The sequence below is a fragment of the Lotus japonicus genome, chromosome 3 (assembly GCF_012489685.1).
Source record: "Lotus japonicus ecotype B-129 chromosome 3, LjGifu_v1.2".
Classification (NCBI taxonomy): Eukaryota; Viridiplantae; Streptophyta; class Magnoliopsida; order Fabales; family Fabaceae; genus Lotus; species Lotus japonicus.
The window spans coordinates 19483168-19553948 of NC_080043.1; the positions used below are offsets into that span (position 1 = coordinate 19483168).

General features: G+C 38.4%; 7 protein-coding genes across 8 annotated transcripts; 4 read left to right on the top strand and 3 right to left on the bottom strand.

Annotated features, from left to right (window-relative positions):
* The first annotated feature begins 13710 nt into the window (after positions 1-13710).
* On the top strand, positions 13711-14671 carry LOC130743731 (NAC domain-containing protein 83-like). Its single transcript, XM_057595959.1, has 3 exons — positions 13711-13918; positions 14138-14397; positions 14546-14671. The coding sequence occupies exons 1-3, from the start codon at positions 13711-13713 to the stop codon at positions 14669-14671; spliced, it is 594 nt and encodes a 197-aa protein (XP_057451942.1).
* A 9215-nt stretch (positions 14672-23886) lies between these two features.
* LOC130745431 (polyadenylate-binding protein-interacting protein 9-like) lies at positions 23887-32223 on the bottom strand. Its single transcript, XM_057597667.1, has 11 exons — positions 32050-32223; positions 31543-31923; positions 30235-30345; positions 30076-30120; positions 27741-27813; positions 27534-27646; positions 27044-27103; positions 26452-26499; positions 26297-26365; positions 24680-24741; positions 23887-24304 (listed from the first exon to the last, which is right to left on the bottom strand). Exons 2-11 carry the CDS (start codon positions 31810-31812, stop codon positions 24247-24249), a joined length of 909 nt encoding a protein of 302 aa, XP_057453650.1. The 5' UTR covers positions 31813-31923; positions 32050-32223; the 3' UTR covers positions 23887-24246.
* A 1249-nt stretch (positions 32224-33472) lies between these two features.
* On the top strand, positions 33473-37332 carry LOC130743732 (protein MAIN-LIKE 2-like). Its single transcript, XM_057595960.1, has 8 exons — positions 33473-33567; positions 34235-34285; positions 34476-34497; positions 34591-34664; positions 34924-34990; positions 35134-36148; positions 36230-36990; positions 37072-37332. The coding sequence occupies exons 1-8, from the start codon at positions 33473-33475 to the stop codon at positions 37330-37332; spliced, it is 2346 nt and encodes a 781-aa protein (XP_057451943.1).
* LOC130749068 (uncharacterized) lies at positions 37276-38763 on the bottom strand. 2 transcript variants are annotated; one of them, XM_057602352.1, is made up of 4 exons: positions 38124-38763; positions 37938-38039; positions 37790-37855; positions 37276-37697 (listed from the first exon to the last, which is right to left on the bottom strand). In XM_057602352.1, exons 1-4 carry the CDS (start codon positions 38481-38483, stop codon positions 37638-37640), a joined length of 588 nt encoding a protein of 195 aa, XP_057458335.1. In that variant the 5' UTR covers positions 38484-38763; the 3' UTR covers positions 37276-37637. The 2 variants fall into 2 exon arrangements, with proteins under 2 accessions (XP_057458335.1, XP_057458334.1); XM_057602351.1 differs by having other exon boundaries at positions 37938-38763.
* A 167-nt stretch (positions 38764-38930) lies between these two features.
* Positions 38931-42827, bottom strand: LOC130743733 (protein FAR1-RELATED SEQUENCE 5-like). The gene is made up of 5 exons (XM_057595961.1): positions 42349-42827; positions 41931-42105; positions 40625-41802; positions 39382-40534; positions 38931-39272 (listed from the first exon to the last, which is right to left on the bottom strand). Exons 2-5 carry the CDS (start codon positions 42084-42086, stop codon positions 39081-39083), a joined length of 2679 nt encoding a protein of 892 aa, XP_057451944.1. The 5' UTR covers positions 42087-42105; positions 42349-42827; the 3' UTR covers positions 38931-39080.
* Positions 42828-57337: 14510 nt separating this feature from the next.
* On the top strand, positions 57338-57891 carry LOC130748864 (VQ motif-containing protein 1). The gene has a single exon (XM_057602108.1). It carries the CDS (start codon positions 57443-57445, stop codon positions 57755-57757), a length of 315 nt encoding a protein of 104 aa, XP_057458091.1. The 5' UTR covers positions 57338-57442; the 3' UTR covers positions 57758-57891.
* Positions 57892-65716: 7825 nt separating this feature from the next.
* Positions 65717-67327, top strand: LOC130748870 (uncharacterized). The gene is made up of 2 exons (XM_057602113.1): positions 65717-66670; positions 66919-67327. Exons 1-2 carry the CDS (start codon positions 65794-65796, stop codon positions 66942-66944), a joined length of 903 nt encoding a protein of 300 aa, XP_057458096.1. The 5' UTR covers positions 65717-65793; the 3' UTR covers positions 66945-67327.
* Positions 67328-70781: the final 3454 nt, after the last annotated feature.

Genomic DNA, 70781 nt, shown 5'->3' on the forward strand with positions numbered 1-70781 from the left:
AAAAAATCAATAAGACTATTTCAAACATTATCATAGTTGTTAACCCAAAATTTTAATAAGATTCAGAGTTAGGTCGAAGGTAAAGTTTGGACTAAGGTCAATAATTGAATAGTTTGTTTGTTTCTACAAAGTTCTATTCTCGCAAGAGGGATAGTAGAATGTTCTGAACGCAGGAACTACAAAGTATTTGAATATGATATGACTCTATGAGAAACTATGAGTTCTATATCTAGAGAGATTAAGATACAAAGATTTGACTCTTACAAATTTTTCTCTTAGACGGTATGAGGACTTTTTCACTTCTTGCTTGATGAAGATTTTTGAATCAGATAAAAGGTTCTTGCGTTGGTAATTCTTATCTCTGAAAATCTTCAAGAAGCCCTCCTTTTATACTGCAAGTGCTTCTAGGGTTTGTTGAGAGCTGTTGGAGCGTGTTGAGCACAACAAGTTCTAGCTGTTTGATCAAACGGTCATTTCGTTAGGTGCATTAAATGCATTGTACCCTTTTGACTAAAACTTGTTACTACAAAATGTATTTTGTCAGCCGGTAGGTAGTGCTTGAGTTTTGTTCCATTCCTTTAGAGAGAGAAAGATGAAACTCGTTTATGATAACGTTGTACTTGTTTCCTTGGTTAGTGTGTTTTGTAGAGTATCAGGTAGTCCTTTTGCACTTGACTTTCTCTCCAAGAATGCCAGAGATATTTTCCAATTGAAAGATGGTGTCAATCTCTAGACAACACTTTCATTGGTCAGCTTGAGATAAACAATGGTTGTATTTGCTGAGTGTAGTCTTCTCTTGGGTAGACGATCTAGTAGGTTTGACTGTTGTTCTCTTTTGTAGACTTTCTTGCAGCTTTGACATTTCTTCTCCTGTGCAGACTGTCTTGTTGCTTCGTCTTGCATTTATCATCAGACAGTAGAGGATGTGAACCATAAGTGATATTTCCTGAAATATAGTTCACAATAAATTTTTTATCGTTGCACTTATTTCATTGAAGTTGTTATCATTCAAAATATGATAAACAATATAGATAGCGTTTGAACTTAACACTGTTTACGACAGAGGAGAAAATTCTCAAAATTTAGCTAAATCATGATCATGTGAACAAAGTGGAAAAAGATAGAGACTAAGAAAAGTGTCGTCGGCCATGAGTGAGAAAAACAGTAAGTAGAACGTCACAGACAAAGAAAGAGCAGTGCGGTGTAGGGAAGCTCGACACGACGAAGGGCGCGACGCTAAGAAGAACAACAACGACTAGAGACACGATGGAGGGCGCGACATGCAAAGGGCGGCAGACACAGTGCGCACAGAGGCGCAACTAGGTAGAGGAAGAAAATAGAGGGGGCGCACAGCTGGCAGTGAGGCGCGCACATCCAGAGAAGACGTACCACACTGTGTTTGGAGGCTAGAGTTTGAAACTGCTACCTAATACCATATAAGATGTGATAACTCTCACGACAAATGTTGAAGATGGTCAATAGTTTATTTATAGAATAAACATTACAAGAGAAAATAGTATAAAATGAATAATTACAAGATGTTCTCTAGAAATAATAACAGATATAATGTCTAATTATCTCTTAACACTATATATTTGGATTGAAGTACACATTATACTTAATTAATCTTTGGCTAGCTTATACAAAAAATTAGAATTTGAAAATGAAAAATTTCCCAATTCATTTACAAAGAATGCCTTTGTTCCAAAATTTTAATATAGGGATGGAAACCAAATTCTCGCTATAGTTCAGGGACTAAAAACTTATTCAACCCTTTTCTAATTCATATATCCTCGAGATGTGTTCTTTTCTACTGTTGCATGTGATCCTCTATTATCATTACTAATCAGGTATAGAAGTGTGTCTTCAAAGAATAGCTCAAGTGGTAAGAGTTAGAGACATAAGGGTATGGTGGGATGAAAGGTGAAGAGACCAAGATTCAAACCTTGAGGAGGACTAATTTACTAATTAAGATTACTATCCAACTAAAATTTACCTATAAAAAAGTATAGAGGTGTGTTATCTTTCATATAAGTCTTGAAGGAGTGGGTTGGACTCGGGACCCTTATTCACAAGGTTGTTGTACCCTTGTCTGGGGGGTATATGCCTTATTTATGATCGAACTGTACGCAGTCCGATGGATGAGATGGTACACTTAAATGTAAATTATTTAAAATTAAGTTATTATATTATTTATTCTAAGATTCATTGTGTGCAATCTGAAAAGAAAAAATATACTAAACTGAAGATCTAACCAACTAAACATCTTTAAATGAAGTTAAATTAGACTTGATTGAATTTCAATTTAAAATAAAATTCGAATATTGTATGGTTTTTTTTCCTTCAAAAATATCACTTTCACACATTCTTTTCTGTATTGTGATTACATGGGTTAGTGAACAGTGATTGAAGTCGAATCATTTTTTTGGTTACAGATTGAAGTTGAATCTAAATGGCTAAAACAACATGCATGGAAAATTATTTTTTTGAAAATTGTCAAGGCATGATTTGGAAATTGAACATCAAGAAATGTCCACGTCCTAACTCCTAAGTATGATATATCTAAATTAAAGCAGCTAGAGCAATAGACAAGGAGAATTTGGGTCAAATTGATTCACAATTAGTAAACCTGCCGTCAAAATATATAATACAAAGGCCGTTGAGTTCACGACACGTTGCCAAATGGAAATTCTCCTCGTGGAACCATGTCGCACGTTGTGTCACCTCTTTCAATTCTAGACGTGCACCGACTTCAACTACCGTCAAAAGGTGACAAACCCTACTTCTCTTTATTTGACGAAACGACACCGGGGCACACTCATGTTTAGGATCAACATTAGTAGGAGAAGGGAGGTACATGAATCAAATAAAATGGATGTTACCTTTCCAATTTCCATTGTGATTATTTTGTTTTGCTTTAGGTTTGGCATTACCTACCACGCGACCTTGGGCGCAAGACATTAATTCTCACATGGTTAATGACTTGAAATTTAATTTGCCAGAAAACGACACTTTGATATAGTGGAAACAAAAAGCTACACCCCACGAAACTACTTTTGTTTTTTGATTGATATATTAACACCTTATTTTTTAGAATTTAATGAAAATGCACCGTTATTGTAAATATTTTGTACACAGACAGTCAATGATAAGTTGTCAAATCAGAAAATAAACATTTAATTTAATTAAAATAAAAAGGATCATAAATGCATTTTAATACGTGTCATTCAGTTATTTGACGTCTTTGTAAAAATGTTTTACACTGACAGTACACAACCATTAAACTCTATTTTTTATATAAAAATTGAATAGTGACTCATTTATTTCTCATGGTTGATTAGAAGTCCTACATTGGTTAATGTAAGGGTGCACATGGGTTGGGTTGGATGGATTTATATGCTAATCATGATCCGAACCAATTACAATTGTTTGGGTTGGATTTCACGAGTTTTCACCCTCGGACCCGAACCAACCAAATCCGACGATCTTCGGGTTGGTTCGGATGAGTTAATTGGATCACTATATTAAAATAATAATAAATATGAAATATTGAAAAAATAATATTAACACTTCAAAAAAAAATAGAAAAAATTGGTAAAGAGGTTATGGTACAAAATAACATAAAAAAGACACAAAATATTGTACTAAATGGCATGAAATAGTATTTCATAAATGACATATAGCCAAATACCATGAAAATAATTGCGGCAATGAAATCAAGTTAATCAATACGACAATGTCATGACACTTAGAATTTAATTGTCTCCATTCTCCGACATGCCAAATAAAATTGAAACAAAAAGTGAAGAATGTGAAAAGTGAAATAAAATAAGGGGTTTAGAATTTTACATTAGGTAAAATTATTAAAAATATATATTAAATAATATATTATTATTGTATGTTTGGATTTCGGGTTGGGTTGGGTGGATTATTCTTAAATCCGGCATCCGATCCGAAGTTGATTGGATTGTAATAAAATCCGTCCAATTGACCCGTTAGCCCAATCCAACCCGCATTTTTTCCATTGGATTGGGTTGGTTCGGGAGGGTTCATTAGATTTACCCGGCCCATGTGCACCCCTAGGCTAATGATATGACCAAATAAGTGTTTATAAAGGGTAGAGAGTCTGGTTGAATTTGTGGGTGGTTTTTTATGCCTAATGTAGTCTTTTCACATGTATTTGTTAAGTCTCTTATTTTGACATGGATTTTTATTTGTTGTTGTAGGAAAAACATGATTGTCACACTGATTTTTATCATAGGGCTGAATTCGTGCGTATCCCTCGGGCTAAGTATGTAGGGGGTGATATTCATGCATTCTTGACTTGGACAGTGATGCTTGGACTTACTGAGAAATGATTGACATTGTGAAGGGTCTCAGATATATTGGGAGGTTTGAAATGTTGTGGAAAAAAATGAGGACATTTTTCTTACTGATGTGAAAAGAATTACATGTGATGGTGAAGTCATGTAGCTATCTTTATATGCTGAGAGGATTAGGTGTGAAGTATTTATCTATATCAAACATGAGGTTATTGTGGATTTCCCGGTTGTGCATGAGGTGTTTACCATTCTGCCTAATTCATCTACTAATGGTGGTGATGAGGTGAAAATGAATATAGAGAGGAATTCTCCTTCTAATGGTGGTGATGAGGTCCAGATGAATGTAGGGAGCAATTCTGCTTCGTATGGTGGTGATGAGGTGCAAACCAATGTACTTTGATCTTCTGCTAATGTTGGTGATGAGGTTCAAACCAATGTATTTGGAGGTTCTGATGAGGTGCAAACCAACGTGGCTAAGTCTATTACTGATGACTCTATAAAAGGGAAGCAAGTTGCAAGGCAAGATAAGATGTTACTGTAGCTAGGAAAGGGGAAGCAGGCAACAACAATTGAGAAGCCTTTTAGGAAAGGGAAAAGGAAACAAATTGAAGGAGTTGAGAATAGTACTAGGAAAGGCAAAGGCACTGAGTCTGGGAAAGACACTAATTCTGAAAAAGCCAATAAAGTTACTGGACAAGGCACCCAGATTGGGAAAGTGCAAAAAGTTGTTGGATGCAGAAGGAGTGCAAGGCTTAGGAGTGGTGTTGTGAGAAACACAGTTGGTGCTAAAAGAGTTTTGGAGCCTATCGTAATTAAAGACAACAGCAGTGATGAGTCATGCAAGGGAGTCCGCTTCAGTGATAATGATGAGGAGAGGGGTCTTGGCATGCATGATGGTTTTAACATGCCTGAGCATGATGATGTTTTGCATAATATGTATGAGTACAATTTTGGTCCCAATGCTAATATGCCTAATCTAACAGAAGAGTGAACCTACAATATCATGACTTGAAGGATGAATACACTTTTGAGGAGTTGGATAGTGCATCTGATGATGATAATGAGAATGAGGGAGATCCAAAACCAATAATTTGTGTGTTTAAAGTGGAAGAGATGCGTAAGGAATTCAAGTTCAAGGCTGGAATGGGGTTTTAAATGGGAGGCAAGTTTGGTTTCCAAAGAATGACAAAGTTAGAGTAAGGGTTGCATGTAAGAGGAAGTGTTAGTTTATGATGCTATGCAGTAAGGTGAGGGGGAAATCAAGTTTTATGATCAAAACCCTATGTTCTAAACACACTTGCGGGAGAGTGTTCAAAACCAAGAATTCAACATTTGCATGGATTGCAAAGGTGGTTGTTAGGAAGCTCCAAAGTCATCAGGATATGAAAATTACTGAGATTATGAGTGATATACAACAGCACTACTCAAATGGGGTCACTTTTTGGAGGGCATGGAAAACAAGAGTAATTTCTTTGGAGAATGTTGAGGGGGAGGCAGGCAAACAATACACCATGTTATGGGCATATAGTGTTGAATTGAGAAAGGAAAATGTGGGGAACACTTGCAAGATTAATATGTACAGACCTTCATTACTTTAGATGGTTGTAAGAAGGGGTTTAAGGCGTGTAAACCTTTTATTGGTGTTGATGGTTGTATGGTGAAGACTAAATATGGTGGAATACTCTTAGTTGCATTAGGGAGGGATCCTAATGATCAATATTTCCCCTAAGCATTTGGTGCAGTAGAGATGGAGACCAAGGACAACTGGGGTGGTTCTTTGATCGTCTCTAGAGTGATATTTGATACATTAGGTGAGTCTTTATATTTGACCAGCAAAAGGTATGTACATCATCCTACTATGTTTTGATTAAAGTTCCCCATTTAGCTCATGCTTAAGTTGTGTTTTGGTTTTCTCATGCACTGTAGGGGCTTATCTAATGACTAGGTTTGTTGTGTTGAATGAAAATATGACAAAGTGAAGAGGAAATGTATTCCCTAAGCCTAGGAGAAGGTTGGACAGAGAGAAAAAAATATAGTGGTTCATGGATTTCTAGATGGACTGGTGATAAGTTGTTTGAAGTAGCACATATGGGGGGTGTGATGGATTTTTATTGGATTTGAATAAGAATAGGTGTACTTGAAATTTCTAGGAGCAGGTAGGGATTCTCTGCTGGCACGCATTGTCAGGAATCTTCTACAAAGGGGAGGATCCACATAACAATAACCACTAATACTACAAGAGAGAAGCATATTGCCTTTGCTATGGAAACATGATCTCGCTAATTAATAGAGTGAATCAATTGGAACCACGTGCTAAGACTGTTGAATTGTTTCCACCAGAATATAAAAGTGGACCAGAGAGGCCAAAGAAACTCAGGAGCAGAGATCCAATAGAGGATGGAGACACAACAAGGGTGAGCAAGGCCAGAACCAGGATTAAATGCACTAGGTGCTATGGATATGGCCACAATGTGAGGACCTGTAAGAAGAATCCACCACAGTCAGCTAATGAGATAGTAAGCATTTCAAAATTTGTTGTTTCTTCTAGCACTAAAATGTAATGAATATCTGATGATGGAATTATCATATTTATATAGGGTGAAGGATCTGGCATCCAAGCACAAACTACAGATGGGTCTAGAATCTAAGCACAAACTACAGATGGATCTGCCACCCAAGCACAAACTGCAGATGGATTTGCCACCCACGCTCAAACTGCACATGGATCTGCAACACCACCACAAATTGTGTCTGGTTCTGGAACTCAAGAACAACCTGCAAGTGTAGTATTTAGAAACATAAAAATGTTGTATTTAAGGGTGAGCCTGTGAATGAAGAAAATGTGTTGGACATGATCAAATTAAAATTATGGTTGTGGTTAAAATCTTTGGTACAAGACTTCAGATTCTCTTTTTATGAGTGGGAGAGGGAACGTCGAATATGCTTGGGTGGTGGCTAGAGGAACCAAAACATCCTTGGAAAGTTGCATGATTTATATGCTTATGTGTGTTCTTGGAGCATTAGGAGACTTTTTTAGTAAATGAATAACTTGAACTTTTGTTTTTGGGTTAATTGTATTTTTTTTCTAGGTATTGTGTTGTTGGGTGAGTGAAAGTACCCTTAGAGCCTAGGAACCCTTGTCTTGAGCTTGTCGAGTTGTTTTGAGATTGAGAGTCACTTAGTGACTAATTAAGTTAGGCTACGTTTTGCCTAAAGATCGGTGTTGGTCAATTCGCAAGTGTACGAATACCTCCGGGTTTTAAAATATCGAACCACAGGGATTGTGAGTGAGAATTGTTGATTTAAGCCTAAAGTTTGCAAGTTTCTAAAGCAATAAAATTCAGAAATTGGTTTTGGTTGTTTGTGACAAAAGTTTTGCAAAAGAGCAATGTTGATAATGTTGTAAATAACAATTGATAGAAAATTGTCTTGGGTTGTTGATCATCTAATCCACTTTAGTCCACCTATCCTATGCATGTGACACCTTGATTTATCTCTTGTTGTTATAGCCTATGTACTTACTAGTTGATTCCTCACAAAAGTAATTCTCTCAAACTGAAAGTTAAGCCCAATTCCTTGTGTACTTAAACATTCATAAGAGGTTTATAAGCATGTATATTCAGGCCAACAAAACCCTCCCCTCACTCTATGCCTAGAAGCAAGTATAGAAGGATCTATTTCAATTCATGTCCCTAAATCATAACAAACTTCTATTTGATTATAATCTAGCCTATAGCAAAGGTGCACCAAAGCTAAACATGCATAAAGGAATTGAAATACAAGATTAAATCAATAACTCATGCATAGAGATAGGATTTAACAAACTAAAACTTCATAGAATCTCTTAACCCAAAGCAAAAAAGGAAACTAGCCACTCATGGCTAGTGAATTCATGCAGAAAATGTAATGAAAACCTGAGAAAAATACAAGTTGGAAGCCTTCCTACAGCCCCAAAATTCTCCTCAGCTCTCAAACTTGATCCAAAATGAGTAAAATGTCTAAGTCCCCCAAAGAAATTGGCCTAAACCTTATTTATACACAAAAAATACGAGTCTGGGCGCTCAGGCGCCAATTCAGAGCGCCTGAGCGCCAATTACATGCCCAAAACATGCTCTCTGGAGCTAATTGGCGCCTAGGCGCCAATTCCCAGCGCCTGGGCGCCATTTCCTTGACCCTCAGGAAAATGCACTAGCGCCTAGGCGCCAATTCTCAGTGCCTAGGCGCTCAAGCTTCGCTGGAACAACCTTTTCAGCTTCTTGTAACTCCCCTTTCAAGCCTCTTTAAGTCCTCTTAAGTCCTCCTTCAATTCCATGCTTCTTGGCTTTCTTTTTCCTTCAGTTTCTGATCTGCAAACTTAAGCAACAAGACAAGGAAAATTCCAGAAGCTCAAAGAGCTTGTTAGCATAAGAGGTCCTTCATAAAACAAAAGAAAATCATGCAAGTCCTAAACTTAACTTAAAATGCAAGAAAACTCCCTATAAAACTACAAAATTACCAAAACAAAACAAAGACTCAAGAAAAGATAAAAATGCATGAGAATGCATGAAACACTACATGAGACTCAACAAAAAGACTCAAAACTATCAAAGAAATGACCCTAAAAACACTACTAAAATAGGGTCATCAATCGGGACTTTCGAATGTGGGACAACCGCAACAAGGAGAGAACGGTCAAGGAAGCGCCAAAGGTGAGGACAATTTTCTGGTTATTAGCTATTTGCAAAGAATTACTTTGTTCTGTGATTGATTGCTTATGTTGAGTGATGACTTGAAACACGTTTGATTGAGATATTTATTGATATTGAGGCATGATTGAATGTATAGAATGCTTGTGTAAAGTGCTGCTATAATTTATCTGATCATCCCATTACTAATTATGTTTTTTAAAAGGAAAATAAATATATATATATATAATAATAATAAAAACGGGCACAAGGGGTACCACACCCGATACAATACAATAGAAAGAAAGCAACCATCAAGCTAGCTAAACAGGGGAAACATCACTCTACAAGGCTGGAAAGAAAGCCAAAAACCAACAACAACCTACTATCGATTGTGAGCACGAAGTGTTTATGAGTGTTGACGAGTAGGTTTCTGACGAGAGGTCAAAACTGCTGCTGTTGTAGGATCTAAACGTTTCATGGAAGATTATCCTTGGGTGGAGAGAATATTTGAAATTTGCTAAGTTTGGACAAAGAGAAGAAAAGAGACCAATTTTGAGAAGGAAAACGCAGGGAATTATAAAGTTTTGAAAAAGGGAAAGTTCGACGATCCAAGAGTTGACAAGCGAAAGTGAACTTGAGATTTGGTCATCAAGAGGATAAACTGTCATGGTGTGAGAAGACACTAGGGTGCGGGAGGAACTCTTTACTTGAAGCAATTTGTTCGGAAAACTGACGTTTCTACCTATGGGTACTTTTGAGACAAAAGGTGTTAGTTAGAAACACGTACTCTTGAGAGGAAATTTCGCTGTGTGGCTAACCACAATGCACTCATGCATGCATATCTTTGTGGTTGAGACAGTCAGAAGATCAGGCCTCACGAAGGTAGAGAGAATCTCGGATCGGGCCTTCAATGAAATTGTACCAAGAAGCTACTATCTTCCGGCATACGCAAGTCTGTATGATCAACTGTGTGTTGGGTGGAAAGTTAGGTGTTCGACTTATTAAGTTGAAATTCTTTAGTGACGTTGACAGTCTCGTCTACCTGAGAGGAGACGATTATCCATATTATTTCTAAGCATGCATTGCACGAGCACAACCATGCAATTAACTTTGATGTGTTGATATGTCTACCATTTGATTGTGTGGAATGATAACACAACTTGACTGCGTAATATGACATGATTATATGCATTGTGTTGCTTGTGTTTAGGGATAGGATCTATTGTTCTTATGAAGTTACACTGTTTTGCTACTATATATATATACAATTGTTGGGAATTTGACTATCGCACGTCATTGTTTGTAAGCTTGTGTTTGGGTGGCCGACAAACGACAATTGATTGAGGATTAAGGATACTATGGAGGTATCTCGGACGTCGCCACCAGACTATGGTGAGTTCAAAGATGAGGATGCGATGCACGGCATTTTCTAACCAATAAAGGGTGGACGTCGAGGATAGAATAGATCAGAACGAACGAGTGAGCGAGCGTCTCAAACACCGATGGACCATCCGCTATGTACCGAAGCCGGGGAAATATGCCCCTTGATTTGTACTCACTTCATCACCCGGATTCCGTGCTAGGGAACCTGGGACATTGGTTCCATGGGAGGAATCTGTCTCTTCTTCACCACTCCCTGCTTGACCTCGGAGCTGCATGAAGGAAGTGACAATCTCTTTTCTTCATGTGTTGGTTTGGGGGTTATTTCCTCAGGGCCTGCGAGGGGAGGGGGAGAGTTCCTTTGGGGACTCACTGTTATAGGGTCAAAGAGCATGTGGACATGCCTTCTCCGGTAGAGTTGCCTTGTTAGTGAAACCCAGGTAGGCTGAGAGTAGTGAGACAAGTCCAACTAGTCGCGCCAATTTGTTGGTTTACAAATAGTTTTGGCGACTAGGTAATTGTTTAGGTTGACTGAAAAACCAATGTCAATGATTCCCTAATCAAGCGGTTACTTGAGGAAGGAACTTTGTTCCTCAATTCAGATTCCTAAGACACTCCAAAAACACCTAATAATTGTTATTGAAGAGTTTGTATCGAAATGATGACTACTAACTAAGGTAAGACGAAAATAGATAAAGAAAGGTTTAAATCGGCTGAAAATAAATGACGTAAAGCTGAATAAATAAAGTGCTGAAAAGGTAAATGAATGAAAGACTATAAATAGATCTTAAAGGTTAAAAAGTAAAGGCATTGAAATTTTAACGAAAAGGTATATGCAAAAAATTTGTAGTTTGATCGATCGATGAGTTGTGTTGTGTACAAATGACCATTCCTATATTTATAGAGACAAATTCGGCTAACCTAAAGTAGTTGGTAACCCCCGCCACTACTCGCGTTTTCGGACATAATTACATTTCATACGAGGTGTTGGAAGGTAGTTCCTCTGATCATCCTAGAAGCTTTGGTTAAGTCGAGCTTCTTGTTTCTTCTGGTTCTTCTAGCGTTAATCGCTTTCCCTATATTCAAGGGACGAGCTATTAGACGATTTTTTTGCACGTGTAGGCTTTATAGAACCTTTGCCAAATATTTTTATTGTGAGCTTGAGGCCTGTGTACCTTTCTCCTATCTTATTCAAGTTCAAGCCTTTAACTGATTTCTGTCTCACTTGATCAACCGCTTGCATTCTTACTGCTAAAATCCCAAACTGCTCCATTTCCACTATGGCAAGTGAGAAGTTTTGTCTATTTTCTAGCCATTGAACATTTTGTTGGTGCAACAAAAAACAATTTTTTAATATAATAATATTTTGAAAATTATTTTTTGTGCATTGTACGTGCAAAGTACGGACTAAAATACACGTGATTTATGAACTCAGTGCCTAAACTCAATTGATAACTGATGAGACTCTTACCATATAACTTTTAAGTAGTCTTCACATTTTGTAAATATCACTGATGTGTCAATTTATTGAATTGGTTAACGTATGTAAAATGGATTTGTCTTTTATGAAAAAAAAAAATAGTTCTCACCTAGAGTTTCATTTGTCAATGTTTATTATCTATCTATCTTCTATTTTTAGTTACAAGAAGAAAACATCTATCTTCTATTTGAAAATATTTAGTATAACAAATTGTATTTTACTGAATTTAAATATGATTTTTAAAAATTTACATACTGAGGAAAAGAGGAAAATACACTCACTCTTTTAAAGGTTTGTCAGAATAATACTCATTCTCATTTTTATCTAAAATCGCACTCCACACCATCCATTTTGACAAGTTAACTCTGATCTATTTAAAAAATAGTGAAATATCATTTAATTTGAAATAAATAAAAAATGAATATTTATGGTATGTTTAAATTTGAAATAAAGAAACAAGGGTGTAATTCTATTTATACTCAATTTCAAAAAGAAAATCTATTTATACTCAATTGTGTTTTTTGGTACATATTTATACTCAATTGCAAAATAAAGAAGAGATATAAGAAAAAACAATTTAAGGCTAATTGTGAAAATTTCACTATGCGTAATTCTTAAAACTTTTTTAATTGAATGTACAAAATAGGACATGTTTTTAAGAAATATTTTTTTTTTAAATATGAAATACTAAACTTGATTATAATAAATATCAGTGATGGTCAATAATACAAAATATGATTATAAAAAATTAGAATAATAATAAAGATAAATTATTGTTGAGAATAAATATAGATATTAATAATACCTTCACTGAATATATCACTTTGTTAAAAGTTGATGGCTCTATATTATATAAAATTATTCTGTTTATAAAAGTTGACTTGTCCAACAAAATATTTAAGGACTCTAGCCTAGTTATACGAACTTTTTCCTGATGGTATGTTTTAAAGGTATGTTTTAAAAGCCAAAATAAATAATTTTTATTTAATTCAAAGATTATTTAATAAAATTTACTTTTATTTTATTTGATATAAAATTTACTATATATAAAAAATATAGTAAAATTTTAATATGACAAATTTTTCATGATTATAATTACATAATAATCATATTAAATTTTTAAGTTTAATTCGTATTAGTTCAGAATTCCCAATTGTGAAATTTTTATTATGTGTATTTCATAATATGTTGTTAATTTTTGGGTTACAATAATATGTTTTTAATTTAATGTACATATAATATGACATGTTCTTATGTAATATCATTTATGCTCATAATTTCATAAATGTAATTATAATTACGTAAGAATAATAATAAAGATAAATTCTTTCAAAAAAATAATAAAGATAAATTACTATTGAGAATAAGTATGGATATTAATCATATCTACAATAAACATATTACTTTTTTAAAAAAAATGATATTTTTCTATTATATAAAGTTATCATGTTTATAAAAGTTGACTTATCCGACCAAAGATTTAAGGACATTACACAGGGGATAGAAAAACTTGAAATGTGAAGGATAAAAAACATAACATAAAGAAAAACTTCTATCACCAAACTGACCAAAGATTTATGGGAGGGGACTGTATTTTACCTTTAAGGAAAACTATTAATTTAATTTATTATAATAAATTTCCTAAATAATATAATATCATAAAAATTAGGTAATAAATAATGCATGTCTAGATCTATATCCTTCTCTCCCTCTATCTCTCCTTCTTTCTCTCTCTCATCTATAACACTCTCCCTAACCTAAAACATGGATGACTGGACATATCTTGCCACTATAAATTGTTGTCCTACCACCATGAGTTTCTTGCAGAGATTCGCCTGAATACTTCAGATAAGTTGCTACAATGACATCATTTGAGATACAGGAGAACCTTATAACTTATGATGAGGATGGGAGTGTTAAGTTGCTACCTGGGTACATGTCTGATCCTACTGATGAGGTTCTTGTGGATTTTTACTTGAAGAGGAGGGTTTTTGCTCAAATTCTTCCTGTTCAAATAATCCCCAGTTTTGATGTTTTTCAGATTGAGCCTTGGAGGCTTCCCGGAGAAGGTTGGTGTACTTTTTTTTATTTCTCTCGTCTTTCATTGTTCCATGAACCATTTAATCTTTTATGGCCTTTGTGCTAACCCAACATTGTGTTCTGTCACGGAAAATTCCATTTTTTTGTCATGTTTTATGAAATGTTAATTTTTGTAATTGTTTTCAAGTGGGAATTGAACCAAGATGTTGTTTTGAATTTAATTTGGGTTTGACTATCGATATTTGTAGATGGAAAGATTTTTAATGAGCGCAAGTACTTCTTCTACAACACCATGGGACGTGACCTTGAAAGCCTTGATATGAGAGTTGCAGGGAGTGGCTTGTGGAAGGTGGTGGAGAAAGGCAAAGATGTTCTTATCCCCCAAAACAATGAGGTGATTGGGAAGAGAAACACCCTAATTTTTTGGGAGGTTCAAGGAGCTTGTACCAGAAGGACTAAATGGATGATGCATGAGTTCCGTCTTGTGTTATTAGCTAACCCATCTAAGGTAAAGAAAGCATAGAATAATGACTATTTTTCCAAATTGATAAGGTTTTTCATGAGAAGTTTTAGTGTGTAGATTGGGCCATTACCAAATTTGATTACATTTTTTATTTATCATTAATATTATCTTATCACTCACTTTTGTATATTAGATGGAAAATTGGGCTGTGTATCGCATATTTAAGAAGAAGGACGAAAAGAAGGTGAAAAACATACAAGGGTCTTATGAGGAGAGCTCCAACAATAATAGAAGTGTTAGGATTTACAGAGGTCATTGATTTCAACAATGAGAATGGGAGGTTTCTCAAGCTCAATCCTAATTACCCCTTCCTTAAGTGAGGGCAATGAATCTGATCTGATGTGGGTGGAAAAAGTCTCCTTATTATTGTCAATATCAATAAGTGTTTTCTTAGTCTAATAATTGTCATGTAACGACACATAAAAATGAGTATTGAAATTGACATATTAGTTATCCATAAAGAGAGGACAACACAAGCCTCTAAATTAGAGAAGAAATGGGAGAGTCATGTCTACAACATGTTATTCTCAAATACTTGAGATTAAGTATCAATTACATTTCCAAAGGATTTCTAATTTTTTAACGCCAAAAACCGGAAAAAAACAAAGCAAAACATAGGAGAATTACTCTTGAGCAAAAGAGACTACTAGAGAACTTAAATAAATCGCATTACCCTCTCTAAGAGTATGAGTCAAAGTGTCAAACGAAGTTCTCATTGCCTGGAAAGAAAATCCTTCACATCCCAAATTAATAAGGATTGCCAACGCATGGTGAGGAGAAGGGTTACACTCAATGTTGTGAAAAGCTAGATTCTACGTAGAATCGGAGAGGGGGTTCAAAATCGTATAATCGTAAATTGAATCGTAAGATTCTACCATAAATATAAAAATAAAAAAAATGGCATAGATATGTTGTAAGTCACATCATTTAACAAAATTTGGAGCATTTTTTTGAACTTTAGCCTTTCCTCTAACACAGGAAACTCTACTAGGACCACCCTCATCTCCATTTCCTGTGCCACTGCCACCAGCTCCACCATTTTCAGCACCACCAGTTGCCATTGAGTGAAACAGAGATATTGAAGAATGAAGGAAAACAGAGATATGAAAGAATGAAGAGGAGATAGATACGTTAGCACTTAGCAGAATGAAGAGGAAGAGACCTAGAGATAGATACTACAGAAAACTGAATGTGTGAATTCACTCTACCATGAGTGAATTATATAAGGAAATTAGAGGCATCAGTGGGTTGATTTTTGGAAATTCACAATCAGTATTAATTCTTATCAAAACTTTTCAAATTCTTATCAAAACCTTTCAAATTTGGCAGCTAGAGTTAATTAGAGCTAGAATTCCGAAATCCCTTAAATGCTCTGGACGGTTGGGATTTTTTTTCCAACCACTCAAAACTCTTCAGTTCCCTAATTGTAGGAATGAGTTAAAAAAATTTAAAAAATACTGAAATCTTACGATTCACTAAGATTTTACGATTTTATGATTGAAATCTTAGATTCTACGCGATTCCATCAGAAAACGATTTTACATGCGTTTTAACTCGGAACAGTGGTGTAAAATCATAAAATCCTAATATTTTACGATTTAGGATAGATTTTGCTAACCATAGTTACACTGAATCAACTAAACCCCATTAAGAGAATCTGAATAGCGGATTAAACTCCTTCAATACCTCTACCACAAGCAAGTCTGAGCTCACGAAAAGTTGCCAAAACCTCCATATGGAATGCATGTGTCTGAATCTCCACCATTCTCAAAGAAACCGAGGACCCACCATAATGAATCCGCACTGGAGCCCGCCAATTCTTCCATCAACATTCACCGCCATAGTGCCAAACTTGGGGTTTTTATTTTTTACTTATACTAATGTATTTCATGTAATAAACCCAAATTCCTCGTAGAGAAATTTAGCAAAAAATATTTTCAAAAAAAAATTAGCAAAAAATCTTATTCATTATTTAAGAGCTAAAGATATTAAAATTAGAGAGTTATTAATTAGAAATTGATTTCAAAAATAATAGAAAATATTCTCATGATAAATTTTTTGGATACTGATTATTGGTGAGAATATATTTTAACTAAATCGAATTTTGAGTATAGATTTTGTTTTATCAAATAGTTTAACTAGCTTGGCTGAAAATAAAATGTTTTTTTTTATGCATAACAACAAAGAGAACCAAAGAAAAAAAATAATAAGGAAAAGACCTCATACTGCCTAACAGTCATAACACCTAGAGAATCAGCCAAAAGCAAATGCTCAATGCCAGGAAGGGGGTCCTGGACTAGGAGGATGTCTGAATCTTGTCGAGCTCCCGCTTTCGCTAAGAAATCAGCGTAGGAATTCCCCTCACAAAGGATATGCTCAACCCGAATAACCTAATCACGCCTCAGCAGATCACAAATGCAACCGATCTGCACGGAAAACACATGAAAACGAGAAGGAGGCTCTCGAATCAAGGAGACAACCAGCAAAAAACAGAGAAGCAAACCACATGAGGATAGCCTTGATTCCAAGCAATATCCAAACCATGATGGATAGCGAGACGCTCCATGTGAAGTACTGACTCATGCGCATCATGCTTGAGAAACCCAGCAAGCCAAACCCCGCGAGCATCTCGAAGACAACCCCCAAAGCCTGATCGCATTGGAATCCCGAGCGAGCTCCCATCACAATTCACGGTGATCTCATCACCCATCGGAGCAATCCAAGACACAAGTCGCGGTTGGGAAGAAACCTACGACTGAGGCCAGATATGTAACAACAAAGCCTTATGCGCCAAGATTGACTGGTCTGATCCTCCGGGATGACGACCTACTCCAAGCAAGCTCGGTTCCGAGCTGTCCAGATGCCCCAAATAGCAGATAACGTCGTCGCTTCCGCCTCCGAAAGCACATGCCTAAGCCAATCGCGAGGGTCCCCCATGTTGAAAGTTGCATGACGCGAATTGAGCCCCAATCGTTACCAAATCCTGCGAATGAACCAGCAGTCCCTCAAACAATGCAAAACCGTTTCTGGATAAAGATTGCAGCGGGAACACAAAGGAGAAGTTGCCATGTGCCGATGAAACCTTAAATGATTCACTAGAAGGGCATTATGACAGCACAACCAAACCAGGAAGAGGATTTTGAACGGTCCCTTAAGCCGCCAAATCCAATTCCAGTCTGGTGTAGGAGGAATAACCTGATCGAGCACCACTTGGGTCTGACGCTCCTGCAACAACCAATAACAACCAGAGCGAGCAGTGTACACACCAGAGGAATCAGAATTCCACACCATACAGTCAGGAACTTGAGCATTAAGCCTACAACCACGCGCCATGATCAACTCTGTAATATCCAGCGGGAGATTCGAATAGAGGCTAGGCAAGTTCCAAGCAACACCATAAATCACATAACGGACAACGAAATCGACGTCGTGAATATCCATCACCTCAACAGAATTGCAGAGTTTGAAATTCCCTAGCCACTCATCAAACCAAAAAGAAGAAGAGCCATCTCCCAACTTGAAAGAAAAAACCGACTTTGAGAATCTCCTTTGTTTTTTGAATAGCCTGCCAAACCATCAAACCACCTATAGCAGGCAAAGACAGTAAGTTTCACTGCACACCATATTTATCCAGAACCAACAAGACCTAAAGTTTCCTCCCCCCCTTGATGATCTGCCAAACATTCTTGCCCAGAAGAGCTAAGTTATGATCTCTAGCTTTCTGAAGACCCAATCCCCCATCCTTTCAAGGTTGCACCACTGTATCCCAATTCACTAGATGAATTCCTTGATTCCCCGAACCCTTCCAAATAAACTTCCAAATGGAAGCGTCAATATCATTACCAATACCTATTGGGACCCAAACCTGCTGCATACAATATGTCGGCATGGAGGAAAGCACTGATTGAGCAAGCGCGACGCGACCCGCTCTATTCAAAATGTTATGCTTCCAAACTGCCACCCGGGAGTGCACTATATCCACCATAAATTGGAAATCACTTCTAGTCGTCGTCTTATTGAAGATAGGAAAGCCCAAATATTTACCAACATTGGGAGAGAAATTAATACAAGTGATCTCAACCAATCTATTCCTCATAATAGGAGATAAATTCCTCTGACCCAATGCCCTAGACTTGTCCTCATTAATTCGAAGACCCGAAGCTTGACAAAAAGAAGCCAAGATACTTTAGCCAAAGAAACCTGCTCAACATTCGCACGTGTAAACAGAAGGAGGTCATCAACAAAAAGTAGATGAGAGAGCTTAAGAGTAGACCCATTCACTTTAACAGGTATTTATTTATTTTTTATCAAAATGAAAAATATTAGACCTTCTCATTTGTAATCCAGTGAATGATAATTTGGTTTGACGAGGGAGGAGCCTTGAAGGAGCGACGAGAGGGGTCTTCTCCGCTGATGCGGTGTTGATGATTGCAATGGCTCATTTTCCCCCTGTCTAGACTTGCCCAGCGCCGCTGTTGTTCCCAAAGATCACCTCCTCTTACCAGGGAGATGGGTTTACAGCGTCTGTGGTGAGGAGATCACAATGAGATTTTGTTTCATGATTTGGTGGCGAGCCTTGCTAGGTCTGTTTATGGTGATTTCTTGGGGATGCCCGGGCCTTCCTCCTCTCCTGTTTGAGATGGAACTAGCGCGGGTTCGGTGGCATCTGACGTGGAAGTACTGACGGAACGACGACGAAGAGGTCGACCTAGGAAGAACCCTACTCCAGTGTTGCAGCTTCAAGCAGAGTTTTGATCGATGTGGTGGTGGAGATTCTAAGGGATGAGGCCCCGCTGGTCTAGACCTCTCCTTTGATTCTCCCCGAGGCCCGAGGTTACGAGGGTGCCCTAGCGAGAGCTTGTAGGGATTAATTTATTGTCAAACAACTTGGAGTTGTCCCCATTGGTTCCGATGAGGAAGTCATCCTTAGTCTTGTTCACCTAGTTGTTAACCACCCAAGGCTTTACGGAGGCTCTTCATGAGGCCTTTTTCGGGTTGTGCCTCTTGATAAGTTTTGTTTTGGTGTTTCTGTTTCTTCCTCTGCTGGCCTTGTTAGCTTTTTAGTGGTTTCTGTTGGATGGGTTTTCTTTGTTGGGGCTTTTGGACGGGTTCTTGGTTGTTAGGGGTTTCTATTGTCGCTTTGCGGCGTATAGTCGTTTTTCTTCGCTTGAGAGTGTTACTCTCCTTTTTGCTATATATTCTTTTACCTTTAGAAAAATAATTTCCTAACATCTAATCTTATATGTTTGGGTTTTCTTTGGCGAGGTTTTGGCAGGGGTTTTTAGTTGGTGGAGTGTTCTGGTTGGCAGGGGTCTTTGTTTGGGGTTTTCTTTTGTCGCTTTGCGGCGTGTAGCGGTTTTTTTTTTTCGCTTGAGAGGTGCTACTCTCATTTTGATCTCTCTCTATATATATATATATATATTATCCTTTATCTTTCTAAAAAAAATCTAATCCAATACATTAAAAAAAAATTAAATACTAGTTTCTTTGTTGGTTTTCTTTTTGCATTTTGTCTGTCTTTTACAACTACCTCTTTTCTTTAACCGATAATCTCTTTTTCTTTGCATAATCTTTTTTTCGAAAGAAGAAACATATATTATAAATCTCATTGGGGTTTCTCCTTATATTATCATCTTTTTTTTGGAAGAAGAAACATATATTGTGAAAAACTAAGGAACTATCATAATCAAGCACCATCATCTCTTGGTATCATCCACACAAGTATGGTATGAACTCTATCGTCCAAGAAAACTTTTTTCGTAGCTTGAATTGTCCAAAGCTTTATTGTATACTTTATAGTTTATACACTGTCCAAGAACTTCATTCTTTTATCAGAACACTTTTCAAGGATCCTATTATAAAGTGACTCATATCCATGGAGTCTAAGCAAAGTGAAAGAAATTCAAATCGTCCGCTGAAGAAAGAGAAATAAAGAGTTAAATTTGTCCACGTGTTACTTTCTTAAGTCTGAAAAGAGTACAACAATCAACGGTAAAGTACAAAGTTGTCAAGTCTTCAGAAAAGCCATGAAGCATGCATTTTTGCCAAAAGAAGAAAAGTCATATTTGACAATTTCATCAACGGTCAAGAAGAGTTCAAGGAACAACACATTATTGAATACTCATGGATTAAAAGAAGTAATAAGAGTACAGTTCACAGCTCTCAAGGAAAATGAAGCTATGCTAAAAGGTCACATATGAACCACTAATTATTTGTCTCTCTAACACAAGTCAAATCAAATGTTTCTATAGTACTTGTGGTCAGAACTAATCTTTTCCTCGTCTACTCTCTAGCGTATACTAGAAGACCGACCATCTACAGGCTATCCAGAAAAGGATCAAGCTTCACAACAGTCATATGTTTAAGATACAATATAAATCAGAAGATGAGAAAAGAAAAGCGGTGTGGCTGAAGTGTGACAGAGCACACAAGATGTGAGAGAGAGCATTCAAACTGTGAGAGACACATAGTGCACAAGCTGAAGGGGCGATCATACAAGTCATGAGATAGTGCGCAAGCTACGTGAGACTACATGAGCTCAAAATGATCATCAAGAAAAAATCATGTAGATTGATCATACAACTCTCGAGAATAGAGGTTCAATGTCAATGCGAATATGTACTTAAAGACCTCTAACAAAATGAAAGAGTAAAAGAGAAGAAAGAAAAGACTTAAATGAAAAGATATAAGTTCTAAGCCTTAGAGAGAGAAAAGGAAAGAGTGATTCAGATCAAAATACTTTCATATCTAGTCGAAAATTTGACCAAGTCATATAGATTAGGATTGAGAGCACCTTGAATCAATAAGCTCCCCCTATACAACTCTTAGAGATGAATTCCTTTGTAGAAGATTTGTAAGCATCTTTTCAGTATGCATATACTGAACCTCATGTAACCCAAGAAAAGTCTTTGGAAAGATTGATGAGGCTTGTACAATAATACATGTAAGAATAAGTCCTAAGAATACTGGTGAGTGGCTGGAAAGGCTTGGAAAAGAATACGTGTGAGGAGAAGTTCTTGATACTTGGATGTCTTAGTGAAAATCTTGGTGATTACAAAAAACAAGACGTAGCCCTTTGCTTTGGGGTTAACTAGGATAACATGTGTGAGTGCATTGTTCGTTGCCCTCTTAATCATTTCTAATGTCCGCCCTTTGTTCTAATAGACGATGTATATCGCTAAAGCGATTAGTAGAAACCATGGGAGATCTAGTTAATCGCGATTGAATTTCAAAGAAACAATCCAGCCCCCTCCCTTTTGTGTCCATGCGGTTTTCCTCAGTGGGTTGGTGGTGTTCATAATTGATTTGGAGAAGGCTTATGACGAAGTCAGTTGGGATTTCCTCCTTGCTACCTTGCATTACTTTGGCTTTCCTCCTCCTATTGTGAACTTGATCATGTGGGGTGTCCAATCAACCTCTATTTCTATTGTTTGGAATGGTTCAAAGCTTCCTTCGTTTTCCCCGCAAAAGCACACCTGTCAAGGTGACTCTCTCCCCTTATTTTTTTGTTCTCTATATGGAATGCCTTTCTTGGCGTTGGAGGAATGAACGCATGTTAGGGGACAGTCAGTGGCAGTAGAACTATGTTCTTTATAATGGTCTTCTTGATGTTTTAGCGTGGTGGAAGTATCTTGGTGCTTCTTCATTACTTGGTGCCGGTGAGTGTTGTGGTTCATGAGCTGTCACATCATCATCGTGTGTCTATATTACAGCTGATGTGAGCTGGAATCTCGTGAATAATAGCACAGGGTAAGTTGCGCGAGAATAACAACGTAATTGATTGTATGGCACGAGGAGCTTCTCATCTTGGCTCTGAACGACGTGTCTGAAAATCTCCCTCTTCTTTTACTTTTGCGTCATTGTATCTTGACGCCTTAGTGTAGTGTTTGTTCTTCGATTAATTTTCCTCTATAACCAAAAAATAACATTAAGTCCCTGAAAAATAACCTAGTTAGCTTTACACACCGTTTGGTTGAGAATGATTTGAGTAGATGGAGAGAGAAAAGAGAATTAGAGAGTTTGGTGTAATGGAGAAGGAGGGAAGAAAGACAATTCCATGTGAAACCTACATGTGTTTTTAAATCTTCTCAAAATGGGAATAAATTGTCAAATCATGTCTTGTTCTCACTTTTTCCAATATTAAACCTGCTTTTTCATTGGTTGCATTTTATTTGGGTAAAAATGTATTTTTTCTTGACTCGCTACTTTCTTTCTCTTCTATCTCTTTTCTTATCAAACAACCTCATTCTACTCTATTTCTCTCAATTTTCCCAATATTCATTTCTCTTCTCTTTATATGTCTTGTATCTCCTAAATCAAACAAAGCAATAGTGAGACCTCAGACTTATCCAGTGTTTTGCAATCTAATTTTACCCAGCTGATCTAATAAACCACACAAAGCATTCTCTCTTTATGTGTTTTGCATTCTGATTTTTCCCAGCTAATCTAATCTAATAAACCAAACAAAGCATACTCTTTTCTCAAATTAATTAGATAAGAATGTCACCGAAAGAACCTTACATGTGATTTTTCATTTAACAGCCCATTATCTTTTACATTCCTGGCGTTTATCAAAAGCATCTAGAGATTAGAATCTATTCCATGCTTGAGTGGAAATAAAAAAGGACTGTGTCAGGATAGATATCACAAAAGGATTGATGCTTAACATAAAATATAAAATTGATAAAAGGTGTTATATCGGATATTTATGCACATTCTGTAGGGGACCTTTCCTCTGTCCACTTTTCTTCTCATTATGTAGCAAAAACACCTTAGTTCTATAATCAGTGTTTTCACCAGTGCAGTCAATTCTCCATAGATGTATCCAATTCTCAATAATGAGTACAAAGGTCTATACAGGAGCTGAATTATTATTACAGGAAGCAAAAAATAAACCAACTGAGATTGTTCCAAATAACCAACTGAGAATGTGGCAGCAAGTCAGCAACACAACCATACCTAGCTTGCTATATCCCGTTTCTTGCTTCAATCTATACCTAGCTTTCCAGTTTGAGGACTCAAAACTCAAAATTGTATTTCTTCACTAGATTATATGGCTACCCTATTCAGATGCTAACAAACTAAATCCACACCAACACATGACCCTAATGGCATTAGAAATTCAATAACAAACATTTTCCCACAACAACCAAGCATTTTACCACTAGATGAGCTTGGCTACATGAATCAAATAATATGCTATATAATACTCTGTCATGTAATAATTTCAAAGATAAACCATTTAGCTGTAAATCTCTCTTAATCATTTCGTAAATAGTTTTTCATGATCCCCTTCACACCCAAATATTAGGCTATCATCCATCTAGTCAACCCTCCTTACCAGTGCTTCTACAGGTTTTTTCCACACATAACCAAATCTTTAATGGACAAAACTTAGGCACAGTTTCATGAGAGCTGTTTTTACTGTTATCCCATCACAACATGACAAGTGGGTTAAAAAAGTGAAAATGGAGGTAATTACCATATTAATAAAGTGAGTGACTAAACTTTTCATTAGGAAACAGCAGAAACAATACCCACTACCCATAATACTGTATCTAAGTTTTTTTCATCTCTAATCTAAGAAAAGTATGATGAATGCTCTGTCCAAATAACAATGACTGAAACTAGGCCACTTCAATGTAGACATAGTAAAACATTTTAAGATAAAATATGGTCGCTAGAAAGTTTAATTAGAGCTGAACATTTAGGCTCTCTCTGGCAACGAAGTGTAACTGTTGTGACAAAAGATGGAAATACTGAAAAAAAAGGGAAGTTTCACCACCCCTTCCACACAAGTCTCAACTGGAAAGTTGACCAAATAACCTTCTCATGTCAATGTGACGTTGGCCGAGTGACCCTTGGCCTCACTGGAGTCTTTGATGGACTTACCCTACAAAATAAGGAAAAGCAAATATTACCAAACTGACTTCAGTTGAGACTTGCATTACAAAAACAACTCCAGCTAAGTCGCGTGCTAGCAACACTGACCCCAACACTCTCATTTATCAGTTGAAATGTATGCGGGTCCCACATTTTAGAGTATGTTTGGTTTACCTATGAAAACAGAAATATAACACATCATGAGGCATTGTTCAAGTAGCAACTTGCTACTTCAACAAAACATGCTTCAGGATGTGTTACTCTTCCACTTCCAAACTTTCTAACGATAATCCAAAACCCCACATGAATTTCAACCAATAAATAGACTGTGTTAGATAGTGTTTGAGTGTTGTTTGCATTTTTCCTCCCAATAAAGGCATCACACCTGACAGGCTGGGTTCCCAAGAGCATCCCACTACAATTAAGCGCAACGATAGCACTTTCTGCCTACTCAATAAGAAAGAAATAGCCAGTCAACAACATAACGACTCTCTTGTGCAAGTTAACAAATTCATGCCAGTAAGCACATCACAAATGAAGTCATTAAAATCTTCAAATCAAGCAAAATGTAAACATTCTTATGGTAATTTTGAGAGACAAAACTTTGATGATTCCATAGTTGGCCAAAATTTTCAACAATTTATGAAAATAAAAGAATTTCATTCAAGCATCCTTATACTCAGGAACATCATCAAGATATGTGAAGATCCAATTAGTTAACAACTACAAAGAACAAGTCAGGATGTCAGTGAACTCTTACTTATCCATCCTGTGCTCAAACTAACAACTGTTTGGTTCAAAAGAGGAAGGGAAAATGAGTAAATGAGAAGATAAAAATCCTTGTATGGTTTGGCTGAAGGGGAGGGGAGGGGAGAAAAATAACCCTGCATTTGACGTGAAAGGAAAAGGGGGAAATAAGTAATCCAATAGGTGGGAGAAAGAAAACAAAAGAAACATTGACTACTATGTCTTGGAGTGATGTTGGAGAAACAAGTAGCATTTATAAGAGGATTATTACAGACAAAGTATGTCAGGACAGTTTTGAAATTAAAAATAAAACGAATATTTTAGTCAACACTATCAACATGTTTTAAGCCCTCTTCCTCCCCTCCACCGAAAAATCTATAGTACCCCTGTGGTACTAAGTGGTGAGTACTTCTCCCGTTCGTATTGTGAGTTGTGCTATGACACCTACCCATGTATGGTTAGTTATTCATACTTTTAACATTTAAAAAAAATATAAATTATAAAAACTCACTATTACGCTGATTTTATATAAGGGGAGTACCGAGTGTTCGGTACAACGGGAGGACCAAAAATATTTACCCCCAGCCCCTGTCCGCCTAAAAAAGATTACCTTTAGGAGGGATACAAAACTCGTTGAGGAGATATTTTTAACCCCTCATTTTTCACTCCCTCAGCTCAATTTTTTAACCAAAAGAAGGATCTTTGTTAAAACTCCTCACCTCCATCCACTTTTTTGAAAGACACTAATAACCGCTATGTTGGTTGGACATAAACTACCCCTGAGGGTGGTAAATTAACAACTCAGTTACTAAGTAAATTTTAATAAAAAATAGATAATACAAATGCACTTTGTGAGAACTTCGATACTAATACAGGTGCGAACTTCAAAAGGAATTAACAAGTGGACAAGACGATATTAATACAGGTGTGAACTTCAAAAGGAATTAACCACTGGACAAGACAATAGGGCCCAAAAAGCAGAGCATGTGTTGTGTCCATAGAGATAATTTAAAGAAAAAAACAAAGAATCCTAATGATTCATTTCGTTCAAGTATCAGAAGAAAAGAAAAAACAGTAAAAAAACAAAATCGTACAATAGTTGCCATTGACAAGAAGAACAAAAAGCACATAGATGCATATAGATTCCATAAAATAATCAAGATAGGCTGAATAACTTGTTCACGATCCAGTTATCCTTACAAATATGAAATGTATTGCAGCTAGCTTATAAAGCATTGACATATTCAAGACTTACCAATGCAAATTCCACAAAAGCAATTCGAGTTGAATGCACATGATCCCCCAAAAGCCTCAAGCGTGTAACCTGTGCAATAGAAAGGCCATGTCAACCAATATTTAACTTCTCAAATAAATATTTGCCAGCAAATAGCATGAAACAAGATCTCTGACCTCACCACAAGCTGATTCAAAAAAATTCTTCACTTCAGCTTGAGAAATCTACACACATAATGGAGAGAGTTAACAATGCCTCAAGACATATAAACCTGATATTCATCTATGCCAATCATATATGCATTATGTTATAATTATCCTGGTAAACACATTAAAAATGGTTAATTAATTCAAGTGATATACTCATTGAATCTTGTTAATCGGTTCAGTGGCTAATGTTCCCTAACTAAAAATACTGTTAGAAATATAATATTAAACGATTCATGTGTCCCTTACCCAATAGCTTAAGCTTTGGGGATAATTGGTTATTTGATGTGACCAAGTGGTCTAGAGTTCGATCCTCCTCCCCCCCCCCCTCCCCCCCAATTACTCTAATAAAAAAGATTCAGCACATAGTAGGTGGGACTTGTGCATTATTCACACTTCAAACACTAGTGGGCTCTGCGTGAGGGGGGGTGTTAGAAATACAATATAAAACCATTCATGTGGTCCTTACCCAATAGCTGAAGCTTTTGGGGTAATTGGTTATTTGACAAATACTTTTACCATAAATAATTATTTTGTAATTCTCCAAAAAAAAAACATATACCTTTTTATCAATATTTGTACAATAGACAGTCCTGGAACACATTTCCCGCTCATCATCCGACTGCATGTAGCAAGGAAAAAAATTAATAGACTAGACATTTGAACAGTCACTTACGCCTCAAATAACACATACACAAAGCAAAGCATAGTTATCAATAAAGTACAGCCTTTTTATATTAGGAAAAAAATATCGGAAACAGACAAATCAAACATGAAAGGAGGACTAGAAGATAGGATAAATTGTGCTTCAAAACAAAACGTAGATGGTAAACATGAAATGTTCTGATTTACTTTTTTCAACAGCACTGAGCAACTATCGGTGTAATGTACAGAAAGGCATCAGCTTAACACCAAAGATCAGTCAAATAAATTGTCATAGTCTTATCACAAGCAAGAGGGTTAATCTATGAATTTAGAAAAGAAAAAAAAATTTGACTTTACTTTCAATCTAACTATGGGTAAGTATAGCAAGGAGCAGAAAGCTTTCATACCCTAGGGAGGAATGTAGGATTCACGGGAAGGATAGCAGTTTTTGAAGGAAGGACCCTCACTGGATAGTATCCGAGCACAGTGCCACCAAGATTTAAAGCTGCCCTAGCACCATCTGTTGACACAATTCCATGAACAAGTATCAAATGGGTTGAAAAAATTGTGTGTGCATACTCTTTTGGTAGAGTTGGAAAGAAACAAAAACTTACGTTCATCTGCAAACTCGACAAAAGCAAAACGAAGAACTGAATGTGGATCACCACAAATTCGGCAATCAATTACCTTCACAGATCAAATAATGCAATAAATGTTACAATAACTAAATAGGGCGATAATTATGATAAAATATTTATCTTTCAAATTTAAATACTAGATATTCAGCAAGGGGAAGGAATCACCGTACTAGCGTACCAATAAATGCATCAGATATTATGTCAGTAAGCACATTCATATTTCTATTTAATTCTACCAAGTCACTAGTCACTACTGCAGTACTGCTATTACAGTGAACACTTTGATTCATAAAATGTCAGAGAGAAGACATTTACAATTAAAAATTACCATGATGTTACTATGTTAGCCAGTGGCAGTAATTATATAAGAAAGATGGAATCCATTTAAGTGATGACCAACTAAAATAATCAAGCCTAGTCCCATATGATGGAGTTAGACATAGTTGGTCAATCTAGAATAGAAATGTGGAACGGCCAACCCTTTAACTTTCATAGTGGGATAGCAGATAGTGGGATTGCTGCCAAAGATAAAGAAAAGGTTTTGTAATTGATACCACACATATAAATGCTCAAAATAATAATAAAAAAATTAGTAAAAACAAAATACATATCATTATTAAATATCAGAATTCATAGTTTAGACACAAAATCACCACCAGTCTAAAGGCATAATTAGAAAGTTAGTAACAATGAGAAGAGACTGAAGCTGAGGCCGAAGTTCTTTGTTAAGCTGATTGTGACAAATGACGCAATGGCTAGGCTGGAATATATAATCAACAGCCGAAAAGAAACAGAATAGAGGACAGATAGGCTGTGTCTCATAGAAAACAGAAACACATGATGGAATCATGGAAAAAATTTATATTTAAAAAAGATAGATCTGGAATATGAATTGAGCATAGAGCTGGAAGAAGGAGCGACAGAACAGAGGTTAAAGGGCTTCCAGAAAATATGTTGGGCTGCTAGAAAAGCAAGATTTTAACAAAAAAGTGTATTACCAGCCGTAGACAGATGGTGCGAAAGAAAAGAGAGCATCATTCTTCAAACAACGACAAGATCTAAACACTATTTTCATTCTGAAGGGGAAAACAGATGATATTTCAAAATCACCTTAAATATCTGAATACAAGTCAAACAACATTGGGGCCGAACAGGGATTCAATAGCCTAAAAAGTAAACCATAGTGGCCGTGATGGCCACAATTTGTCAACAATCAGCCTACCTCAGGCCACAATTACTTCTCCAAAACAAAGCAATGCGACACAATTTCTGCCACAGCCAGGCTGTGCAAAGCAAAGCAATGACAATATGGCTATGCTATGGTGCACCATTGACTAATATAGAACAAGAAACTGGGGCCTACCACAGACAAATATTTTCTTCAATCTTCCTCTACCTTTTAACCCAAACCATCATCCATGTGCTGGAATTTTACATGCTAAATAAAGAACATTATATGAGGACAAACTCAAAAGGGATGATGCTAAGATAAGGTCGATGAAAGCAATGAATTAACAAAGATTCCTTCAGATGAACAGATATGCATTTATTTGTTTTGGTAAGGATTTGAGACTTCTAGCTAATATCACATATATATTGTCAATGAATGCATACCTGTCCCATTTACAACAGCTGATTTCACCAATTATTTAAATATCAAGGAAATTATTTTGCACAATGAAATATTTTCGGAAGAACTCTGAGATGCATGTTCCATAGGCATGAACTCCAAATCAGCCTTACAATCTTTATATCAGATTAAGAACTCAATGGGTTTAAATTAATAAAATTGTAGAAGTAATAATGACCAAAACCACATAACTAACACAGATTAACAAAACAAATGATAAGCATAAATATAAACCAGAAATAGTGGGCCTGATCAGCATGCATATCATGCATAAAATGGAGTGTACAGTTCATATCATGTAATGGGCCTGATCAGCATCCTACATTACGAGGAAAAATGAGCCAACTGTGTGGATATTTAAAGCGCGAAAATTCCACGAAGCGAAGTATGTATCAGAATAGGGGCAAGTCAGCAATGTTTGGCATATGGTACACTTGGAGGGGTAAATTCCAGCAACAAGTGGAAAAATATAAGCTAATAAAGCTAGGTCATAATAGACATAGAACCACATAAAAGAATATAGTGAAAACAATAAAACAAAAACTTTCTACGAAAAATCAATACTTCAATTTGATACCTGAGTTAAAAACTATTAAGCAATAAAATCATTTTTACCTAATTGTAAACTGAAAGAAATAAAAATGACTAATCAAGCTATCAAAAAAAAAACTCATAACTTACTTGTCCGCAGCCAGTGAATAAGGCGGCAAGCCGTTCCTCGGTAACCTACAACAAGACAAAAGACTGTTCAAATAATTTGGTTTTGTACAATCAGAATGGAACATAAAACAAACTGAATAAAGATAAAAAAATTATCCCTGCCATTCCCACTTTACTTACATGCTGATCAATATCAGAAACATACACTGTTCTTCTAATGCTATCTTCTCTCTGAGCCTTTAGTGATCTTCCATTCAACCTTCTCTTCCCTTGGTTAAAACTGTTTCTTCTCTGCAAGATGAGAGAAGTGTAAATTTTCAGCAAATACAAAAAGAAATATGACAGCAAGATTAACTTAGACATATGGTGCTGCCTCAATGACATCATTATAATTTCAACAAAAACTGCAATCTTCAACGAATATAGTTCTAGGCTCACCGTAGCATGAAAAATGCCATATAATCAATTTGAAGATAATCAGGCAATGAGACAAATGACAGGAGTAACATATGGTAAAGCCAAAAGTTGCAGTTACCGACAAAAAAATTTGAAATATCTCCTAAAGTGTAATGTTGATGGAAAGGAGAAAAATATCTTTCCCCATGAAAACAAAATAACCACAAGATGTAATGGTGTCAACCCAGAGAAGAATATGCAGAATGATCAAAGAGATCATTTCTATTCAACAGAGAAATGAGTATGATACAAGCTTCTCATATGCAACTGAGCCTCTAGGCGAACCGAGGCTCAACTAACTCACATGACCACTAACAGCATGCTAACTAATTGAATTGCTGTTACAGTTGCTTTATGATTGCTAAATTGTAGAAAATTACTGGCAAAGTGAGGCCACAATTGCAGTCATGATGAGGTTGTGAAGACCTGCCATACTACAATTGAAGGTCAAAAACCTAATTTAAAACCATGAGCGTAATCCCCATAAAATACGAAAAATAAAACCCATATAGGATGCATCTAAGTATGATCAAATACTAGACTCAATTCAACTCATGCCAATTTACAATTTATGGACAAAAAACTTGCCACTTCACTGAATACTTGGATTTTGTTTTAAGACTAGATTTACATTTTGCTATGGTGCAATTTCTTTAAGGTGGTGGTTGTGCCGCTGGGTTTTTCCATTTGTACTATTTTTCTCTCTCTCTGGGTTAACAGTTCTTGCTGCTTGCTTTCCCTTGTGCTTTCTTTCACTGGATTGATTAAAAATATTATCTTTACCACTAAGAATAAAAAATGTTACAGGACAATTTTCAATCAAGTAATAAAATTTCATATAAGACAATGTGCAACCCAAAAAAAAATTAAAAAAAATCCAGATTTTCCAGCACAAGCACAATCCAGCTGAGAATGGAAGAGTTAAGCAAAACCTATTCACTAAAGTAGCACTCAAAAAAAAATATTAATAAGAATTACAAGAAAGCTATCTGTAATTGTATAATTGAGAGATCAAAGACAAAACAATGATACCCTTCGATTGTTAAGGTAATTGTCATTAGCTGATGGCTTAGTAGTGTTGACCAGAAAATGGGTAGGTGTGAGCTGATTATTATAGCCCTGATGGCGATGATGATCATCAAGATTGTGGAGAGAATATGATGAAGGAAAAAACTCCTTGGCCAAAGGATTCAGCTTTGTGAACATGTCAACCAGCTTCTGCACAGTGAATTCTGATTCTGGCTTTGGTTTTGAGTCCATTTTGTTGGCATCAGCGGCGGAAATGTCAGCAACCGCAGCCATGGAAAATCAAAGCCACCCCACAAAATTCTTCAACACAATTTGTAACACTTATGCTCCAAAGTGAAGATTTTTAACAAAAAAATTTCAGGAAATTCAAGAGATTCTCTAGTTCTGTGGCATCCCAAAAGTTTCAAAAAAAATAAAAAAATAAAAATATTACAGACATAGAAATTTGATCAAATATTTTGATGAGAACAATTTTTCAGAAAAAAAATAAAATGGATATGAACAAAATACCACAAGTTAATCAATGCTCATAATTTGATTAAAAAAGAGAGATTGAGCCAGCAATGGAAAGTGGTAACACAGAGAATTAGGGTTTTGAAATGAATCATCAAATGGAACAGAGGGGAGAGAGAGAGAGAGTAGAGTTTGGTGTTTGGAATAATAAAGGCTTTGGCTTTGGCTTTAGCTTTAGCTACTGCCTCTTTGCACTTCCGTGTGGTTGTGGAGCCCTGGATTTGGCACCCCAGGGCTTAGAAATGCCACCCCACTTAAAAGTGGGGAAATACTATTATGCCCCTCCGTGTTTTATTTCGGAATATCCATTTCCGAAGTCTTTCTGATTTTGAGATTCCGATATGCTTCGGAGGGTAACGTTCCGAAGGCTGTTGTATTAATTCAAAACACGGGCTCGAAAGCTCGCTCATTTCCCATTTCATTCCGAATTTCTTCTTGAACTTCCATTTCCGAAGCCCTCCAAACCTTCACAGCCTTCATCAGAGCTCTCCCTTCATCGCTCTTCATCATCTTCTTCGTCAACTACTGGAAGTAGAATTCCGCCCGCAATAGAGGTAAGGGCCTTCATATCTTCGTCATCTTGTTGTTGCTGTTAGGGTTACGGATTCGAATTGTTGCTCTTGAAATTTTTGGGTGCGGTTTGGTATTTTGTGTATTAGGGTTTTAGTGATTTGTGGATTGTGCGGTATTGTTGAAATTGTTGGGTGCGATTTGTTGGGTGAAATTGTTGGGTGCAGCTTGAACAATTGTGCGGTTTTAGTATCTCATTCTTGAAGATGTCTGATTGAAGCTCTTGTTGATGTTGGTTTACTGTAAATTAACTTCTTCATGTTCATGCAGAGCCAAGGGAGCATGCTTTCTGCCTTGATTGTGCCTTGATTGTGCTAGAAGTGATTCACTGTGCTACCTGTAAGTATTTCTTATCTTCTGATCCTGATCTTCATATAGTAAAACAATGGACACTAGTGGCTTTTGTATGTTTTACTTAAATATGTTGATTTTGGTGCTTAATATGTTGAATGAGATACTCAACCAAGTAAGGCTAATCCAATACTTGATACTCTTAACTAGGACAAACAGCCCTTACTCTACCCTGATAAATGAACACCTCTAATCGTTGTGGCATGCAGATCATATTGGTCCCAACCAATTCCCATAGTGTTTCTGTACAGAACTATGAAAACACACTTATGCTCTATCTTTGATAATTTTTTAGTTTAGTTATTTTGGATTGGCTTTTTCATCAGTTAACTTTTGTTAAGTCATATTTAACATTGTGCCAACATGTTTATATTTTACATTCATTTATATTGCCAGAATTAATTCACTTCTGAGGAGAGAAAAGAGAAGTTATCTAAACATGCTATGAGAGTACTAACTTTATGACTTGCTGCTAAAAGCATTGTATATGTTGGTGGAAATGGCAATCACACTTGTCACTACAGATGCTATTATCATAACCAGTGCTATAATTTTATCCCTTCTTGTTGATATACCATATGCATCCCTGTCATTGTAAACAACAAAGAAAATTAGGAACCTGATATGGATGCTGATTTCAGGCAGATTTGATTAGTTAGGTTAATTTAGCATATTTCAATTTTTATTTTTATATCTTTATTAGTTAGGAATTATTATATTTTTATTAGTAATGATTTGAATGTTTTTCTTTAACAGATAAGACATGATTGTTTCTTATCTTATTAGATATAGGATCTTTTTAATTAGATAAGATTCTAGTTTCCCTATTTGCTTGTACTCAACCCTTAAGTTGATAATCTTAGTTTCTACTTGTGTGCTTTTTGCTGGCCTTGCTACTCATGCAGTTGTGTGCTTTTTGCTGAATGAGATGCTCAACCAGAACACTTTTGTTTCTTTTTCCCTTTGATAATCAATTTTGTTTAAAGAAAAGTTGATCTAAACATCCTCAACATACTTGATACATGTTTTGCCCTCTGTACTTTCAGTTTTCATTCTTAGAAAACTCTCTTCAAGTTGAGTAGCATTTACATATACTGGTTTATTCTTTTCAGTACATAAATATGCTAGACATGCTTATTGATCAAGTATGTTAGACATTCTTTTTATTTACATATACTGGTTTACATATAGCATTTACATATACTGGTTTACATATACTGGTTTATTGATAATCTTAGTTTCTGCTTTTTAATTTGAATAGAAACACTGGCCTTGCTACTCATGCAGCTGTGTGCTTTTTGCTGAATGAGATGTAACCAGAACACTTTTGTTTCTTTTCCCTTTGATAATCAATTTTGTTTAAAGAAAAGTTGATCTAAACATCCTCAACATACTTGATACATGTTTTGCCCTCTGTACTTTCAGTTTTCATTCTTAGAAAACTCTCTTCAAGTTGAGTAACATTTACATATACTGGTTTATTCTTTTCCGTACATAAATAGGCTAGACATGCTTATTGATCAAGTATGTTAGACATTCTTTTTATTTACATATACTGGTTTACATATAGCATTTACATATACTGGTTTACATATACTGGTTTATTGATAATCTTAGTTTCTGCTTTTTAATTTGAATAGAAACACTGGCCTTGCTACTCATGCAGCTGTGTGCTTTTTGCTGAATGAGATGTAACCAGAACACTTTTGTTTCTTTTCCCTTTGATAATCAATTTTGTTTAAAGAAAAGTTGATCTAAACATCCTCAACATACTTGATACATGTTTTGCCCTCTGTACTTTCAGTTTTCATTCTTAGAAAACTCTCTTCAAGTTGAGTAGCATTTACATATACTGGTTTATTCTTTTCCGTACATAAATAGGCTAGACATGCTTATTGATCAAGTATGTTAGACATTCTTTTTATTTACATATACTGGTTTATTGATCAGGAAACTGTTGAAAAGATTAGAGTTGGGATCAAAGAACAAACAGAAATCACTGTTCATTTTATCAGAGGTAAATAACCTGTCTTGGTTGATATATGTAGCCTCTTGAATATTAAGTTTCTTCTAGCTTTCAGCTGATTGCATGAATATTCAGTTATAAAGCTCATCAATTGGTACTTTTACAATTATCTGATGAGTATTATTTTTTAATAGATGGCTAAGAGGAAGAGCCAAGGGCGCAGGAAATCACATGTTGCTGGGAGCTCCCATGATGCCACGGAGGATGTTGAGGATCGCCACACAGCCCCGGATGATGTTGAGGATCGCCACAGACGGCTGCATGCTTCTTTTCGTAGAGTCAGAGGCAGATTTGGTGAGGACCAGGATGTTGGTGGGACATCAAATGAGGAGCGTCGAGACCCTTGTGAGATGATTCCTGAGCCTTCTCGTCAGACGACTCCCGAGCCTTCTCCGCCTTCTCCGCCTTCTCGTCAGACGACTCCCGAGCCTTCTCCGCCTTCTCGTCAGATGACTCCTCAGAGTTCGGCAGAGAGTGAGCATGAGGTTGATGTGGAGCATGAGGTTGATGTGGAGCTTCAGGTTGATGTGGAGCCTGAGGTTGGTGTGGAGCTTGAGGGTGATGCTGGAGCACGACGGGATGAGGTGCCAGTCCAGACAGAGGCACCGTTTCCAGGGGGGCCTGATGATCTGTCACTGTTGGTCCGTTACCCACATCACGTTGCGCCGTGTCTGTGGCATCATATTATAGGCACCGACCCGCGTTACCCCGATAGAGGTGTGTTGAAGTTTGCCAGCGCTGGGATGAAGCTGGCAAAGCTGACATGTGAGGGCGAGGGAGACGATATGAGCGCTGTTCGTCAGCGTGTGGAGGGGACCGGACTCTATCCGCTCTTCAGTTGCACCTATCTGGAGATAGACACACCCCTTCTATCTGCCCTCGTCGAGAGATGGCATGAGGATACCAGCAGCTTCCACATGCCATTCGGGGAGATGACCATCACCCTGGATGACGTGTCATCTATACTTCATTTGCCGATGGGTGATAGGTTTTATACTCCCGGACAGGCCAGCAGAGAACAGGCAGCGGAGACCTGTGTTCTGCTCTTAGGAGGGGTAGCCACGGACTACATCATGGAGTTTAAGGCGGTGAAGACCATTGGCTTGCGATTCGGGTTCTTGCAGACTCTTTACACTAGGGCTCTTGCTGGTTAGTTGTACTGTATACTTAATTTATTTGCAACTATTATATGTGAATTAAATGATTAATGGTTTCTTTGTTGTACTTTAGAGCATCGGCATGACCATGCAGCACGGATGTGGCTACTTCACCTCCTCGGCTCGACCTTGTTTGCGAACAAGAGTGGAGGACACTACACTTCTGTCCATTGGATCGGCATGCTGCAGCACCTTGATCGGGTGTCAGAGTATGCGTGGGGCGCCATTGCACTAGCTACACTGTATGATGCACTTGGTCATGCCTCACGGAGGAAGACCAAGCAGATGAGCGGTTGTTCTTCCCTCCTGGTAGCTTGGGTGTTTGAGCACTTCCCACCCACCATTATTCAGCGGATTGAGGTCCCCGAGTACACGGAGGACCAGCCCAGAGCGTGCAGGTGGATGGAGTCCCGGGCTGGGCATGCTGGACTGATGGAGAGGCGAGTTCTCTTCGATGAGATGACGGCAGAGGACGTCATATGGACACCGTATGAGGAGCACAGGAGTCACAGAGAGCTGGACGTCCGAGCTTTATACTCAGGCTACATCCGGACTCCCATCCGGACGGCCGTGCGACCTCATCTTCCTGAGCGTGTGATGCGGCAGTTTGGGTACGTGCAGCCTATCCCGCGACACCCATCTGTTGTGATGGGCATGAGTTCTGCTGCGGAGGTCGTTGATGCAGCATACCAGGATTATGAGCCACACTTGATTCCAGGGGGGGTCCCTAGTATAGTGGATGGAGCGGCAGTAGATGATTACCTGGACTGGTACACCGGTGTATCTCACCGGTTCATCATCCCGGATGAGAGTAGGGCCGATCTCAGTGCTGTGGTAAGTGTGAACTTAATTTTCTTTATGCATTTGTGGTTTTGTGTATGCGGTTTACTAACATGTATATTGATTTATTTTCAGGCTTCTTTGCGTCGGGCCGTTGATTTGCTAGAGCAGGGACTTGAGGTCGACGACGGTCCCCCTAGAGATACACGCTCCCGCACTTTATTAGAGAAGTGCCTCACTGTCATCAGAGACTTGAGCAGGACCCAGGGCGTCACTTTCGTTGGTGTACGAGGAGGCAGAGGTCGAGGCAGAGGAGGAGGCGGAGATAGAGGAGGTGGCAGAGGCGGAGGCAGAGGTCGTAGGGGTAGGGTGGGTCGTAGGGGCAGGGGGCAGTGACATTATTATTATGTGTACTTTTATCGCATTATTAGTTTATACACGCTTTATTATCGGTCTGTACTTTTATCGCATTATTAGTTTGGATTTCACATTATCACGCTTTACTTGATTTGATTACATTTTTATCTCTTTTTAAATCAGGTAAAATAACAAACAAAATCCAATGGGAAGTGAAATAACGCACATAATCCAATTGAAGCAAAATAACGTACATAATTCAAGGGACGCAACATAGCCTACATAATCCAGGTCAAGGATTTTTTAAAGTTGCAAATAATTCAAAATTAGCCAAATAACATTAATCAATCTTCTGTAATGTCGGTGAATGTTTCAGATGGAGGTCCACAGTCACTGGAGAATACCTGTGAAAATTCACATAAACGAAAATTGAGATGTGTAAAAATCCACAGTCACTTTTATTTTAATTATATATGTGTAAAAAAGATTTCCATACCTTAACTATGTTGGGCAATGTTATGTTCAGGTAACAATTAGATTTTCTAGGAGAAAACACAGCTACCTAAAAGCAAAAAAGGAAGAAATAATGTTCAACTTGTCTAAAGAAGTAGAAACAATAGTCAAGTCGGTTAGAAATAATAAACCTTCTGGATAAGCATAACAGATCCAACATTTATGTCCTTCGCGAATTCGCTTTCAGTGAAAACCTTGTGATGGACACTAGCACCGACAGTGCCCGTAGGATCCTGCAACTCAAACCCATATGGCATTGACAGAGGACATTTAAATACCATGACATTGATGAAAAAGAACGCGGAAGATGGAAATACCTTCAGGGTAACTGACACATCGCCGAATCCGTTTGGCGTGCATGATTTGATAACTGCGACGATGAGATCGACCCTTTCTAGATGGTGAGTGATTGAACCCAGAGGAGTTGCAGATCCGCCTAATTGCAGGGCTGAAAGCCAAGCATTGGAGTGAAAATCGGGATCAGTGTCGTGACCGTCTTCGACGACGCGCCTAACAAATTGTTGGGTTGGAATGAGGTGTCCGTCGGTGGTGGAGCTGCGTTGAATCATGGCGGCCTGGACAACACCAGCAGGGCCGGGAATGAGAGGACGAGAACTTGCAGAAGAGTTGCCTCGGAGTTTGCAAGGGCGGATGAAGGTGGGCAAATCTTGTTCCATTTTGATTTTGAAGGTTTCGTTGAAAGAATGAAAGGAGAGGATGAATACAAGAAAGCTTAAATCAAGCAAATTTATAGATGAAGGAGTAATGGGGTTGGTTGTTGTTGGTGGTTGATAGTAATTAGGTTGGCTGTGGTTGGATGAGAGTAATGAGGTTGGTTGTGGTTGGTTGTGGATAGTGATGGAGAGACTTAAAATTAAAATGAGAAAAAAAATTAACGTTCGGATCCCCAGATTCCGAAGTTGTTCGGATCCTATAAATCCGAACTGTCTCGGAAACCTAAATGTCGAAGATTGTTTAAACTTGGGGGTGCCAAATTTAAGTATATGACACGGAAATGGAAAGGAGTCGTCCGAAAGATTTCGGACTCCGTAGTTCCGAAGTACTTCGGAAACCAAAGTTCCGAAATTTGCTTAACCAGTTAAAATGACAGTACCAGAAACAATGCAGGCAGAATCACAAGTTCTCATAACCAGCTACATTGCAGGGCAGAAACAGATAAAATGCACATGAGAAATAGTTTAATACTACATCATAATACTTTGAACTTCTAATTAGTTGTACATATGTCATTGCTACAAACATCAATCCTAGTCTCAATCTTCTCCAAGGTCTATAAAGACATTCTCTTGAGGACCACCCGTAGGATCAATCCAAGCATTCAATTCTGCCGTAAATGTAGCCAAACGCGCCGCATACGGGAAGATCCATTGGTCGGTGGGTTCTTTGGCCAAAAACGGCCATTGGGGAGCTATTGTTGGCATAGGATGTCCCGGCTTAAGCTTTAGCTACATTTGAGAGTATAGCAATAAAGTTAGATAAGAACAAAGTGGCTGAGTACAAAGTATACTAATTTAACGTGACAAGCGAGTGTAAGGTACTTCATAAAAGTTATACCTGAACAAAGTGGTTGGTGACGTGACCAACTGCTATAACGGGATGTACTTCCGGTGGGGCGCCTCCTCTCAATGGCAGATAAGTGTAACAACCTTTTAGTGAAATGGAGATGAAGACAACTTGCAACCTCGTAGCAATGAGGTACCCCATCTCCGGTAGAGACATCCACTTGTCTTCCGTTGCAATTGTACCAATCGGAAGGATGAGACGATTTTGTAGAGACTGAACCCTCTCATAACCAAATATGTTGCTATAGTAAGCGGTATTCTTTGAGAGTTCTACAAGCAACTCTTCCCTAATCAAAGCCCAACCGTCTTGACCTATGTCGGGTCTGAACAATGCAGCAACTGATCTATAACCACAATTACCATCTGCAATAACATCTATGACTTTTTCTATATATTGATGGAAGAAAGATGGCAAATCATCCAAGTATATGCTGGTGGAGGACTGCTTGCTCTTCTTAGACTTCTTGCTTCGAGGACAAGAGACTTTGTTAGGTGTTGGCTTGAGGCTATTGTTAACATGTTCCCAATAACAAGGATCACGTTGTAAGGATGGTTTTTGTTGACTAGGTGGTTTACTCTCCATAGCCTTGGACGAGCGCTTGGGCTTTATCTTCACTTGAGGAGGACACAGTGAACTACTAGAAGGACAATATAGCTCTTTTACCTTCCTCCTTAGCATACTTTGGCCCGCAACATCCAAAGTGTTGAAATAAGCGGTCAAGCCATCAATCTCTGACTTGAGGTCTCCTTGGTTTGAGGCTTGACTCCCAATGGGTACATGGTCCCAACCAAGTATCTTCCAGAAAGTATGGATTGCCTCATACGGAATTCTATCATAACTATGAAGTGCACACGCACAAGGAAGCCCATGGGTAACTTGGAATGCGCATCCACAACCATCACGCATCACTCTGTTCTGTTCATCTTCCATGAGTTGCATGGCCTTTCTGGACACAAATCCCCTGATATTTGTATACATGGGCGACTTGAAACGATGTTCTACAAGGTTGATACTGCGCTCAAATGATGCCTTGATTTCATTGTGTCGTACAGTGGTCAACCTATCCACTGCATCCCACGAGGCGCACAAGTCACCTCTGCCGTCTTTCAGCATCCTCTTCAAGGTTGAGTGTGCACTTTCAGCCCTGCATACAAAAGATCATACTCTATCAATTTCTGCTAATAAAGCAAGACTATGAAATGAAAGATCACAACCAATAAAGTGTGCATTGTACCTGTTACTCGTTGTAGTTCCAAAATGCAACACAGAATTGGTCCACGCACTCACAAATTTCTCCTTGTGCTTTAACCATGTAGTAGAAATGTAGGATATGAAATCTGGGAAGTCCTTACACATGACACACATTTCCTTCCATTCCTCATCAAATTGTTCCACTGTTTCAGCATAAATCAGGCATTTCCAGTTCTCCATCACTGAAAGGGCAAAATCATCCGTGCCAATCAACACTTTGCACTTTGCCTCCACATTCTTGTTTATGTGGAACCGGCATAATAAATTGGTACAATTGGGAAGACATTGCTTAACAGCACTCAGTAAAGCCAAATCTCTGTCAGTCACAATCACTTGAGGTAATCTGGCATTATCGGCAATAAGAGACTTCATGCACTCCAAGGCCCAAACATAGTCAATTGTGTGCTCCCTAACTATGTAGCAAAATGCTATGGAGAAAGTCAACCCCGTAGAAGTGAGACCAACCATTTCAAGCAAGGGGATCTGATATCTGTTTGTCTTGTACGTGCAATCCATGATGACCACATGAGGGAATGTGTTGAAGAGTCTGACCGCATCAGGATGAGCCCAAAAGAGATCCCTAATCTCACTTGAATCAGCTTGTTGCCTTTCAAAGTGAACATACTTGGCTTCTACCAACTTCTTCATCAAATGTTGCATTTCTGTCAATGGTCCCCTCTCCTCTTTTTTAAACCTTTTGTTGCAACTGTAAACTTGAGTGATTGTAGTCAAGTTACTTGGATTGTTTTCCTTCAATGCCGCTAGTATTTGTCTCGGTGGAGTCCAAGTACTAGTCATGGTGCCCACAAGCCCCTTCTCTTCCTCTGTTAGTCGACCAACGTAGGGGTGTCCAACTAGTGATTTAGCTGGTTCATGGTTGTGTTTACCATCCATCACTTTCAGCCACCACATTCTATCACCCTTCGTAGGTCGTCCTTTGAGATTAAACTTACAATCAGTCTTTTGTGATGCGGTCTTTTTGTACTTGAATGTATTCGGGTCCTTGTATGGCCTGTAAATACCATGCTTCGCACACTTAATAGTAACAAATACCTTTCCTCCACTTATAGCATAGTCAGACCTTGCAATCACCAACACATAACCATTCGCCTTTCCAACATTCTTAGCCCATTGTTCAAGCTCATCACGAGTATCAAATATCTGTTCAATGATAACATATTGCTTTAGAAATAAAACATCCTACCAACCATCACTAATTATTCAATGATCATCACATCATTTTCCAAATACATAGTAGTATGTTCCAACAAAAATTATTCAATGAATACCTGGTCAGTTGTAAATAAATGTGTGGCGTCCACGCTTATACGAGGGGGCACCCACGGAATGATATTGCTAGGAGGCTCAACATTCCCAGAACCGCATGCGGCATCGCATGCGGCATCAACCAGTAAATCTTCTTCATATAGGTACGGTTCAGTCATTCAGCCTGCATGTAACAAACTGCAACTGGTTAACTACTTCGGACATTGGGATTCCGAACTCGTTCGGATACAGACAATCCGAACTCGTTCGGATAAAGACAATCCGAATTCGTTCGGATACAGACAATCCGTATCAAGCTCGACAGCATCAGAATACAAGCAAACAATGGTGGTGCAAAACGAACTTCCAACAAACAACAATGAAATGTAACTACAATGATAAGTAAAGCAGGATATGAAGGGGGAGAGAAATGAAACTTACCAGAAGGAACTTGGTAGCAAGGTGGAACTTGGAAGGAGATGGTGGTTGAGGGTGGAGCAAGTGGAACTTGGAAGGAGATGGTGGTGAGGGGGAGGAAAACAAACGTGGAGGAAGAAGAGGAAGAGTGGTGGTGGTGGAGTTTTTTGAATCTGATTGTAATGGGGGGGTGGTGATGGGGTTGGTGGTGGATGAGTAATGGTGATGGAGTTGGTGGTGGAGGAGTAATGGTGCTCAAAAGGTGGCAGTGTGCGACAGGTTTTCGGATTCAACGAATCCGAAGTACTTCGGATTGTACGAATCCGAAGTACTTCGGATTGTACGTTTCCGAATTATGTCTGTCGTTTAAGTGTCAGATTCAACAAGGTATTATTCGAAACTTTGGATTCCGAAGTGTTACGGATACCCGGTGTCCGAAAGGGTAGTTCTGGCATTTTTTAAAAAATCTGGGGTGCCATTTCTAAGCCCTGGGGTGCCAAATCCAGAGCTCGTGGTTGTGTGGGTTTTATTTTTCATTTTTGGTTTTTTATTTCTTTGAAAATTTTTGTTTTTTGACAGTTTTGAAAATTATTGTTTGCATATACTTGTAATTAAAAATATATATTACTAATATAAATAATAGTTTCTCAAAACAAGGTGTAACCCAATTGGTAGATAGTTAGGCTCCTTAAAGTAAGGATTTAGTTTAGGGTTCGATTTGTGCGTATGGAGAAATATTTGTTGGGAGATGCATACTCACTTAATGTGATATCAGAACCTCGAGAGATTAGTATCATGACTACATATTGTGATATCTTCGGAAAAAAATATTTTAGTTCCTCACATTTTTCGATAAGAGAAGCAAAGAAAGGAAAAACGAACAAAAAGAGAAACTACTGCCTTAAGAATGCAACACCAAGGGCATCAGCGTCCAGCAAGGACGTGACACCAGCCATGGGAGAATCCCAAACACATATAACACTCGTAGTAGATGATCCAAGCTTGGCCAAGTAATCGGCAACAATGTTTCCCTCGCGAAGCAAATGATGACAGCGGACAACTCAACTCCGGCGGAGAAGGCGCTTAATGCTACTAATTATGCAAGCATACTGATGAAATGGATGATGATCAGAACTCAGAAGCCTCAATGCAAGCATATGTAAGACCCAGGATTTTAGAATTAAATAAATAATTAATTTCCAATCACGCATAGGATTTTGTGTAAGCGCGAGGGGGACTTGACTTGTGTTTAATGTTTGGATTAGCGTTATGAAGAAGAAAGTCCAAGAAATGGTTAAGAATAGTTCTATAGTCGCTATAGGTTATAGCACGAGCTTTATTCACTTCCGCCTTAGGGCGAAATGCGTTAGTAAAAGGTTATTCCGCTCTAAAAGCACTGTAGAAGCGGAATTCAAAAATATTCAGAGGATTATAAGAATTTCTCTTATTCCTTTCCCTTGCGAGTGTTTCGACACGAAACCCTGGAATGTACGAACGTCCGATTCTAGTTCTCTGAGGTTTGCCGAAACTAAAACCCTGATAGCTCAAGAAACCTAGGACAAACGGTTGATGAAGACTTTTTCTATTCGGAGCTTCAAACGAAGATTCCACACGCGTACACCCATTTCTTTCGAGGCTTCCAATCTTTCTTCAGAAAGAAGTTTTCCCATCCGACATTCACTGCAAAAAGTAGTTTTTCGGGTAAAATAGATTTACACCGACTTTGGATTGTCTACCTTAATTCCAAGAAACCTCTTTTGAGTTTTGGAATTCTGTCTCCAGAACCTATCTTAGGATTCACGGAGGAATGTGCAGGAAAAATCGGAATCGCGAAATTTTCATTTTTCCGCGTTTTCCATTTCCTATAAATTGTACTTAGCTCAGACGCATAATATGACGACGTCATATTTGCTCTAATTGTCTCACAATTATTCTTTAGCTCATTTCTTGGTTCATAGATCATTTTATTTTGCTCAAAAAGATTCAAATTTATATTTTATCATTTCATAGAGTTCCCCATAATTTTTGATATAATAAATCACTCTTTTATTTTTATCTTAACTCTATGAGTTAAATCCTCCGATATCTAAACTAATCTGTACCGGTTTACAAAATATCTTCTCAAAATATCTTTACAAAATATCTTCTCAAAATATCTTTACAAAATATCTATCCATCCTTATCCCTCCATCAATCCGTCCTTATCTGATCCTTGGTACATATCTTTCCATTTCATTCACCTATATATATGTTATAACTTGACAACACAAGACATAAATATACTAATCACCACCATTTCTCCTTCAAAATCATCATCAGTCCACAATTCCTCACTTTTTCCCTAAGTTGGCCGAGAGCAAGGAGGAGCAAGAGGATTCCGAGCCGATTTCTTGTTTCTTGTTCAATCGTCCTGATTCCAGCTGCGTGGGATCGACATCGAGGTACAGATGCTATTCCTTACTTCTGATCGTCAATTCTGTCGTTTTTCTCTATGTCTTTCTGTGCTCAAAGTTTTGAGTTTTTTGTAAAATTGTCCAAATAACTTCATCTTTCTATCTAAACTTATTCCCTACGTGCCCAAGAGCATGTTTAGCGGATTACATTTCGCCGATTCTCGCCGAATTGCCGCCGAGTTTCAATTATGCTCATAAAACCCATTTTTGGCCAAAGTTTCGCCCTTTAGGCTTAAAACTCTCGACTGAGCTTAGCGTCAGTAGGATTAGTAGTCATAATCGTCGTTGGTATCGACCCCATCTAATTTGTTTTTCGAAATTCTGATTTTGAGTTTCCGAGCTAAAAATCTTGACCAAAATACCCCTTAGGAATACCCCTGTTCTAGTTTTCGATCCGATAATTTTTCTGAGAGTTTCCCTGACCTAGATATCGCCTAAGAATACCGAGGAATTAAATTAGATCGAAGAAAAAGTTCGGAAACCCTATTTTTGAGAGTGGCCGAAACCTATTTGTTAGGGTACCGTGTCCAAAAATAATTTTTGGGTCTCTATGACTTGAGCCATTGCGTAGCTCTTTCAATTGTCGAAATTTTGGCGTTGGTTTCGTGTCATTCCGAGTTCTGTAGCTCGAGTTATGCTCGTTTTAGCGAATGAAGTTCTGTTGTCAATTCGTGCCTATATAGGAACTCCGAAGCTTTAAAGCCTTCTTTACGATTTCGATTAGCATTAGTAGATCGTGTTGCTCCTAGTGAGGCTTGTGTTGATGATTGTGTTTCCTTGTTCTAGGTTCACAACTTCCATGCCCAACTTCTACTCACGAAGGTAAGGGTAACTCAGTTTTAGCGTGTCTTTGAGTCTTGCCTGCTTTTATCGCACTGCATGCGTTTGAGATGAAGATGTTTATATTGATTGGCATTGGATTATGATTATTATGCTTGCAATGTTGTATGCTTGCTTATGTTGACTGTTTCTGAGGCTTGTGCCAAATGTTTTCTGAAGGCTCCGGCCGAGTAAACTTATTGAGACGTGTGTCTCCGTTTTCTGAGAGGCTTCGGCCGTTTACTGGTTTCTGTCATTACTGCTTCCTAGAGGATGGAACATGTGGTTACTTTGGATTGGTCCTTGGTTGGGCTTTGTTGTTGTCTGACTTGGCATATAGGGCTTGAGTCAAGTGGCGATGAGGAGGTGTGTCCTATCATTGTCCCGTCTTGTGTGACGTTAAGTGGCGATGAGGAGGTGTGTCCTATCATTGTCCCGTCTTGTGAGACGTTAAGTGGCGATTAGGAGGTGTGTCCTATGATTGTCCCGTCTTGTGTGACGTTAAGTGGCGATTAGGAGGTGTGTCCTATGATTGTCCCGTCATGTATGACGCTATAAGTGGCGATGAGGAGGTATGTCCTATCATTGTTCCATCTTGAGAGACGTTATTGATCGATCCATTTTGTTAGCAGCATATAGTTGCATTATAGGAAACTAACACCTGACCCTATGTTGTTGGATTCTAGTTATTGGTTTATTGATATCTGATGTGATGTTACATTGTTGAGGTTATTATTATCTGAGTTCATCTATGTTTAAGTTGTTGATATATGAGTTGAGTTATGTTGCTAGTTATTTACCATGCTAGGTAAGTAAATTTGAATAGCAGGATTTTCTCTTTTATACATGGTAATTGCATGGAGTTAACCATTTCTATTTGCTACTTGTTGTTTGGGCGCTTAACGCTATTAGGCGATGGAGATCCTTCCGCCGAGGCTTAGCTGCTTGAGTTGGAGATCGAGTTGTAAGCGGTGGAGTAGAGGTGTGAGAAGCAGCTTTGCTTCTCTTCTTGTGGACGGTGTTTGAGTCTCCTTTTCTATAAGAGAACTCTGTTATTAAAGCCTTGCTTCCGCCACTGTTAAAGTGCGCACGTTTATTCTGAACCTTACCTATGGTGTTGTAAGCTATTATTACTATATATCGGGAAACAGGTTATTTAAATAAAGTTATCATGTGTTTCCAACCCTATGGTATTCATTCTCATTTTCAAAAAAATTACCCTTGGATTTTAGGGATTGCAGAATAGTCCTTAGATTTTGTTAGGTTACTAATGTGATTCCTCAGTTGAGAAATTGGGGCGTTACAATTGTGGTATCAGAGCTTTGGTTGAGAAACCAGAGCTTGTTGGGGAATAGGTCTTCTGTGCTAGGTTGTTTGAACTCTGTAATTGATCGGCTGGGTGTTGATCGATTGACAGAGTGTTACCATATAGATTATATGATTAATTGTTTATTTTGTCTACTAGTTGTTTCTTGTTGTTGTTGTTTTCTTGAACACTAACCCCTTAACTTCTGACTAGATGGTTAGTACCCCCACCAAAATATTAACTATACTTGTTGGTTTACTATCACTTGGTTAGACTCTAGAGGAGTAAGTAATGATCAAACAATGATTTTGGATTTCAGAGGAACACGACGAGGTTAGCAACTGAGAGTTTATAAGTTGAATTGGAATCTTATGGTCGAGATTGATTTTGTAAGTTGAGAATCATGGGTGAATAAGAGAGTTAGTGGTTTTAGTTTTGAGGATATCAATTAGATCTTCGGAGGTTTAAAGACTAAGGATTGTTTGACGTGAGACTAATCAAGCTAGAGATCATGAGTCTCGAGTTGTGTAGAGTGTTAAGACTTGAGATAAGTTGTGATTTGATTTGTGACTAAGAGGAAGGTTGAATTTATGGTTTGAATAAGGGTAGTTCGGAAAGGAGATTAGGTTGATGGATTGTTAGATTCTAATTAAGATGGGAATTTGCTTAAGAGTTGTTGGTCAATGGATGTTGAGTGCGAGATTGTTGGTAGAAGAAACTTGTGACGAGACTAGAATGGTATTAGCATGATGGTTATGGTTGTGAATATTATGGTTGAGCCGTTAGTATGAGAACATGAAGATACATGTTAGGTCATTCATGTAGGGATTGAGTTAGGTTTTAGATCTTGATGCTTAGAACACTAGCGTGAACAAGATATCTAGGTCTACTCGAGGATGATTGATAGATATATAGATGTTGCTTTTGTTTTGTATGTCACCTTTGAGGTGAATTCGTTGTGACGCCTCCCGGGTTGGGATGCGTTCTGACATTACGTGTAGGGTGGAAGAAAATCTGAGGGAATGTTATTCCTGAGCGTTTCTCGGACGCCAAGTTTCGAGGACGAAACTTTCTTTTTGGGGGGTAGTATTGTAAGACCCAGGATTTTAGAATTAAATAAATAATTAATTTCCAACTCACGCATAGGATTTTGTGTAAGCGCGAGGGGGACTTGACTTGTGTTTAATGTTTGGATTAGCGTTATGAAGAAGAAAGTCCAGGAAATGGTTAAGAATAGTTCTATAGTCGCTATAGGTTATAGCACGAGCTTTAGTCACTTCCGCCTTAGGGCGAAATGCGTTAGTAAAAGGCTATTCCGCTCTTAAAGCATTGTAGAAGCGGAATTCAAAAATATTCAGAGGATTATAAGAATTTCTCTTATTCCTTTCCCTTGCGAGTGTTTCGACACGAAACCCTGGAATGTACGAACGTCCGATTCTAGTTCTCGGAGGTTTGCCGAAACTAAAACCCTAATAGCTCAAGAAACCTAGGATAAACGGTTGATGAAGACTTTTTCTATTCGGAGCTTCAAACAAAGATTCCACACGCGTACACCCATTTCTTTCGAGGCTTCCAATCTTTCTTCAGAAAGAAGTTTTCCCATCCGACATTCACTGCAAAAAGTAGTTTTTCGGGTAAAATAGATTTACACCGACTTTGGATTGTCTACCTTAATTCCAAGAAACCTCTTTTGAGTTTTGGAATTCTGTCTCCAGAACCTATCTTAGGATTCACGGAGGAATGTGCAGGAAAAATCGGAATCGCGAAATTTTCATTTTTCCGCGTTTTCCATTTCCTATAAATTGTACTCAGCTCAGACGCATAATATGACGACGTCATATTTGCTCTAATTGTCTCACAATTATTCTTTAGCTCATTTCTTGGTTCATAGATCATTTTATTTTGCTCAAAAAGATTCAAATTTATATTTTATCATTTCATAGAGTTCCCCATAATTTTTGATATAATAAATCACTCTTATATTTTTATCTTAACTCTATGAGTTAAATCCTCCGATATCTAAACTAATCTGTACCGGTTTACAAAATATCTTCTCAAAATATCTTTACAAAATATCTTCTCAAAATATCTTTACAAAATATCTTCTCAAAATATCTTTTCAAAATATCTATCCATCCTTATCCCTCCATCAATCCGTCCTTATCTGATCCTTGGTACATATCTTTCCATTTCATTCACCTATATATATGTTATAACTTGACAACACAAGACATAAATATACTAATCACCACCATTTCTCCTTCAAAATCATCATCAGTCCACAATTCCTCACTTTTTCCCCAAGTTGGCCGAGAGCAAGGAGGAGCAAGAGGATTCCGAGCCGATTTCTCGTTTCTTGTTCAATCGTCCTGATTCCAGTTGCGTGGGATCGACATCGAGGTACAGATGCTATTCCTTACTTCTGATCGTCAATTCTGTCATTTTTCTCTATGTCTTTCTGTGCTCAAAGTTTTGAGTTTTTTGTAAAATTGTCCAAATAACTTCATCTTTCTATCTAAACTTATTCCCTACGTGCCCAAGAGCATGTTTAGCGGATTACATTTCGCCGATTCTCGCGCGAGTTTCAATTATGCTCATAAAACCCATTTTTGGCCAAAGTTTCGCCCTTTAGGCTTAAAACTCTCGACTGAGCTTAGCGTCAGTAGGATTAGTCGTCATAATCGTCGTTGGTATCGACCCCATCTAATTTGTTTTTCGAAATTCTGATTTTGAGTTTCCGAGCTAAAAATCTTGACCAAAATACCCCTTAGGAATACCCCTGTTCTAGTTTTCGATCCGATAATTTTTCTGAGAGTTTCCCTGGCCTAGATATCGCCTAAGAATACCTAGGAATTAAATTAGATCGAAGAAAAAGTTCGGAAACCCTATTTTTGAGAGTGGCCGAAACCTATTTGTTAGGGTACCGTGTCCAAAAATAATTTTTGGGTCTCTATGACCTGAGCCATTGCGTAGCTCTTTCAATTGTCGAAATTTTGGCGTTGGTTTCGTGTCATTCCGAGTTCTGTAGCTCGAGTTATGCTCGTTTTAGCGAATGAAGTTCTGTTGTCAATTCGTGCCTATATAGGAACTCTGAAGCTTTAAAGCCTTCTTTACGATTTCGATTAGCATTAGTAGATCGTGTTGCTCCTAGTGAGGCTTGTGTTGATGATTGTGTTTCCTTGTTCTAGGTTCACAACTTCCATGCCCCACTTCTACTCACGAAGGTAAGGGTAACTCAGTTTTAGCGTGTCTTTGAGTCTTGCCTGCTTTTATCGCACTGCATGCGTTTGAGATGAAGATGTTTATATTGATTGGCATTGGATTATGATTATTATGCTTGCAATGTTGTATGCTTGCTTATGTTGACTGTTTCTGAGGCTTGTGCCAAATGTTTTCTGAAGGCTCCGGCCGAGTAAACTTATTGAGACGTGTGTCTCCGTTTTCTGAGAGGCTTCGGCCGTTTACTGGTTTCTGTCATTACTGCTTCCTAGAGGATGGAACATGTGGTTACTTTGGATTGGTCCTTGGTTGGGCTTTGTTGTTGTCTGACTTGGCATATAGGGCTTGAGTCAAGTGGCGATGAGGAGGTGTGTCCTATCATTGTCCCGTCTTGTGTGACGTTAAGTGGCGAACGGTTTCAGGTCGCTGACGTCAGTTTTTGTCGGGTGGAAGTACCACACAGTCAGGACCGCTATCGTCTATTCATTTCGTCGGTTTTGTTGGATCTCGGATTTTGCGAGTAGCAGGTGTGTACAGGCATTCAAGCAAACCGAGAGTGAAATCATAAGAAAAAAAAGAACACAGATAAAGGACAAGAGAAGGGAGAAGACTCCAAATTTTCACTAAAATTTCATGTTGCAATACAAAATATGAACAAAAAGAGATAACAAAATCAAAGAACCAAAATCAGATGAACCCAGGACCATGAAGGAACCCATAACCCATAACCGGAACCGCCACAACCAGCCATGCATGACGAGATCCCCTCCATCGAAACGAGATCGCTCCACCGTGACAAGATCAGTTCCGATATGCAACCTTAACTCCTTAGTTAAGATTGAGGAATAACCTTTTGAGTAGATGAAACTTTCAGATCAGATCTACTAGAGAGAGAGAGACGTTGATGGTGCCATGGTGGGTAACGTTTATTGTGGGTAATGTTGATGGTGGGAGGTGTGGTGGAACAGATGGTGTACGATGATCGCAAAGAGGAAGAGAAGGAATGGTGAAAGATGGCTGTGTGTCGGATTTTCGACATTGGAAGGAGATGTGGTCAAGACTCATGTTCTCAGAGAAGGAGTGTAGTCTGTAGTGGTTTTCTAAATGAGAGATGGAGAAGAGGTGGTGGTGGGTGGAAATTGTGTTTCAAATTGGGGAAGAAGGATTTAATGGAGGAAATAGAGTTTGGTTGGTTGGGGGCTGACGACTAGTAAAGGATGATCATGAGTTAGTGGGTGTGATAAGCACATAATTGATGCACTTTATGAGTGTCTTTCTAAGCTTCATTATATAAATTTTTGTGTTTATCGTTATGATTTAGCCATGTTTTGACCATTAGTGCTTATTGCTTAATTGGATTATTCATAGAAAAATGCTTAATTCTTTCTTTTTAGCTTTTATGACACTTTTCACTAGAACGGGTTGAATATGGAGTTCAAAATACCCAAATAAGGTTAATAATATGTCGTTGGAAAGCTAACGCGAAACCCTACAACTTTCATGTTCAGTATAATTCGAGAAACATCCTCGAACTTAGTCATCTGATTTTGGTTCTTTGATTTTGTTATCTCTTTTTGTTCATATTTTGTATTGCAACATGAAATTTTAGTGAAAATTTGGAGTCTTCTCCCTTCTCTTCTCCTTTCTCTGTGTTCTTTTTTTTCTTATGATTTCACTCTCGGTTTGCTTGAATGCCTGTACACACCTGCTACTCGCAAAATCCGAGATCCAACAAAACCGACGAAATGAATAGACGATAGCGGTCCTGACTGTGTGGTACTTCCACCCGACAAAAACTGACGTCAGCGACCTGAAACCGTTCGTTGCGCATGCTAGCGTTTATATATATATATATATACCTAGTGAGAGAGAAGTTTTTTATGTGAGTGAGAGGGGAAATTTCTAACCAAGAGATTAATAAAAGATGTTTTAAAAACCAAGTATTTCACCCCTACACACAGTGCACAAAATGGAAAATTTAATTTACCCAATTAGAATCATAACATATCACATAAGCCACATAATATTTCTTGCCTCTATGGTGCGAATAATAATTCAAACATAAATATTTGTTTAAATAGCGCGTGGTGCTAAAATTAAGGAAATTAAATAAATAAACTATTTATTCAACTCAGGGTCTTACAGTCAGCCCTAACACGTTCTGGCCCCTTTGACCAACCAATATTAGTGGAGCTAAACCTCTTGTATTCAAGCTCCATTGGTGATGCAACATAGTTAAGGAGATAACCTTGATTCATCACTTAATCACATCCAACTCTTCATAAACATATAGAGTGAGAAGCTCTCACTTCTCACTAACTTGTGCTAATACCATCATAATTTCTCCTCTTCGAATTTCTTTTTTCTTCCATGTTTCGGCCAAATTCTTGCACCAATAATTTGTTGGGAAGTTGAGGATCTGTTCTGGATTGTTTTCTTTGAGACTTCTAGGCAAGAACATCATGAAGACGATGAATCTTTGAAGTTTTCAGAGAGATTTCTAGAATCCGACGAGAAACTTCGCCTTAAAAACTTGTTTTCCAGCAAACTCTGAACACCGTAGCACCAACCACCACCACCATTCTCTTCGTCTCATCAAGGAGAAGAGGACCCTGTAGTTAGAACAGCTCCAACGACAGCAACCATTTTGAGCACCTTGCATCTTCATATTCGCCCGCGAGCTCAACCCTAGGAATTTCCAGAACTTCAATTTTGTGGTATTCTTTCTTTCTAAACTCATTTTTTAAGCTTATTTAGACGATTTAATGAAGGAAAACCATAATTATAGGCTGTGGAAACTTGAGAATTGAAGGAAATTAAGATTGAGCATTTGCATTTGTATTTTTTCAATAGATTAAGTTATGGGTTATCTAATTAGTGATAAAATTCTATGAATGCTCTGGAAGGTAGTGGAACAAAGTAGAAAGCCCAAAAATGGAATAAGAGGCTAGGAAAGGAATTAACATTTCACCTTCTCGGGAACTTCTCGGGAAGCTTTGAAGAGGTTAAGTTGATGAGGGATTTTGATGCTTTATTCTCCGAAACCATGAAAAGAAGCTTTGCATGCGGCATTATTAGTTTATGAAACAGGAAAGGAAGCTTGAGAGAAGTGGTTGGACACTTGGTCCTTGCATGTTAAGTTTATGCTTAGGGAACCCTATGAATGATAGAGCTTGCTGAAACAAGTTGAGAGGTTATGATGCTAAAGATTATGAGCTGAGAACATAGGAACAAAGAAGAATTATAATGGCTTGATAAATTCACATAAGATATTAGGTTTTCTATAAATCAAGTAGGTTGATTGATAATTAGGTTAATTAAGCTTAACAACTAATTAGGATTAATTTGAAAGATTAAATTAAGCAAAACATAGTTCAGAAATGAGAAAGGAAAATACAAGGAAAACAAATCGTAATTTAAAACAGTAACTGATAGTTTTAATGGATCGGATTAGTTAGAAGAAAGATTGAAACTAAAAATAATAGTATCCCTAGACTATAATAATGAAATCATAATGAATGGAAAGGAAGAAATTAATTAAATTAACAAGAATACACACACACATATATATATGAAGTCACGTAATGACAATAGTATGTTTGGAAATGCAGAGAGACGTGATCCAGACTTCAATCTCCATGGTAATTGTAGAACCAGTATAACCCAGAGGTAAGGGGGTTGGACACTAATTTGTCACGGTGAACGTTATATTAGTAGTCTATTAGAAGTCTCTAAGGGTTAGCTAAAATGGTAAGAGTTAGAAGACAACCTTATGCTAGCTTGCCAAGCAGTACCCTAACTTGGAGATATTAAAGGGAGCAACTCCAAGAGTATTTTTTGTCAGACAGGTGAGAGCAACCAATTTAGTGGCCCTCATAACTGAATCATGAAATTTGCATAGATAACCAATATTAATGTCGGCCAAATTAAAATCAACACTAAAAGAAAAGTTGACAAAACTTCTCACAATTAGCGTCGGCCTATACGGTAAATACTAGTGAAAGAATGATAGCTTTGGTAATCTTGTAAAAGCAGGTATCATCGATTTGCACGACACTTAAAAGCGTCGAGGAAGCCGTTTAAGGTAGGTCCAATACCAACACTAAGACCCCTAAGTTGGGTGTAGCATCAATATACCAATTCTTATTAACATTTTTCTCGTTGTTTATACTTACAACTCGCTAAGTAATTAAGATTCAATCTCAATTTCATTCCCGTTTATCTTTTTTTTTAATGTAGTTTATCGTTGAAAGTATCTAATGACTCACAATTTAAGTATTCCCTATTCCATGTTTAATTGTAGTAAGTAACTTAAATACCATTTCAAAAAAAAAGTAACTTAAATATTAGTTATTTGATATATACTAATAGAATGACTTTGAATACTTGACCTAATCACCTTGGAATTCACTGGATGAAGGGAGTTTTGATTCCTCGCCACGCTACTAATAAGTAATAACCAATGTTTAAAGTCAAGATCGTGTGTTCGATATGTCTAATAGTAAAATAACAAATTAATAATCATATGTTTCAATATAGTATCCGAAATGCTAACTACTTAAGTCAAGGCTGGTACCCACAAGATAAAAATAAAGCTGAGATTTCTAGAACTTTTTGGGGGTTAAGAATAAGTGAATAAGTCATTATGTCTTTCTTAATAGATTAATCATTAATTGAAGAGACTGTATTTCTTCTGCAACCTTTTTGTCCCTTTCCATGTTATGTAATTTCCATGTAGACGTTATGTTTGACATATAATATTTGGACAATGACTTGTGACTCAGGCTTACGCAGGTGCTTACCCAACCCTGTCGATCAGGTCCAGAAAGGAACTTTTGATCGAGAAACTTAATTTAGAAGGAGTACCGATATATTTACACTTTACTTTTTCTTTAATCTCATTTTCATATACTTTTTTTTATCTCTCTCTGCATTTCCTGTTAAATAATAAATCATATCACTCATTTCTCTTCCTATTTATCTAAGGTGGAGATGAATTTGAGATGTTGATAAAACATTATTCATTTACAAGCATAGTTATGAATCTATGCTAGGTACCATCCAAATAGGTGTTATACTTCGAATCACGTAATAATTTTTAACCTTGATCCCCTTACTTGGCCAGTTATTTATATTTTCCGTACAAGCTATTTTAAGTTAAAATCAAAATTAGAGTTTTAAGAAAAAATAAAAGATACTTGTCAATTTATTTTATATATCTTAAAAGCTACTATTAGTTTAAAAGCTACTATTAGTTTAAAAGCTATTTACCACTTTATAAATTCACAATAGTAGATGGTTATAGCAACATATTTAGGAAGGAGGCAAGTAGCGGTAGTGATAGAAAGTTTTACCAAATGGTGGCAACGATGGAGGTGGTTGTTACTTAGTGGTGGGGTTGTGGCAGTGATGGTGATGGTGGAGGGTGGAGGCAATAGTGGTAGTGGAGGAGGTGCGACAATAGCAATGGTACGTGCATGGTAGTGGTGGAGGTGGAATTGGTGGTCCTGATGGAGGATGGTGGTGATGGTGGCTATGGCGGCAGCTATAGAGCGACAACCAATGGAGGTGATGGTGGTAGTGGCGATGGAGCTGGTAGTGGTAGAGGTGGGTGTGACTTAGTGGCGATGGTGGTCGTGGAATTGGAAGTGATGGTGGTGGTTGTGGAGGGTGGTGGTGGAGAGTAGAGGTGGCGATGGAGGCAGTGGTGGTAGTGGTAGAGGGTGGCGGTGATGGTGGTAGTGGTGGAGGTGATGATGATCATGGAGAGTGGTGTTGCGGTGGAGAGTAGCTGTGGTAGACTGGAGGTTGTTGTGGTGGTGTCTATGGTGGTGATGACAACTATGGTTGCGGCAATGAAGGTGGTTTTTTTTATGCTATGTGTATGTTTCCTTGGAGATACTGAACACAACTACTCCAAGTTAACGATATTGTTTGATTTGGACGAGAGCAGACAATTTAGGGGCCTTACACTGTGAGCTAATAGTTTTATTTCATCACCAATTTTGCATTGATAGCATGTTCATGCAAACAGTTTGATTTTTCATATCATATATAGAGTCGGCCAAGCAGTCGCTACTTAGCCTATGCAACCGATTCTAGTTTTTATGAACTTTCATCAGATAAAGTACCAAGTAAGATGTGTTGGCGTAGAGTCTGCTAAACTGACACTAAACATAGTGTCTACCACTTTAATTGACGATAAATTGTTTTCTTCTGGACATTCAATGTGATCCTCGACGCCGACGTTATGCTAAAATCAACGTTAACATTGGTTGTTAGTCGAAGCTCATTTACATTTTTTTTAGTGATAGGTCCCTATAGAATAAGAATAGCTACACATTTGTGTCACTCATCATCCTCATAGGAATCTTGTTGCAACTTATAGTGAAGACAGCATAATGAAATTGTGGAAACCTTGATTCTGTATTTCTATATATCAACTAGTTTGTGCGATGTATGTTATTTAGAAAACCTTGGATTCATGTTTTGATGTTAATCTCCTTGAGAAGGTCCTTTCTCGAAGTTATGATTGGAGTAAGCAAAATCCAATGCGCAAAGAACATGGTTATTGACTAAGGTGCCCATTTCCCATGTTGTAGCAAATAGGACAATTTATGGGATTGTCTCTATATGGCCTGAAAATCACTTTAAACTTTACCCTGAATTACTCCTTTTACTCTTGATTCTCTTTCAAATACTAAGAATCTATAAATTTAATTTTCAAAAAAAATAACAATAGCTACACATTTATGACGGCACATATTTGTTTTTATCTAGCACATATATCATCCACTAGAGATAATCTTGTTGGATATTCACATTCTCATCACATGACCGTCTCTTTCAGCAAAAAAATTGTGTACATAACCTATAACATTACGTACAAGAAAATTAACATCTACCTAGCTTTTGAATCAACCAACTTTAGCATATGAGAACAAGTATGCTTTTTTTGTATAAATTAAAATTAAAATACAAATAATATATAGGGACAAGTAAAGTAATATAGTACGAACCCTACACATATCTTATTCATATTGTTATCTCTACTTCCTCCTCATTTCGCACAAACAACAACGGTCAACTTATTCCATCTATATATCTCTGAAATTCGTCAAACCCAACTCACCTATATGTAATATGATATTATAAAATGAATTGAAAGGGCCAACCCATAACACCATATCTAGCTATATGTATATATATAATTGAAACTGCAGAGTTCCAAAATAGAAACTGCTTCTGTCCCATTTAGACAAAAAACAGCTTTTTCTTGATCTTTTCTTCATCATCTTATATATTAAAATCATTTTCCTCGATGTCGAGTGGTGTATGCAGTAGGGGGCCTGTGAAAGTTGTGATCATCAACACGGAATATGTAGAAACTGATGCAACAAGCTTCAAGTCTGTGGTGCAGAAACTGACTGGTAAAGAATCTGATGAATTAACAACAACATCTGGTAAAGCTCAGAGGAAGAGGCATAATCAAAGTGGGGTTGATCAGGTGCCTGTTGTAGCTAATAGTGGCCTTGTTGGAAGCCCGTTTTGCATTAATGATGTGTCGTTTAAAGAGTTTGATTTTGATAGGCTGCTCAGTCAGATGCCACCGATGAGCGACCTTTGGTTTGATTAAAACTAACTTGTATGTATTCAGATTTGATTGTATTTGATCAATTGATGATTCTATTTTAGTGTATACTATATAGTTACATCATTCACATGTTTTTTTGTTGTTGTTTTGGATATATACATATAGAGCTTTTGGCCTGTGTCCCATGTCCTTTTAATATTGAATATTGTTTCCATACTTTACTATTTATGATTGGTTTCTTCTGTATACCTTTATCAAGTTATTGAAAGTTAACATAATTATAGTGTAGGTCAAGGTGCATTTAAATTTTGAAGTGAGGATCAAATTGTAAGGAATGGTTAGAGACGATGATTAACAAACATTTCAAAGATCGCTTCTTTGCAAGTACATATAAGATCGAATTCATGAAAACCCATATGGAATGGTTTTCAAATGCCAAAGATTAAGGAATATTGTCATTATCGGTATCTACACACAACAACAAAAAATACGTTATTTAGCTGCGACATACATGTTTAGTGGAGGTTTTTTTAACTTTGCAAAAAGGTTTTCGATAGCTTTGGTCTACCAATCATCATTGTACAAGTGCATGCTACCCGCTCTTGTGAGCCTATTTTACAATGCCAAGAAATTGAAAGGACAGCTCGCAAACTGAGAAAAGAGTAAAGGGAGACGATGGCAGATGCACCGCCTAAAGCAAAATTGCAAGAGTTCTTCACTCCCACCATTGATGTGATTGACAACATCTATCGACCTGTAGTAGCTATTGTACGCTTCAAGTTGAAGCCGACAATCATCTCAATGGTCTAGAACACTCGACAATTCACTGGTCTACATGGTTAGAATCTGTTAGTCATGCTGAATAAGTTCCTTAGAATAAGGGACACCGTCAAATACAATAATATACTGAAAAATTAAACTTACCTAAGACTCTAACCATATTCTTGGCGGACAAGACATAATATTGAATGAGTTCCTTGCCCAATTACAACAGTACTACATAGGGGGAATGTGCCCAGAAGCTCTTGACGAAATACTTTCATCATTCCAAGTCAAGAGCATTATAGAAAAGAATCATGAACTTCGATCAGTTGGAGAAGGAGTTAGTATATGAGGCTTGGGAGATATTTCATGAAGAACTTAAGCCATGCCCACATCATGGATACGTTACAGTCAAGCTGGTTCAAATATTCTATGGCGGTCTATCTCACCATAGAAGTTTTAGCATTGATGTTGCCTGTGGAGGAACATTGTTATCAGAAGCCTTGGAGACCATCCCTACTAATAAATGAGAAAGAAAACAAGGAGACACTTGAAGGCATAACCAATTCAGCATGTGTAGATGACAGCTCAGAGTCCACCTCAGCATACAGCTAGCAAGTTGTTAGGCAGTTACAACAATCTAACTGATTGAGGAGTAGAGTATACCTTGTAGTTTAGATACACAGTAGTTATAGTGCTCCTACAGTAAGTAGTATAAATAGCAAAGAATAAACACACAGTGTATTGTATCGAATCATTTTGTTCATTCAATAGAATTTTCTCAGTTTTCTCCTTCTCTCTAGTTTCTGTTATGGTATCAGAGCTCTCTTGTAGAGCTGTGCTGCGTTTACTCTGATTCAATGGCAAAGAAGAACAACAATGGACAACCAGAAGCTTCTGGATCCAACAATGGCGTACTCGATCCTTCTCTTGATCCTCTCAGTCCCTATTTCGTTCATCCAGGTGATGGACCTTCCACAGTTACCGTTTCGCCGAAGCTGACAAGTGCGAATTTCCAGACGTGGACGCGTTCGATGCGAAGAGCTCTGAGCGCGAAGAACAAATTCCGATTTGTTGATGGAAGCATTCCAGTTCCAGAATCAGATCGCCCACTCTATTTCGCATGGGAAAGGTTCAATAATCTCATTCATACTTGGATCATGAACTCTGTTTCTGCTTCAATTGCACAAAACCTAGTTTACATTGAAAATGTTCTTGACATTTGGAATGAATTGAGGGAACGATTTTCACAAGTAGATTTAATTCGAATTTCTGAGTTGCAAAGTGAGATCTCAAATTTGAAGCAAGGATCATCCTCTGTGACTGATTTTTTTTACTGAATTGAAAACTCTATGGGAGGAGATTGATGGTTTTAGACCACTACCTATATGCATTTGTAATGCTAGATGTCCATGCCAGGGTAATGCTAAGATCTATAAGGATCAAGATTATATAATTCGTTTCTTGACTGGACTCAATGAGGAGTTTGCTACTGTTAGATCACAAATCTTGCTTATGAAGCCTTTACCATCACTGAATGAAGTGTTTTCTATGGTGATTCAACAAGAAAGACAATCTAGTTCAATTTCTGGTAATTCTGGTCAGAATTTAGGTGATACAAGGTCTATGTTGAATGCAGTTGATAATAGGCAAGGATTTGGTAGAGGCAGAGGTTATCCTCAAGGAAATCAGTATAATGGTGGAAGAAATTCCACATCAAGCAGCAATGGAAGAGGATTCTACTCAGGATCTGGTAGAGGAAATAGAATTTGCACACATTGTGGAAAAATAGGGCACACGATTGATACATGTTACAAGATCTATGGTTTGCCACCTTCTTTTAGGACTAACAACACATGAACTGTGAACAATCTACAGTCAGAAGATAGTTATATCAGTGATAATTCTTATAATGAAGAAGGACAGAATCTAGATGTTCCACAATCTTCTCATGCTTTGAATGGTTCCAACACTAATTCTACAGCTTCATTGCCAGTTTCAGTTCCAAGTTTCACAGTAGAACAATATCAGAAGTTGCTTACATTGATACAAGGAAATTCAGAAGCACAAGCTGCTAGTGCATCTCATATCAATCAGTTAAGGATCCATGAAGGATCACATCAAGTCAATCAGATACATACTCAGCAACACAAGTCTCTTGATGGTAATAATTTCAAAGGAAAAGGTACAGCTATTGTATTGTCTTATTATCCTCCTTCATCCAAAGCTAGTAGTTCTTGGATATTGGATTCAGGAGCTACTGTCCATGTGTGTTCTAGTCTTAATCTTTTTCATTCCTTTTCTAAAATAAAACCTATGAGTGTTCAGTTGCCAAATGGTAACACAATGAGAGCTCAATTGGCTGGTACTGTGATTTTCACATCCTCACTTTCTTTGAAAGATGTTTTATATGTCCCTGAATTTAGTTTCAACATCATTTCCACTTCAAAGCTTTGTGAACATTTGTTCTGTGTAGTACATTCCTATTCCTCACATTCTTTGATACAGGACATCATTACTCAGAAGATTATTGGTTTGGCTAAACAAGAGGAAGGACTCTATTACTTGGTGGTTGATGGTCTAGTGGAGCAGTCAGCAATGGAAACAGCACAAGCAGGAGCAAAGATCAGCACAGTGAGCACAACTAGTTCTTTAGTCATACCTAGTTCTGTAATTTGGCATTTTAGATTAGGACATTTGTCTAAAGACAAATTACTAGCCGTGTCTAAGGAATACCCTTATATTCATGTAAATAAGGCTCTTGTTAGTGATTTGGTTTGTGATGTATGCCATATGGCTAGACAAAAACGATTGTCCTATTCTTTAAGTTCTAATAAAGCTGTGCAACCTTTTGAATTGCTACATTTTGACATCTGGGGTCCTTTCTCAACTGCAACAATCCATGGTCATAAATATTTTTTTACTGTAGTAGATGATAATACTAGATACTTGTGGATTGTCATGTTAAAACAGAAGTCAGAAGTCCCAAGTAAGGTCCAAAACTTTATAGCTTATGCTAAAACACAGTTTGGAGCTATAGTAAAAACTGTTAGAATTGATAATGGACCAGAATTCACCCTTCAAGCCTTTTATGCAACTCATGGCATTGTGCATGAAACTTCTTGTGTTGAGTGTCCTCAGCAAAATGGAAGGGTAGAGAGGAAACATCAGGACATTTTGAATGTAGGAAGAGCATTGTTGTTTCAGTCCAAATTGCCAAAACAGTATTGGAATTATGCTGTTCAACATGCAGTGTACTTGATTAATAGAGTTCCAACTATAGTCCTACAGAACAAATCACCTTATGAACTCTTGCATCATAAACCTCCAGATTTGACAGACCTGAAAGTTTTTGGTTCTCTATGCTATGTGTCCACATTGCAGAATAATAGACACAAGTTAGATCCTAGAGCTAAGAAGTGTGTGTTCATGGGTTATCCAAATGGGACTAAGGGATACATAGTTTTGGATATGACAAGCAGGTCTTTGAGTGTTTCTAGGAATGTGATCTTCTATGATCATGTTTTGCCCTATCAACACACAGGGGCTCTACCTTGGGAGGTTATGACATCTGGTGATCCTAATCTAGACAATGCTACTACACATGAAGAAGGTGTGTTTTCTCCACAAGATGTTCTGACTTCTCAGCTTGAAGAGAGTTTGCTTCCTGCACAAGCTATATCTCCAGATGTCTTGTCATCACAGCCTGTGACAGATTCTACTGCAGCACCAGCACAGCCCAGAAGCTCCAAGAGAACTAGACATCAACCATCTCATCTCAAGGACTACATTTGTCCTTCTTCCTCTTGTGCAGTCACTTCCACATCTTCAGGTAGTAAATATCATATATCTAGTTATATGTCTTTTTCCCATTTATCTCCTCCTCATCATAAATATGTGCTGTCTTTATCTCTTGATTCTGAGCCTACATGCTACACTGAAGCTGCCCAGCATAAATGCTAGATTGATGCTATGAATTTAGAAATTGCAGCCTTAGAAGCTAATGGAACTTGGAGTTTGGTTCATTTACCTCCTAACACTGTTCCTATTGGAAATAAATGGGTGTATAAAATCAAGAGGAAGGCTGATGGAACGGTAGAAAGGTATAAAGCACGATTGGTAGCCAAGGGATACAATCAAAATGAAGGCTTGGATTATTTTGATACTTTTTCTCCAGTGGCTAAATTAACCACAGTGAGAATGGTATTGGCTCTTGCTTCTATACATGGTTGGCATTTACATCAATTAGATGTAAACAATGCTTTTCTCCATGGAGATTTGTTTGAAGATGTGTATATGCAAGTGCCAGAAGGGGTAATTTGTACAGATTCTAGCAAAGTTTGCAAATTACACAAGTCCTTGTATGGTCTTAAACAAGCCAGTCGACAATGGTATGCCAAGCTGACTAGTTTGCTAGTGTCTTGTGGTTATCAACAAGCACATTCAGACCATTCCCTCTTTACTAAATCTCAAGGAGACAAGTTCACAGTCCTTCTCATTTATGTAGATGATATCATCTTGGCTGGAAATTCACTCCTAGAGTTTGACGAGATAAAGAGAGTCTTAGATAATGCCTTCAAAATCAAAGATCTGGGAATTCTCAAGTTTTTCCTCGGCCTTGAGGTTGCTCATTCTGCACAAGGGATTTCTTTATGTCAAAGAAAGTACTGCCAAGATTTGCTTACTGATTCAGGGGTTTTAGGCAGTAAACCAGTTAGTACTCCTCTTGATCCATCTGTTCAATTGTCACAAGATGAGGGGGAGTTATATGATGATGTGTTTTCATATAGAAGGCTTGTGGGGAGATTGTTATATTTAACTACAACAAGGCCTGACATCACATATGCAGTCCAACAACTCAGTCAATATTTGTCCAAGCCAACAATGGCACACTATACAGCAGCACAAAGGGTCCTTAAATATCTTAAAAGAAATCCTGGTAAAGGGTTATTTTTCCCTAGAAATTCTGTAATTCAGTTGCTTGGTTTTAGTGATGCAGATTAGGGAGGATGCATAGACACAAGAAGATCAGTGACAGGATATTGTTTCTTTGTTGGAAAATCTCTTGTTTGTTGGAAATCAAAGAAACAACAAACTGTGTCTAAATCTTCTTCTGAAGCAGAGTATAGAGCTTTGGCCTCAGCTACTTGTGAACTGCAATGGCTTTCTTACTTGCTAAAGGATCTAAGGATAGAGCCAGCTAAACCTTCAGTTATCTACTGTGATAATCAGAGTGCTCTCCACATTGCAGCTAATCCAGTATTCCATGAGAGGACTAAGCACTTGGAGATTGACTGCCATATAGTGAGAGAAAAGTCAGAGGCTGGTCTTATGAAATTACTACCTATCTCTTCAAAGCTTCAAGTAGCAGACTTCTTCACCAAAGCACTGTCAGTTGGTCCTTTCTCTTTCTTGTTGAGCAAGCTGAACATGTTAGATATTTACCATGGTCCAGCTTGTGGGAGGCTAATAAATGAGAAAGAAAACAAGGAGACACTTGAAGGCATAACCAATTCAGCATGTGTAGATGACAGCTCAGAGTCCACCTCAGCATACAGCTAGCAAGTTGTTAGGCAGTTACAACAATCTAACTGATTGAGGAGTAGAGTATACCCTGTAGTTTAGATACACAGTAGTTATAGTGCTCCTACAGTAAGTAGTATAAATAGCAAAGAATAAACACACAGTGTATTGTATCGAATCATTTTGTTCATTCAATAGAATTTTCTTAGTTTTCTCCTTCTCTCTAGTTTCTGTTAACCATGACTTCCAATCACTACCAGATTGACAACTGATTCACAAATTTTGGAGACACCCGGAGTATTTCACTAAATTGAGGCTAGCTCAACTTTAGACACCAAGCTTGACACTATTACTAAACACCTTAATGAAAATATGACTAGTCAAGCTACAATGACACAGGTAGTACCTCCCGCTCCCGCACCGATCTATGATAAGTGTAGGGAGGAAGGACATGAGGGTAACAATTATCAATTATGCAATTTTTTTTTTTTGTAGTTCTATTGACAAAGTTAATTTTGTAAGAACACAAAGCAATAGACAAGGACATGACATCCATATGCCAGCACTTACAACTCTAGAAGAAGGAACTATCTTAATTTATGATGGAGTGATTGATAGCTTTTCTGTAAGTGTAGAGAATTGTTTGTAGTAATAAAGATATCGAACATGAGAATTATTTGATAGAATAGGATATTATTTATTCTCTTTGTAATTACGCCTGTAATTAGGGTTTAATATTTATTGTTAGTCAACTAGGTAAGTTGTATATATAGGGTATTTCATTATCAATAATACTGACAGAATTGATTTCCTTCATGGTATCATTGAGCAGGTTCAGATCCACTTTTCTGACCTAATTTATTTTCTAATTTCCTTCTTCTTTCTTTCACCCTTAACTGCTTCCGCCCCTTCACTCCTACCCGCCGCCGCACCACTTCTTCCATTGTGCTGCCGCCGCCGCCCCTTTCTCCAGCCGCCGCGCCCTCCCTCGCGCCGCCGCTCTGCACCACCGCGTGCCTCCTCCCTGCCTCTGCCCGCAGCGCCGTCGTCCCTTGGAGAGCATCTTCACTCTCGCGTTTCTGTCCCTCTTCCAGCGCCTCCGTCGCGCCGCCACTCTCTAAGGCCACACCGCTCCTGGATCGCCGCCGCCGACAGCCGTCCTTGCCGCCGCGACCCCTGCCCGTCGCGCCCAAGCCTGCCGCTTCGCCCCTTGCCCGTTGTCTTCTCCTACCCGACAGCTTCAGATCCGGGTCCATCAAACCCGTCTGACCCGTTTTCCAAGCCCCACTTCAGCGAACCGGACCGGCCCAATCCGGTTCGCCCAGACCGGTTCTCCCCAGACCGGTTGCCACCCAAACCTTCAAAAAAAAATAAATAAATAAAACCCCATAATTTTATTATTATTCCCATCTTCTTTATTTGCAGCAGGCTCAATGGCTGATACTGATTCTACCACGGGTTCTCCAATTGGCGACACCACTATGGTTCCCCCGCCGACGGCGCCGCCGACGTCCTCCCCTGCCAAGTCGGATTTCCATCCGGCCCTTGCTGTCACCAATATCAAAAACAACATTCCTTTTAAACTCGAGATAGACAAGGATCATTATGCTATGTGGGCTGAATTGTTTGAGACTCATGCTCATGCCACTCAGGTGCTCCACCACATCATTCCTCAAGCTGACATGGAGCCTCCTGCGCGCACCGATGCTTCCTATGCTCGGTGGGCCACTCTTGACTCTACCGTCAAACAGTGGATTTATTCCACCATCTCCTTCGACCTTCTCTCCACTGTTATGGAGAAAGGTTCTACTGCTATGGCTACTTGGAACCGTATAGCTTCTATGTTTGAGGACAATCAGAACTCTCGTGCAGTCGCTCTCGACCAGGATTTCATCTCCACTCGCATGGAGGATTTTCCTAATGTTTCCGCCTATTGTCAGCGTCTGAAACATATCTCTGATCAGTTGCGGAATGTTGGTGCCCCAGTCAGTGACCATCGTCTTGTTCTTCAGTTGGTCTCTGGTCTCACTGAGCCCTTTCGTGGTGTTGCCACCCTGATCCGTCAGAGCGAGCCTTTGCCACCTTTCCTCAAGGTCCGCTCCATGTTGATTCTAGAGGAATCTGGTCTCGCCAGGATGTCAGGTCCGGCCTCTCAGACTGCTTTGCACACCTCTGCTTCCCGTCCACAGGCCTCCGTTGACTCCTCTCAGCAGCGCCCCACCTACCGCAGCGATCAGGGCCACTCCAACCATCGTTATGGGTCAGGGCACAATCGCAATTATCAGGGTGGTTCTGGTAAACCTAAGAAGAAAGGTGGCTCCCGTTATCCTGGATCATCTGGCTCCTCTGGTTCCTCTGCTGCATCTCCTCCACCCTGGCGCCCACCACCGCAGGCATCCTGGAATCCCTGGGGTTGGGCTCCTCCCCCTGGTTGGGCTCCTTCCCCTTGGGGCATGCCTCCTTGTCCTTACCCCACATCTCAGTGGTCACGTCCCATGAGTGCTCCGCAGCAACCCAGCGTTTTAGGTCCGCGTCCTCAGGCCTACACCGCTACTGCTTCTCCAGCACCCACTGATATCGCTGCTGCCATGCACACCATGTCTTTGACTCCTCCAGACACCACGTGGTACATGGACACCGGCGCCTCGTCCCATACTGCGGCATCTCAAGGTACTCTCACGTCTTATTCTAATTTAAGTCATTTAAATCAGAAACTGATAGTTGGTAGTGGTCAGGGCATTCCAATTCAGGGTTCGGGATACACTTCTATTCCTACCCCTCACAAACCTTTAGCACTCAATCATGTCTTGCACACTCCGCGAATTATTAAAAACTTAATTTCTGTGCGACAACTCACTACTGACAATAATGTTTCTGTTTCTTTTGATCCATTTGGATTCTCGGTGTCTGACTTCCAGACGGGGATGCCTCTCCTGAGATGTAACAGCCTCGGCGACCTCTACCCAGTCACTCGTTCCTCTCCCTTTGCTGGTCTTGCTTCTAGTGTCTGGCACAATCGACTTGGTCATCCAGCTTCCTCAGCTTTAAACCATCTTAGGAATACTAAACTTATTTTTTGTGAACCTTCGTGTTCTAGTTCTGTTTGTGATTCTTGTGTTTTAGGCAAACATGTCCGGTTGCCTTTTAGTTCATCTGAAACTATTACTTTGAGACCATTTGATATTTTGCATAGTGATTTATGGACGTCTCCTGTTTTAAGTACTGCTGGTCATCGTTATTACGTTTTGTTTTTGGATGATCACACTGATTTTTTATGGACGTTTCCGATTAGCAAGAAATCTCAGGTTTATGAAATGTTTACTACTCTTGCTACACTTATTAAAACACAATTTTTAGCAAATATTAAATGTCTTCAATGTGATAATGGACGTGAATATGACAATGAATCCTTTCATCGGTATTGTGATGCTAATGGCCTTATTTTTCGCTTCTCTTGCCCTCACACTTCTTCTTAAAACGGCAAAGCAGAACGGAAGATTCGCACCATTAACAACATGATCCGCACCCTCCTCGCTCATTCGTCTGTTCCTCCTTCATTTTGGCATCATGCCCTTCAAATGGCAACGTACCTTCTGAACATTTTGCCCCGCAAGACTCTTCAGAATGATTCTCCTACTCAGCTGTTGTATCATCGCGACCCTTCCTACTCACACTTACGTGTCTTTGGTTGTCTATGTTTTCCTCTATTTCCTTCCGCTACAATAAACAAACTGCAACCACGATCGACTCTGTGTGTTTTTCTGGGGTATCCGATGAATCACAGAGGTTATAAATGTTATGATTTGTCACACAGAAAAATTATAATATCGCGGCATGTCATTTTTGATGAAACCCGATTCCCCTTTGCTGACCCATCCTTGACTCCTGCCCCTTCTTATGAGTGCTTCACCGAGGACCTTCCTCCTTATTTGCTCCACCATTGGCAAACCGTATCATCCCGACCACCTGACCCTCCGGTCCCGCCGTCGAGTCCCACTGACTCTTCGCCTCCCTTACCGGCTCCCGTCTCCCCTCCTGCTTCTCCCTCGCCTTTGCCTTTGCCTCCGGTCCCACCTGCACCACCCATACGGACCATGACTACCCGTAGCATGCACGGCATCTCCAAACCTAAAAAGCCTTTTAGCCTTTCGGTCTCTATTGATGACCCGTCCATCTCACCCTTGCCTCGTAACCCAAAACAAGCCTTATCCGATCCCAATTGGAAGTCCGCTATGCAGTCTGAATTTAATGCACTTATTAGAAATAATACGTGGGAGTTGGTTCCCCGTCCTTGTGATGATGTTAATGTTATTCGCTGTATGTGGATTTTTCGCCATAAAAAGCAGTCTAATGGTTTGTTTGAGCGTTATAAGGCTCGTCTTGTAGGTGATGGCAGGTCTCAGATTGCAGGTGTGGATTGTGACGAGACATTCAGCCCCGTGGTGAAACCGGCTACCATCCGGACAGTTCTCAGCATTGCTCTCTCCAGATCCTGGCCCATACATCAGTTGGATGTCCAGAATGCTTTCCTGCATGGTGATCTCCATGAGACTGTCTACATGCATCAGCCTTTGGGTTTCCGCGACCCTCACCACCCGGACTATGTCTGTCGTCTGAAGAAGTCCCTTTATGGTCTGAAACAGGCGCCTCGTGCTTGGTATCAGCGATTTGCTGATTATGTTTCCTCTATTGGATTCCGGCACAGCACTTCCGATCATTCTCTTTTCATCTTCCGGCAGGGTTCTGATATTGCCTACATACTTCTCTATGTTGATGACATCATCCTGGTTGCATCATCGCATGATCTCCGCAAATCCTTTATGGCACTTCTTGCATCCGAGTTTGCTATGAAGGATCTTGGTCCTCTGAGTTACTTTCTTGGCATCGCTGTCACTAGACATGCAGGTGGCCTTTTCCTCAGTCAGAGCACTTATGCTACTGAGATTATTGCTCGCGCCGGCATGGCCTCATGCAACCCTTCTGCTACACCGGTTGACACCAAGCAGAAGCTCAGTTCTTCCTCTGGGACTCCTTGTGAGGATGCCACCCTATATCGGAGTCTTGTTGGTGCCCTACAGTACCTCACATTTACTCGTCCTGACATTTCCTATGCTGTTCAGCAGGTTTGCTTACATATGCATGCACCCCACACCGAGCACATGCTTGCCCTCAAGCGGGTTCTCCGCTATGTTCGTGGCACATTGACTTATGGGCTACATTTGTATCCCTCCCCGGTTGAAAAGCTTGTTTCTTACACTGATGCTGACTGGGGAGGCTGTCCTGACACCAGACGCTCCACTTCTGGTTACTGTGTTTTCCTCGGTGACAACCTCATATCTTGGTCCTCCAAGCGGCAACCCACTCTCTCTCGCTCTAGTGCTGAAGCTGAATATCGAGGTGTTGCTAATGTTGTCTCCGAGTCCTGCTGGATCCGCAATTTACTTCTGGAGCTTCATTTTCCTCTCTCTCAGGCAACATTGGTCCACTGTGACAATGTTAGTGCCATCTACCTCTCTGGGAATCCAGTGCATCATCAGCGTACCAAACATATTGAGATGGATATCCACTTTGTTCGGGAAAAGGTCGCGCGTGGCCAGGCTCGCGTCCTTCATGTTCCTTCCCGTCATCAGATTGCGGACATTTTTACCAAGGGCCTACCTCGGGTTCTTTTTGATGATTTTCGTTCCAGTCTCAGCGTCGGTGAACCTCCCGCTTCGACTGCGGGGGTGTGATAGAATAGGATATTATTTATTCTCTTTGTAATTACGCCTGTAACTAGGGTTTAATATTTATTGTTAGTCAACTAGGTAAGTTGTATATATAGGGTATTTCATTATCAATAATACTGACAGAATTGATTTCCTTCATTATGATTATCTAGTACCAATTTCCTCTGACTTAGTTACAGAAAAATAGATTAGAGATTGATTTTAAGTAAATTCAGTTATTATCTAAATGCAAAAAATTAGCAGCAATGCTTGAAACATAGTAAACAATATACAGAAGGATTGCTTGGGGTATGACTTCATCAGTCTGTAATTATGCTCTTATTAATCTCAATTCACAAATGAAAATTAAATGGCGTAAGCAAGATTTGACCCCGGGACTGGTGGGGAAATCATTTGTGTGCTTACCGCTGGGCCACTAGGTTCTGATAGTATATTAATGTTATGACTGGGCCATAAGAAAAATATATATAGTATCTAAATGAAAATCGAAAAGATGAGGGGCGCGACGGCACCGATGAGCCACCCCGGTTTCTCCGCCCCTGATTCGAAAATAATCAAATAAATGCATGGCCTTAATTCATAGGTGCAAATCCCTCTTTATAACAAAAAAAATCAAATAAATATCACAACATAGAGTTCATTTTAATGTATAAGAGTGAATTGATGTATAAGCATATACAATATAATGTGAGCACCAAACAATGGATAAGTCCATAATGTATTGTATAAGTTTATACTATCATGGTTCAAAAAAAAGAACTTATACTATCATGCATAATACGACATATCAAACGAGCTCATATATACATTAATATATCATTACTTATGTGTATATATCTGTGCATAATTATTTCTCAAAAAGAAACGAAAAAAACTAGAAATTTTTTTCTTTTCGGTACAGCGGAAAATTAATTTCAATATTTTCATTTCCATATTTTCTGTCAACAATGATACGTCATTTCCACTCATTTTTATTTTTATTTAGGCTTAATTGCACTTTTTGTCCCTGATGTAATACGATTGTGCAAAACTGATCCCTTATGTTTAAAACG

Excerpts from the sequence above, each read along its gene's own strand:
- LOC130745431 (XM_057597667.1), bottom strand. The coding sequence starts at position 31,812 with ATGGCTGCGGTTGCTGACATTTCCGCCGCTGATGCCAACAAAATGGAC. Across the intron at positions 30,346-31,542 it reads ATTACCTTAACAATCGAAGG|AGAAGAAACAGTTTTAACCA; the intron begins GTATCATTGTTT and ends CTCATCTTGCAG. Across the intron at positions 26,500-27,043 it reads GTACAAATATTGATAAAAAG|ATTTCTCAAGCTGAAGTGAA; the intron begins GTATATGTTTTT and ends TTATGTGTGTAG.
- LOC130748870 (XM_057602113.1), top strand. The coding sequence starts at position 65,794 with ATGGAGAAAGGTTCTACTGCTATGGCTACTTGGAACCGTATAGCTTCT. Across the intron at positions 66,671-66,918 it reads CCATACTGCGGCATCTCAAG|ACGGGGATGCCTCTCCTGAG; the intron begins GTACTCTCACGT and ends TCTGACTTCCAG.
- LOC130743731 (XM_057595959.1), top strand. The coding sequence starts at position 13,711 with ATGACATCATTTGAGATACAGGAGAACCTTATAACTTATGATGAGGAT. Across the intron at positions 13,919-14,137 it reads TTGGAGGCTTCCCGGAGAAG|ATGGAAAGATTTTTAATGAG; the intron begins GTTGGTGTACTT and ends CGATATTTGTAG. Across the intron at positions 14,398-14,545 it reads TATTAGCTAACCCATCTAAG|ATGGAAAATTGGGCTGTGTA; the intron begins GTAAAGAAAGCA and ends TTTGTATATTAG.
- LOC130748864 (XM_057602108.1), top strand. The coding sequence starts at position 57,443 with ATGTCGAGTGGTGTATGCAGTAGGGGGCCTGTGAAAGTTGTGATCATC.
- LOC130749068 (XM_057602351.1), bottom strand. The coding sequence starts at position 38,483 with ATGGAACAAGATTTGCCCACCTTCATCCGCCCTTGCAAACTCCGAGGC. Across the intron at positions 37,856-37,937 it reads CTGTTATGCTTATCCAGAAG|GTAGCTGTGTTTTCTCCTAG; the intron begins GTTTATTATTTC and ends TTTTGCTTTTAG. Across the intron at positions 37,698-37,789 it reads CATTGCCCAACATAGTTAAG|GTATTCTCCAGTGACTGTGG; the intron begins GTATGGAAATCT and ends GAATTTTCACAG.
- LOC130743732 (XM_057595960.1), top strand. The coding sequence starts at position 33,473 with ATGGCAATCACACTTGTCACTACAGATGCTATTATCATAACCAGTGCT. Across the intron at positions 34,498-34,590 it reads TAGACATGCTTATTGATCAA|TTTCTGCTTTTTAATTTGAA; the intron begins GTATGTTAGACA and ends TGATAATCTTAG. Across the intron at positions 36,149-36,229 it reads TTACACTAGGGCTCTTGCTG|AGCATCGGCATGACCATGCA; the intron begins GTTAGTTGTACT and ends GTTGTACTTTAG.
- LOC130743733 (XM_057595961.1), bottom strand. The coding sequence starts at position 42,086 with ATGACTGAACCGTACCTATATGAAGAAGATTTACTGGTTGATGCCGCA. Across the intron at positions 40,535-40,624 it reads GGAACTACAACGAGTAACAG|GGCTGAAAGTGCACACTCAA; the intron begins GTACAATGCACA and ends TTTTGTATGCAG. Across the intron at positions 39,273-39,381 it reads TCACCAACCACTTTGTTCAG|CTAAAGCTTAAGCCGGGACA; the intron begins GTATAACTTTTA and ends TCTCAAATGTAG.